Source organism: Telmatherina bonti (genome assembly GCF_933228915.1).
Source record: "Telmatherina bonti genome assembly, chromosome: 12".
NCBI classification, from domain to species: Eukaryota; Metazoa; Chordata; class Actinopteri; order Atheriniformes; family Telmatherinidae; genus Telmatherina; species Telmatherina bonti.
The window spans coordinates 29,247,870-29,299,433 of record NC_136610.1 but is presented as its reverse complement, the minus strand read 5'-3'; the positions used below and the strand labels follow the sequence as shown (position 1 = coordinate 29,299,433).

Below are 51,564 nucleotides of genomic sequence, written 5' to 3'. Positions count from 1 at the left end.
GATCATGTTCTGCAGATAATACATGTTAGACAAAGCAGCCAATGATCCCTGGGAAAATCATATGGAAAAATGTTGTTTAATCAGTAAATGTCTATTGTCCAATATCCAGTTGTGTCCTCCAGCTATTTCCTTTTCTCCTGCATTTTGAATTCTGTTGTATGAAACCACCCACAACCCAACCTTTAATTATCTTTGAAAAAAAGACCTCATCAATACAATCACTTTTTTGAAAATTGTAAGCTACATTATTTTGTTAAAGAATCATTTAATTTTCCTTAGTTCTCAAATCCTTCCAAATAATAATTCATAATCTAACTGTAAATGTGAGGGACATCTCAGAATTTTGGGGACTATACGTTGTAACTTTGTGCATGTTTTTGCATGCTGCAGTGAGAGCTTGTCTCGACAGGTTTGTGGAAAAACACAGCCAGCACTACTTCAAGCAATCTACAAGCACACTCTGAAATGAAAGGTTGTACACTATTACTGATTCACATTAAGCATTTGTCTTTAAAAACAGGCTTTCTCCAGAACATTTTATTCCTGAGCACAGAAACCAGAGTATTCAGATAATATATATAAGGTATAATACAGAAGCTAATTGGAGGGCTTCACATTGTTAAGCTGTACTGCATCTCTTGTTGGCAGTGTGACATTTGAAGACCTGGATGGATTTGAATCCTTGCAGGTTTTAGCTTGTTAAACATTTCTGAGATTTTTTCATCAGTTTAAGAAAGTCAGATGTATGCCTTACAAAACTGGATGAAAATTAATATTTGCATATTACCATGTGCTGAGAAGACTGAACATGCATGCCCTTCCAGTGTGAATCATTATATCTAAAGTGAAATCTTGAAAAATAACATGAGCATCTACAAATATTTTAGTACTTGCATTGGCAGTGAACCAATCGTCATTTATACAACTTGTTTCTACAAACATAAGAGAAACATGAAAAGATCGCCACAGATCATCCTGTGTTTGTGAACTCGTCTGGTTTTCATTCTACTGTACTGGAGCAGCAGTTTGACACATCTGGTTTGGGAATAACAAGAATGTGAGCTTCAATAATGATTAAAGACATTCTTTTACTGGACTGAAGCAGGACTACATGGTAGGGCTTGCAACACTGTTGCCGCACACCAACCAGAGTCCTGAAGCCTTTCTGCTTGGAGTTTTCATTTTCTGCCTGTATCTGCACAGGTTCAAAACACAACGTATGTTCGCTTTGGGCTTTTAAATTCCCTTTGAGCATGAGTGACTGTTTTTCTGAGTAAACCCAGAGTGTATCCAGTCTCCAGATAGCAACTACCCCCCACTCTGCAACTCTGGGTTCAACCAAGAAAAAACAGACAATGGATGAAAGGATGAACTGAAGGAGAAACGTTTGATACATTGTGTTTTTATTAAAACAAAAATATCTTTTGTATTATTTCTCACAACATTTCCTTAATGGCACCATTTACAGGCAAACTTATGGTGTTGTAACAATGCAGCATTTTTTCAAACATTTTTTAGCCTTTACAGCATTTGTTTTTTTTTGTTGTTTTTTTTTTTTTTAAATTTAATTTTATTTATTTTCATTTAAACTTTTTCCTAGTCTTCATTGTGCTCTGTGAAACACTATACACTAGACAGAACACAGTAAAATGTCCCCATATGTAATGATATAGTTGGAAATATATGGAGACCCTTCCCCATCTCGTCAACCTGGAGACTTGTTTAAATTCTGGCTGCAGTGGAAACAGCAACAGAGGCGGAGATGATGGAGAAGAATCCTGGAAGACAAGCAGAACTAAAACACGGGAATCATGGTGGCTGTGTTTCAGTTGCTCCCCTCTTTCATGGCTTTTTTCTCTTCTTCAATTTCTGTGATCACAAGAGAGACAGAAAAACACAACACTCATTAAAACATCCTGCAGGTTAATGTTATCATTCTGCATCACTTCATGCAAACATTTGTGCTTTTGTGTTGATCCTGCTGGCACCCTTCCACATAAACATACTGAGAGAGCTGTGCGTGGGGATTCAGGTATGTTGAGCAGTGGACAAACTACTGTAAAGCATGGAGTTGGCGTCTGGGAAGCAGCAGATGTTTTAGCTCACGGTTTGCAAACAAGCTGTTGGAACTTCCAGCCAGTAGTCAGGTGTCACCATTTCATTTCTAAAGCTTCATTCTTAAAAGTTATTAGGTGTAGTACAGAGTACCAATGAAGTGGTACTCCCACAAAACTGGACAATGTATTTAACTCTCACAAATCAAACGTGAACAAGAAGAGATATGGGATATTTTGCTGTACTGATCATGTGAGCTCCAAAAATATTGGATTTTAAATTTTTAACAAATGCCTGTTTTAGTTAGGCTTATGCTCTCAGTTTTAGAGACATAATAGTAAATACAGCTGTCATTTTTCCAAAGCAATGCCAACCACATCTTCCTTCTTCCACTGCAACACGGCGCACTTCTCCTGTAGGAAGAAATGGCATGGAAGACTAATAAAAGGCCAACATGCACCAGCTGTGCCTCCTGCTTGTGAGCCTCTCCTGTGACATTCCAGTCGGGGCTGGATTCAGATTAAGAAAGAGGTGGGGTCAGAAAGGAGGGAGCCTGTGAGCCTCTGGAGGAAAAGGATAAGTATTTTGACACACTTTTCACATGTTACAACAGATCTTTCTACAATGCAGCACACTTGGACCTTCACTTCACTGCTCAATTCGTTGTCCCCCATGAAAGTCCTGAAGAGCTGAAAGCTCTTATTTGAAGCCATAAAAATTACAAGATGCGAAAAGAGACAGAGGCTTTACAATAATTCACTTAGGGTGAGCCTTTGGTAGAATAACAGCAAGCTTTCACGTGGTTGGGTGTGTTCTTTCACCTGTGATGCAATGTTTGCAGCTACCTTTCATTATTATTACCAGGGAGGAGTTGGAAAAAAAGAGCCCCAGAAAAACGGTAAAATGTAAAATAGGTGTGGGAAACCTTTGTGAAGAGCTCAGTTCTTTTCTCTTTAACACTTACCCTCCTTTGTAGGAAGGCGGTTCTTCTCGTGCGTGTTTGTTTTCTTCAGCTTTTGCTTGTTGAACTGCTCCACTTCCTGGTTGACTGGGTTGCTGTCACTCATTTTGGCAAAGTTCTAATGGGTAAAGAAAAAAAAAAAAAACATATAAAATGTTAGATTTTGCAAATAGTAGAACTTATAAACACATGATGCTGTCAGTGGTGCACATTCATACAGTTTTACAAACTGAGCCAAACCTCAGAAAAAAAAAAAAAAAGAAAAAGAAAAAGAAAAGACACAATGGAGACAATAATGGGTTGAACTCTGGAGTTATGTAAGCAGCCAAAAGAAAAGACACGCACTTATAACAATGACATATCAGTTTACACTGCACTGTTATTTATGGAAAAACAGATTCATATAACCTGACAGGTGAGTAGGCCTTACATCTGCACATCCACACAGATTTGCCTTAATGTGTGGACATTAGAGATGTACTCTTAATACTGGATGCCCTCTAACGACCAACAATCCAAACAGGAAAGTTGGGCATATTTGAAGAAGACCAAACAACTAGGCTTTACATATCTGTTTAACTTTTATTTATTTAATTTTATATATATATATATATATATATATATATATATATATATATATATATATATATATATATATATATATATATATATATATAGATAGATATGTATTGCTACGCCTATCATTTAACACTACCAGTCTGGCATTTCATTACCTAACCACACCTTGCAAAGTGATGCATAGATAGCTGCTAATATTCAGCATCATATTAAAGAGTTAATAAACCCGCCAGAAGACTGCGCACGACATGTAGCTTAGGGAAAAAAGCCACGTTTAGTGACCCACTATTTAGGATGCTACACATATAGTGAGTGTGTGCTTGCACTGAATTGCCACACAGCCAGGTATGTCTGCACTCTCCCTCTTAACGGACTAGGTAGCATGCCACGAAAAAAATAAATAAATAAAAATAACCGAAATGGTTTTAAGGCCTGCAGCAAAATTGTTACATAACACCTCGTGGAGTCTTTGCTTTATGTAAATATTATCTTCCAAATGCGTGTATTTTTCTGATCACTTCATAGTGCATTAGATGATAACCCCCCCAAATTTGTGAAAAATATTTAATACAAAAAAATTAAAATGGAAGAGGGGGGGAAAAAAAGGACACAGCAACTGATTTTTACCTGGTGCAAGGGCGCGCGTTGTGACAGTCCTCTCCAGGTAAGATGCGTCTGCGTGTAATCCGTCCAAAGCCCACGGTTTAAATAGAGACAGCACGCCCTTCTGCACGCCAACATGGACACTGATGCTCAGCTTTTGATTGGCTCCCCGGTGCTCAGGGGTAGAATTTCAATTGGACATGCTCGAACCCGTAATTACAAGCTGTTCCTTGGGCAAACTTCTTGTTGTGCGTCGCTGCAATAATTTGAGAGTCTTCTAGAAGGAAATTAATTCATTGACAGCCACTGCTCTGCTCTGCTGTTGTGATGGATGAGCTCACGTTTAAACTAACACCCTGCCATCTAGTGGACTATTTAAGGCGTTGCAGTTTTATTAAGAAACCAGTACAACAGAAAAATAAATGCAACCCACAACTTTTGAGTTCACTTTATTAAAGCACTTTTGGAGGGACACATATATGCATACTACAATACCTGCGATACACCTTTGTATCAGCTGTTTTACTTTTTTCAAATTATGTAGATGCATTATTACTGACCACTGTACCAGGCAATATGCAGTCTGGACACTGCTACACATCAGTTAGCATGTAATTCACCACGCTTGCATGTGTTTGCATATCCACAAAGGCATGCAAAATCGTGAAAACTGTGCACAGGATCGCCCAGAATTTCCTTGATGTAAGGCAACGACAGACACTGAAAAAAGTTACCTGTCTTATTAGTGCAAGCCCTTTCATTCATATCATGTACATTTTATAAGTCATTGGCTATTGGTGTTTTTACACTAATCTGTACATATGTTAAATTTACAAATAAAAACTTCCTCATGCAAATTTATGTTGGTTTTCTTTTGCATTATAAAAGTGTTAAAAGGGCTAGATGTGAGATAATCCACATTTATTTGGATAGTCTTTATAACATGACAAAAGAAAAAAAAATAGAAAATGACATGACATTTTTCAGAAAAAAATGAAAACAGTTTACATTATTTTCTTAAATAGACAATCCTGCTGAAAAAAACTAGAAGTAAACCTGAGCCCAATACTGTAAAAGATATAAAAAAATGACACTTTACATCCCATAGTTTTAGATCATATTTCCCTTATTGTTTTAGGTGCACAAATAATGTGCATCACAAAACTACATAACCACCAAGAAGAACAAAAACTTATTTGAATGATTCAGGCAGAACTGGCAGTCACAGAGAAGCTCTGACAGCACACACGTCCTTTATATCATTAAAAGAAATGCTGTATCATATAATGTAAATATAACTTTCAATATACGCACCTCTTTTTTGTATGTAACCACACACAATACTGGTTATAGCAATGTAGGAATTTCAGGATCTTACTTAGTAACACTTCTATACAAAGAGGAGCTGGGTATGAAACCACCACTGACAGACCTCTGCATCACCTGAACCACATTCCCGTTTATATCAATCTTAATAATGATAAAAATGACGGAATATAAACTTGATTGCTAAAATAATAAACATGCATCAAGTTATTTTATGAAGAGAATCTCCTGATTCGGTACTTCCATGACACCAAAAGACTACAAAGAGGAAGACCATTGGTTCAAGCTTTTAAAGTCATTTTCAACATTACATAGCCCGTTTTGTGAGACCATCCATGCCTGACAGGAACTCAGGCTTTACACGCCTTTTACTCGCTGTAGAAAACAAGACATGACATCATTTTCCTGTCTCAGATTTGCAGTCTTATTGTGTTACTGTCCAAGTATTGTCATTTTCAGAGTTATTTAAAAATAAGCAAAAAATGTCTACACGTGTACCGGCCCATGACGGAAGAAATATCTAAAATACCTGAACAGATAATAAGAATGTAGGCACCTGTGATTTCCCAGCACCACATCTATAACTTTAGTGCAACAAAAACTTAATATAAAATTTAAAAAATATTAAAAACAATATAAAAAATATAAAAACTATTCACAAGGACCCAAGTCTTGGCAGTTTTGTCCTTATGAATAAGACTTTTTGACACACAAATGTAGTATATCGATTTGAATCAAGTTATTTAAACAAATATTTCTACTTACAGAATGTGAAAACCTTTAGCTTTGTTGCAGTTGTCAGGCTCAAGCATGCTTCGATATTTTAAATTTAGGCAGAATTAGGAACAAGAATGGTTCTTTCATGTTGGGTTGATGTTATTGTTGACACTTGAGTTTTGCTTCTCCTGCCATAGTCAACATGTCTGCTGTGAGGAAAGCTTAAACTTTGAGCACCTGCACAAAAGGTGGAATGAATTTGAAGCTTTTTGTTCACAAACAAATGTGCACTGAAAGGGTTTGCATAAAAAAGTCAGTGTAATATAGTCACACTAATGTTACAGCATAATGACTTTTAACAGTGTCCCTTTAGGATCTCTGTTTCTCCTGCCTGTCATAGATAGCAGTAGTGATACCCCATGTGATACATGATCTCAGAATAACAAGAGATCCCCCTCGGTAAAGAAGAGCAATACTCTGATTTCGAGACTTCCATAGGACCCGCCAACACACCATGACCCCTTTCAGCTCCCCTCCCACCTGTGACTGCATGTTTGCCACCAACACAGACAGTGGATACAGCGTCAAGCTGATCCCCATCGAGGTCAGTGTTCCCGAAATAAAGGAAGAGACGAGTGGAGAAAGCCCCTGTCCTGACACTATGGCAGACACTGGATCCTTCAGGCCAAAGTAGAGCGAACTGCCAAGAGCGTTCCGCACTGTGATGGGCAGGAAACCTCTGTAGTATCCCAAGCCAATTCTCTGTGCCTTCAGCCTTGTAAGAACACTCTTCAAAGAAGGTAGCTGACGGTCATTTTGGCTGTTCTGTAACACATTCTGAACACGTTCAAAGGGAGTGAAGACCACTGCTTCCACGACACCTGCACCGAACCCAGCCAGAGCAGGCAGCGCAGCGGCAGAGATGACATTTTGGGATGACGGGAAGAGCTGACGGAGTAGGGTGTCCTGCAGACCAAAGAGCAGAGAGCCATTCAGCGTCCTCATTAGTAGGGGTGGAGCCACGCCTCTGTAGAGCTTCACAAGACCTTCTTTGTAGAGCTGACCCACTGCCCGGTGAACTGAGGTGTTGTGAATTTGTTGACGGAAAATAGTCTTGTATACAGGGAAGACAATGACAGTGGGAAGAGTGGAGAGGAGGCTGGAGGTTCCTCCATGTAAGTAGCTCTGGAAGTGAACTGCTGTACCTCCACGGTCCTTCTCGTCTTCATGGTGAGGACTTCCTGCCATCTTGTGTTGTGGATGTCTATCGTGCTATTAGTAGGCAAGAACACAAAGATACTTAATATTGTTCACATTGCATAACTATTATATATATATATATATATATATATATATATATATATATATATATATATATATACATATATATCTCTCTCTCTCTATATATATATATATATATACATATATATCTATATCTATATCTATATCTATATATATATATATATATATATATTTATTTATTTATATATATATATATAAACACACATATATGTGTGTGAGACAAATCATGAACCCCGAACACCTCATTACCACAACTCAGTTTTACATCCTCTTCCTGGAAACTAAATGTGTGAAAGAGCACAGAAGTTTCCCCTAACAGTCGTTCTGTGCTGTAACAGGAAGTTTCAGGGTATCAACAGTTTTTTTTATGGTAATGTGCATTCAATTTTTAATTACGATCATTTGAATGATATTGAAGAAATTGAGACCAAAAACTGATTGACTGTTTGTTCCTGTTAATCTGAATTCTCGCGTTTAAAAAAACTGAACAAATCATATCACGCAAATCATCCAGGAATAAATCATGCAATGATCATAAAGTTTAAAGTTATTGGATAAACCAAGAGTCTTTAAGGTTTGCAAGTAGGTGTCTGATGGAATTGGAACAACATGTTATATTCGACTTCAGAAAAACCGGCCAGGCAATAAACCGAGCTACATGACATAACCCACAACACGTCAGTGTATCATATAAATATTATTATTATTATAATAAATAATAATAAAAATATAAAGTATCAGAAAAAATCCGCATAGTTGACAACATCAAATATAACGTAAAATTAATCTGCAGACTGTTGTAGAGATTAATGAGTCAATAAAATGGCTCTTAATTTCCATCTACCATTTCAGCACAGATCAGCCCTTCATTGATGAAGTTTCTAGAACATGTAAGGATTTGTAATGATAAAACGCTTACCGACTCAGACAAAAAAAAAAAAGCAGAAAATGTCGTCCATATAATATAAAAAATCCCGTTGTGTCAGGTTAGGATTTGAAGGCAGCTCCTGCATCAGTGTCAATTTTAACATAACAGCACGTGGACGAGGAAAATTGTGAACATTTGTATAGTTATGATAGCCGTTTGTACAAATGATGATGTGTCAAGGCATTAAAGATTACAAGATGCACTCACCTTAATCTGTCGAGATTCTGCCCGCCTCCTCTCGAATTACCATTGGTCAAGACGAGCTACGTCATGCCGTCGGGCTACGCATGACGATTGGTTGCGTTAATCAAGGTTAAAATGAATTTTTATTTAATCAGGAAGTCGCTAAAACAAACATTTCATAGATATCGCTGTATATTGAATATGAACCCGTATTCAAAGTTGCAGTAAATATTAATTTAAGAAATATTAAACTCATGAGCCCATTGCTGGAGAATTAGTCCTATCTGTTCACTATTAGCGTTGGTTTCTGCTTCATGCGTGAGGCATGTGTACCATTACCTGGAGGGTGCCTGCATACAACCATGTCAAACCTAATTCCTCCTGCTCACCAGTGAATGAAAACGTTTCAGATTTTTCTAACACAGGTGTGTTTCAACCATCCAAGAGTGAAAACATTGGTTTTGACAAAACACTTGCAAAGTGAACGCTTAAATTAAAAATAGAGATGTTCTGAACCAATTACACCAAATCAATGTACTTTGGAATGAAGACTGATATTTCTGTGAAAATATGTTCAATATTGTCCATGAGGTAAAACGTGGCATTTCTACTGTTTCCTTCAACACATGAAAACTATTATTACAAAATAAATCCATACTTGTCCTTCATATTTAACTGACATATGAATGAACTTCAAGCTTCATGACAAAAAAAAGGAAAAGAAGTGTTAACAAGTTTCATCATATTCAATTTTATTCAGAATGCATCCTCAAACAATCAGTGCATTCTTTCTACAGTAAAACAAAACACAAAGGCTTGGGTTATGCATATAAATGACAAATCCTTCCTGCAGACATACAAAAGACAAGGACAGCAGGTGAACATTTCTGAAGGAAGCTCCAACCTGCAGAACCTCAAGCTTAAAACCTGACAGATTCTCTACTAATACATCTTAAATGTAGACTCTTGAAGGTTAAAATTCTGAGACACTGGGTAAACCCCACTCAATGAGGGCACCTCAAGAGTTGAAAGAGACATCTCAGAAAATAAAACAAATAAAAATACAGCCTGCGTGAGACATTAGATTTCTTCCATTGAAAAGCTAAAGAACCAAAAGGAAGAAATGGAAATGGGAAATAACTGGTGGAAAATGTCATTTCATTTCAGACTTTTGAGGCACTCTTGGTTGAGTGGAGCTTCAGTGGCAGCACAAACTATTTCAAATACATTTACATTCATTTGCAACAACAGAGAATGCCAGCGCTACATGAAAAGCGATACTCGTCCATCGCAAAGAAAAAAAGAAAAAAAAAGCAGCACTGTAACAGCTTTATGCAAGATGCTTCTCCTGAGCACTGAAACCTGCCTAGGATATTAATACAAGCTCTCTGACAAGAGACTGAAATATCATTTAGGAAAGTACAAAGATCAAGACAAAACTCTGCATTTTAAATGTTTTGAAAGAAAGTTCACACTGGATAAACACTATTTATCCATATAAAATAAATACGGCAAAAAAATTGGTAGCTTGCAATTGCTTTGGCGCTCAGGACATGAACCGCTCAGAGGGGGAGGGACTTCAGGAAGGTGGGGTCGGCATTAGTAACAGACATTATAGTTCATTCATTTATTTTTTTCCCACTCTTATTTTCCCTCCTTCATGGTTAATTAGAAGAAAATCTTTGTTAATTATAGTGTTTGGGAATTTTTTCTTATTTGGTGATGACGGCACAGAGATGATGTTGCTACAATGGAACATGGCTAAACAAGTAAGAGACAGACTCGCCGTTGTGAGTTCTGCGAATAGCCTCTGCAAGGATCATGGAGATGTCTATCACCTGGGGAGGACAGATGAGAATAAGCGGTTACTATTTCCTTCTAAAAGTCACTTGTCAAGTTAAATGCAAGCTCTGAAATATGACCAATCCTCATATTTTTCTCCAAATCCATCTTAAACTGAGTGTATTGACCAGGAAAATCTGTTCTGACCTGTATTTTGGAGCAATGCTTCATCTTCTCCTCCTGAGGAATTGTGTTAGTGACCACCACAGCTTCAAAACAGGCATTGTTGATGCGCGAGATGGCTGGGCCAGAAAAGATGCCGTGGGTTAAGATGGCATACACTTTGGTGGCACCTGCAGAAATGAGTCTAAATAGAAAAGGACAATAAAAGTCATCACAAGTCTCCACATAATTGCATACATCTGTAAAATGGGATCACGTTAAAACCATCTCTTTCAGGGTTAAGCTTGTTACTTGTTACTCAGCGAGAAGCGAAGACTTTTATCTTATTCTTGAGGCCCCGAGAAGAAAATTGTCATTTTATGGTGGACATGTTTGAAGACAGTTCTTGACACATCAGGCTGGCAGAAATCTTTTCTTTTTTTAAAAAAAATTTACCTGTCTTTTCTTATTTTTATTTACCTGTATTTAACCAGGAAGTCCCGTTAAGGTCAGAAATCTCTTTTACAAGGGAGACTTGGCCAAGGTAGCAGCCATACAGAGTCAAAACTATATAAAATAAATATTAAATAAAAAAGCCAGAGATGACTTTAAGAAAAACATTGATAATCCTCCTTCACTGTATTCCTCTGGATAATCCAGAAATCACTTATGGACATGAATGTTTTTAATTTAATATATTTTTGGAGATTATTCCAAGACCATGGTGCATGCTAAGAAAACGCTGTTTTGCCAAAGACTGTGTAAACACGAGGAACTTTTTTTTTTTTTTTTTTTTTTAAAAAAAAAAAAACAAAAAAAAAAAAAAAAAACACGAGGAACATTTAAGAGCAACAATTGGGAGGCATGTAGATAATGAGTGGAAAAACGTATAGACAAAAACGTACTCAGGTATTCTGGAAGTTTACCTAAGAGAGTTTTATAAACAAACACATATCAATGTTGTTGTCTACAAATAATTAGTGATGACCAACCAACTACGTTATAGAGAATGCAGTGATGAGGAAATGATTTCCTTGTGGGGCTCAGATATATCGTGGGATCAGTTTGACATTTGAGATGGGCGTGGTTAACACAGAAAAGCATGACGAGGAAAGACGGCGCTTGCGTATTTTTGCTGTTGCAGGTAAACAGATTGTTTTGATAAAACAGTTGATCGATGTGGTAAAAATACAGTATGAACATTTTTACAACATGTGGCATTAAAACAGATGGACTCAGCCACATGCACAAAGCGCCCTGCCGCGGACGAAGTTGCTAGTTAAATATGAAACAATTACGTTCATTGCACATAAAGCAGACATCCCCATCTGCAGTGATCCCTTCCTGCTGCCGACGGAGCTTCTTGTGAAGTATGAATGGACCTGACGAAAAATTATTTTTTCCCTTGTTTCTGCAGCCTTGAGAGCAAAAACACAGTTCTTGCTTCTCTTGGAATATGTCATAAGCTTTAGTTCAACCGAAACAGCCCATTTCTCCTGTTGATCTGAATGATATATAATGGTGCTTACTTATCAGCAGCATGGCAGATTGTCCCACATGTATCAGCCATGTCATCTACTAGAATGGCAACCCGATCCGTCACATCTCCTACGAGAACCATGCGATCCACCTCGTTTGCCTTTTTCCTCTCTTTGTGAATAAGAGCAAAATCCACATTCAGCCTGTCTGCAATTGAGGTAACCCTGTAAAAGGTAAAGTAGAGTCCATAGGTCAAAGCTTGGGATAAGACTGATTTGTGGATACCAAGTCATAAAATCTTTATATTCCTCAAGGGGCAAATCTCTGTGCAGCCAGCAGGGGCCATCCAAGATTGACCAGGCTTTTCTAAGGAACTAAACCTAACAAAAGGCGAGGAAGATTAAATCAATCTCGTCACAGATAACATCAATCCTCTGTTACACAAGTAAATTTCACAGGAGATATGCTGAAACTGAGCTATGCTCAAGAGTAGAAGACCAAAGACGGGTGACCCTGACATACCTTTTGGCTCCTCCTGCATCAGGTGAGACAATGATACAGTTTTTCCATTCAGGGATGTTCTCTTTTATCCATTTCAGCACAGCTGGTTCTGCATACAAGTTATCAACGGGGATATCAAAGAAACCCTGGAAGAAGATAAAAAGAAAAATATAAACACAGCAATCAGGGACAGCAGATATTTTGGGCTTATATATCTCTGTTGTCTTCAATGTAAATGTTAAGTAATCAAAGTCAGACTCCAAATTAAGTTTGGAATTACACAAGCCTGATGATGAGCAAGTTGGCAAAGCATAACAGCTGGAAGGAACAAGTTTAGCCAAAAACAACACCAAAATAATCATTTTTGTTAAATAGTCAATTCTAATTATTGAAATTGGGAGTCTCTTTTTAGCGCTGTATCACACTCAGACAAAATTCATTTAATGTAATTTCTTCATCAAGTCATTACTGCTTTTTTTGAAATTTTTTATCCCAAGTCTTGTTTGTGGTGTTTAAAACCCATCTCCATGTCCATGTTTTGTGAAGGAGCAGAGGAGATGGGAGTGTTGAAGATCTTCACTTGACAACATCTCATCATGTTTTTGCAAATGCAGTGAAAGCAAAGCAAGAGATAATTTTTCTCATAACACTTGTGAGTGCTAGCAGCACTGCTGCAGATGGTGTAGAAACCAGTTTTTAATGGCTCTACTGCTGATATTTCAGTTCAGAGCCCAAAACAAAAAGCTTAAAAGCTAGAAATCATCTCATCATTATTTCCAACACAGAAATTAGAGGCACCTCTGTTTAAGTTTGCTCTTGTGTGACTGTTGAATACCTGTATCTGTGAAGCGTGCAAGTCCATGGTGATGATATGGTCAGCGCCTGACACTGACAACATATTAGCCACCAACTTGGCAGAGATAGGTGCCCGGCTCTGCAATGAAAATAGATCTCTTCAGTTACAGGAATAAGGAAACTGTCAAGCACAGGTCATTTCTAAAAATAACACTAAACTCAGAGCATGGCAGCAGAGTTAGATCATAACAGTCAAATATTGTATTCATTTGTTTGATTTAGACATATAATTTAAATAACATACAAATACATTTCCAACAACTTGTATAGTCATTATTGTGTAACATAATAGAATTTATAATATTGAAAGTTTCAATAGCTGTTACAATATAACAAACTTGTAACAAACTCCTAGATCACTAACATATGTGTGTGAGCAGAACCTTCCAATCATGCAGACTAATAAAAAATGCTGAAATGGCAATAAAAAGCAAAAAGAAATGCATTACATAACAGCTTCGAGATACAAAGGAAACGGAAAAGAGAAATGAGAGCAAACTAAAAAAAGACGGGTTGCAGATGGATAGGACTACAAGCTTCTTGTCATGATGCAGGATGGCAAATGGCATGACAGAAGTAAGTAGACAGATATCCCTCACCCCCACCTTGTCCTTCTTATCTTGACGGGCGTAAGGAAAACATGGGATAACAGCTGTGACCCTGGAGGCAGAAGCAATCTTGCAGGCGTTGATCATGATCAAGAGCTCCATGAGATTGTCATTGATCTCTCCACAGCCACTCTGCACTATATACACATCTTCTCCACGTACACTCTCGCCAATCTCCACGCTGGCAGAAAAGAAAGGTGACAAGACAAACATCACTTAGTACAGGACAGATGAGACATGAGTAAACAATGGCTTCTGTCCACATATGACTGGCCTAATCAAGGGTTAAACTGACAAGAGAAGCACTTCTAGTCAGAAAGTTAGTGTCTAAATGCATATGATTTGTCATTATAATTTTAGTTTGAGGAAGTAAAAAAAAAAAAAAGGTCTTTGTTGCTGCAAATGAGTTGACAGGTTAGTTAAATATATTAAGATGAGTTCTAAACCATGCATGGACTACAAGTTCCTGAAAACATCGCGCGGTAATTTTACCGCGACACCACGCTTCTCATTAGTACCATACATGTAGCTAAGTTGAAAAAAAAAAAGCAATTCAATGTACACCCCCGTTAAATAAACATAACAGCAAAATGCTTACCATGTTTCTTGGTTGCTAAATTTTTTGGTAACGACCTTTCCCAATTCGAGACCCAGGCGGTCTGCTATTTTCTGAGACAGATCCGGATGTGAGCTACCGCTAAATATCTTGATATTCGGCATTTTGCGAACGTCCAGGGCGTCGTGCAGTCCAAGCAAAGTGCGGCAACGCGTGAACACTGACCCAGATGTATTGAAGAGTCCAAGACGAGAACTGGAAATAAATCAACAGTTGTTGAGCTACTGCGAGCTTGAGAGCCTTCCCTACCTATCCTCCATTATGTCCCACACATCACGCGTGTGGCCCATCCTCCCGCTGTGGCGCGCACGCTTCCACTTACGTTTGGACGTGATGACGCCATCAAAGCGGAGCTTTGAGTAGAAGCTAGGCTCGTGAGCGAGCACAACGATAGATAGATAGATAGATAGATAGATAGATAGATAGATAGATAGATAGATAGATAGATAGATAGATAGATAGATAGATAGATAGATAGATAGAAAGAAATGACATAAATCTATCTATCTATCTATCTATCTATCTATCTATCTATCTGTCATGGCCACCGTCCTAGATGGATATGAGCAAATGAACACAAGTTTGTCAGACTTGAGACTGTGCAGTGTGAACTGATGTTATTAATCGGAGGAGAGGCACATAGATGCAATGAATGGAACATGACAACCTGTAGATACCGATCTTCGTGTGCTTTGTGAAAATGCTGATAGACTCAAGTTGCCACTTTGCTGACTTCATTGACAATGAATATGCCAGTAAATTACATTTTGCAAAGCACAGTAAAGAGAATAAACCTTGTATTTTATAATAATAAAAAAAGGTGTGCTCATGTGACTCTGTGGTGTTGAATAATGACAATAATTGAATTTCAATTTTCTTTTCTTTTTAAACTTAGTATTGAAATTTAATCAGCTTCATAATTTAATTATGCTATTCTGCTACATTTTCAGTACATATATCACTATAAATGAACTGGGGAGAGAGAGAGCGAGATGGTATTGGTATTACTTTCTGATCAGCCTTCCTGTGAAGCATTTATTTTATTATCCTATGAAGTAATAAGCCATTAAAATATATTTTCAAACTCAGAAACACCTGTTTAGGAAAAAAAAAAAAAAAAAAAACAGAGTGGAAAATAATCATTCATTCATTCATTATCCGAACCGCTTAGTCTGACTAAGGGATGCGGGGAAGCTGGAGTCTATCCCTGCAGTCTTTGGGCGAGAGGTGGGGTACACCCGGGACCTGTTGCCAGTCAATCACAGGTGGAAAATAATAATTTTCCCTTAAATATACTCTGAATTACTTTTAATACTTAAGCTGTAGCTAAGTTGCACAGACCAAGCAAATTTAATGTTAATTGATCACTGATTCAGTAAAACTCGCCCCGCATTTATATGCTGGAGTCCAATATGAATTTACTGATTAAAGCAAGAACAAAAACAACAAAATCCCTTGAATACTTCAGTTGGAACACCTGTAGTTTTCATTACAGTTTTTTTTTTTTTTTCACAATAACTTGTATTGATTATTTAAGAGTGAGACCATTATATAAAGTCTTCTCCAACACATCTCAAAGAATTGGAATAAGGTTAAGGTCTGGACTCTGTGGTGGCCATTTTAGAAAACATCCGTGCCATTGAGGAACAAGAAAATAAATGTTTGAGAGAGGGCTTGGTCATTTTGTATATTCAAATTACTGGTTAATTGTGTGTGGTTTTTTTTTGTGAGATAATGTCACCAAACTTAAACACGACCAAATGAAATAACTTCAAAATATGAAATGTATTAGTGTAAGAACTTTACTGCACAACCCACCTTCTGTTTTGCCATTGAGTATTGTTGCATCTTTTTAAAATATGTCTTTCAGCATTTGTTTTCCATTTGTTGTAGAACACCGGAATTGACAGCAACATCAGAAATAAGGAAGGGACCAACCCATCTTACCCATTGATTATGATGGAGAAGAACACATATTTAGTGGCTACACTAATCAGTTACATTAAAAACCCAATCCCCATGACATTTAGGTCAGTAAATTCAATTCAGCCAGGCACACGATAATTTGAATACAATTTGCCCCTCTCTGTTTTAATATGTTCTTACTGGTATAGCAATCCAATGACCCAGGAACTAATACTGGTCCTGATGACTAGTCTATTCTTGTCCAATACAGAAGCAAACACAGTCACCCTCAAATGTGTCTTTTACATCTACCACCATGTGCAGAATTGTGAGTTATTAATCCAGTTTCAGCTTCAGTTTATTCACACACACCCATATTTAGAAAAACCTTCACCATTCCATATGGGTTAAGCTATGAGTTATGTATGAATCAGATCTCCCTAAACTATCACAATCAACCAATATTCATGTGAAATCAATAATATCATATGATACTACACATATTTTCACATGGTGTAGCCTTTTGTTAGCTTGGCCAATAAATTTCAAGCATTAAAAAACCTCCCATGACATGTACAAACCTATCTCCTGAAGTTTCTAGTGTGCCATGTCGTTTAGGTTTACGCTGCAGTAGTTGAGTAAGAACCAGCTGTCAGTAGTGGGTTTGGTGCATGCGATGTCATTTCCAAATTGTCTGAAAGGGTTTATATAACATACTTTATTGCTCTTAAAACATGAGATAACTTTGCACACAGACAAAAGACCACACTGACGACAAGATCATTGACAATAAATAAAGACAGGAATGAATAAGTGCACAGAAAGAAACAATGAATAAAGTCATGGTGGCCTCATTGTGTGAATGAAACACAGACTAATCTATGCAGCTCAACAAAGCAACGGGAACAAAGACAACCACAGAAAATGTTTATTGAAATGTTCAAGTGCTGAAGAGAGAATATTGTCTGATAGTTCTGTTTTTATAAAAATAAACATGTCCCATGCTGTATACTCATATAATATTCTTCAAAATATATGTTTTTACTATTAGTTTCTATGTTACATTACTACTATAAATAATTACCTCACAGACATGTTTTACTCCTATTTACAAAATAGTGAAGGGTCTGGATTAATCTTAATGGTACAAGTTTAAAAGTGTTTCTTATTCTCTCAAATGCTCCATTATAATATTATTTACATCTGCAGTGTAAAATTACCGTATACATTTCAGTTCTGAATGCCATTTGCAAAACATTATCATATTGCAACCACACCCTTTTTTCCTCTTTCAATATCTGTACACTATCATCACCATCAATGCAAGTGCATCCCTAAAAGCTACAGGGAAACATGTTGTACAGTGAGGGAGAAAACTGCATAATGACTATGGAGATACCTTGTCAATGGCAGGGGAAACACAGTTGAAAGAGAGTGCTCATAAACATTGTAAATGTGAAGTGAAACCAAGACAAAAGTGCAACAAAGCTGATAGATTGAAGATGAAACTCTCAAGTGTTATAGGTTTGCTAGATTTTGCATTCAGTGATGATTTATCACAGTGTTAGGGATGTATTGTACTTAATATTTGTCATTTATATTTGACTACAGCACCCAAACCATTCAGCGTTTTTTAAATGTTTTTATTACAAGTTGAAAACAGAGCTTTCAGAGGGGAGGATGTTGACAGAATTTACAGTACTTAAAAAATAAAATCGGGTTTGGTTGAATTTCAAAACAGTGCCATTATTTACTATAGGACATAACAAATTGGTTTTTGCAAAAAATAAATTGCAGTGTTGGTGTGCGTTGGTGCAGCAAGTCGTCACTGTTAATTTGGTTTCACAGCACTTTCTTATGATAGTATATCCTCTATACATTATAGGCCAGCGCTGATATAAAACTTCTTATTAATTTCCAGGAACAACAAGAGGGTGAGACACAAAGAAATTTCAGACAGAAATTGTGTGTTAGTTTTATTAAAATACATAGAAAACTACTTTTGTGTGTTTCTTAGATATTTTCTAGATTGCACATTGTATAACACATTGAAAGCATTTTAGATGTTGTGTCTGAAAACCTGAATTTAAAAAAAAAATCTGAAATGGATTAATTTTTGCTTTGTGGAGATAAAATATGAAAGACTGGTGATGTTTTCAGTCAAGCAATTAATAAAAAAAAAAAGATTTAAACAAAAAGATCAATTTGAAATTCAGAAATGAATGTCAGAGGTTGTGCAAATTCCTAGTTACAAGCTGACTCATTTGCTTGTATATGTCTATATTTAAAATGATGATTCATATCCAGTGAGATGTAAGTGACCCATGGGTTAGTGATAGTGTTGAATACACACTTTGTGATATTGATTACATTGTTGGTATGTCTTTTTTACAGCTGAGTGAAGTGAAAACACTCATGACTGTACAGCGGATAGAACTGTGACTTAGGTCTCTGCTACATTGTCTGCTCTGAGCAGGTGGTTTTCATACCTGCACTCTTATTATGAAAGAATGTGGCCCTGTCAGTCAGCATAGCAAAGTTTGTTAACTTGTTTTCCAGTGCTTTTCATTTTCCAACTCTTGTTACTTACATTTTGACTCACGTATCATAATGTTAGACATCTCCATCAAAGCCAACATAGATCAGTTTTGTGTTACAACAGCTAGCAAATTCCACAAACAAACACATCACCATCTAACCAACCCACTTTTTGGACTATGCAGTTTACAGAAGTCGCTACTTGACAAGATTTCTGAATTATTTTTGTCCAAAACAAACATTTATTTGTGATGTATTATGATTTGTGTAGTTCTCTTAACTCAATACATTTCAAATATATTCTTTACCTCTTTTCTTCACAAAACTTGATATTATTTGCTAAGTAGACACAACTAAAATATACATTACATATAAAATTTTATATTATAATGACTCATGTAGATTGTGAATATACATATATGTATATGTGAGGTGATTAGCCCTGTATCACCTAGTCTGTTATAAGGTTCTTATTCCATTGTGCATTAGTTTGGTGTATCTTGATTTTTCCAAACCAGGCTACCTCAGGGCTTGTAAACATGGCATGGAACAGTTGCATTGCAATTTTTACTGAGGATGATTTCATTGCACATTTTGTAAAAATTGTAAACAATAATTAAATAAATTTATGAATTTATTAGAGAATAGTATTTACCCACATTCTGGACCGTTGAAATTACATTCCTGTGAAACTTGTTCTTACTGAGCAGGCAGAGTTTTAATGGGTCGCGTGAGTGAGCTCATGTTGTTGGTGTTGGAGGAAACTTGAGGGCTCACTGTCTTTGTCGGCAAGCTGCTCGAGTGCCCCATGGACTCCTCTGCTGCACGCAGAAGCAAAGTGTAGTTGATAGCTACTTCTTCAACTTTTCTCAACAGCTGCAACCTTTGGGTTTCTGAACGAACCCCTCGGACCAGTTTGATGAAGGTCTGAGTTAGTTCACACAACACCTGAAAGCTGGCTGAGACAACAGCTAGCATACGAGTTGGGCTTTTTTCAACGCTTGCCACTCTTCGACATGATGCTCTGAACTCTTTGAAGCGCACTGCCAGTTCCTGCTTATACTCTGTAACCCGTGAGGGCTGAAGACGCGCTTCACCTTCAGCTTGGGGGCTATTAGCACATTGTCGTAAGATAGCTAGCAACTCATTAGCATCCAGCTGAGCATTTAGGAAACCATCAGGTAAACTGAAAGTTTTCCCCTGTAGAGCCTGTACCCGTGCAAGGCTCCCTTCCAGAGTACCACAGGCTCTTAGATCAATGTCCTGTGTCTGAGGTTCCTCTTCTTCCTCCTCCTCCTCTTCTTCTTCCCCACTACAGCCCTCAGCATTAAGAACCTGTAGCGTTTTGCTTACAACAGGAAAAGTGCGTGAGTCCATCTCCATGCCTGGGAGGACCTGAAGAGGTATGGCGTATGAGAGTTCATCTTTCTCACTGCTTTCATCTGCAGCCTCACACTTCCTGTAACAGAAACAAAATGAGCAGCATTTGTCTTTGTCATCACTGTCCTCACTGGGCAGGGACAGCAGCACTTCCCCAGTCCCTTCTTTGCTTTCACGCTGTAATTCATCTCCTTGAATGAAAAACACACCTTTTTTCCCTTTCCCCTCTGCCTGGTGAGTCTGAGTGTGGACTGGCTCTACTGGGGTTGGGAGCCTCAGCCCTGTGGCCCTCACTCTCTCCATCTCCTTCTCCAGACTTTTAGTTTTGGGCTTCACTTCAGCATACACAGGTGTGCTAGTGCTATTATCTAGCTCTCCAATGCTGTATCGTCTTTGGAGCTTTTTGTATTGTGGCGCTCCCATGCAATCAGTTTGAGAAGTACAGGTGGGCAAGCAAGATCCCTTGTCTCCCCTTGGCTCTCTTGACTCAAGGCTGGTGGATCGTATTCGAGTGGTCTTGATCTCTAAGGTCTGTGGTCTCCTTGTGGCACCTTGGGGATGAGGTACTTTGGAAACTGCTGGTGGGGTTTTTGAGATGGTTCTTTCTCTACCTCTGTTTTGTGTCTCTGTTGTGGTGCCAACTGGGGTGTCAGGTAGTCGCATGCCCCTACACATTCGCTTACAGTCACAACTGCGCCGCTGCTCCCTGGAGATCCCTGGGGCCTTAAGCACAGGACTGGTGCGGAGCTGGCAGGCACAAGGAGTGCCGGTCGGCACAGGTGAGGATCCTTGAGACAAAAATTCTCCTTGTGATGATTTGGGTTTCAGCAACTCCTCTAAAAACTCTAGTTCATACTGGCGAACTTTTTGCAGCTGAGCCCTCCGTTCGTCTGTTTCTCTTCGCATCCTCGCTGGAAATGTAGCTGAGAGAAGGTTTCTAAAGCTCAAGAAAGGGGCACTACGCTGAGACTTCCCCTTACTGCTGCTGTGCTTCTTCAAGTCTCTAGCTGGAAGAGTGGAGACTTTATCTACCGAAGGGCTTGTGGTGGTTGGGTCATCTAAGATAGGTAAGGATTTTATGTGACATTTCTGTGACTCGTGATGTGATTTGCTTTGGGCACACTCAGTCTTACTTTCAGTTGTTTCCTTTCTTTCTACTTTTACAGGCAAATGAGGGGAGAACTTAGTTTGTATTTGTGGGCTTGGTTTAGCCAAGATAGGATCTGCTCCAACTCTCACTGTGCTCTCTTTGCTTTCTTTGCTGTTGGCCAACTGGAGGCCTTTGGCACGAAGACGCTCATCGTCTGTGGGAGAGGAGGACTGAAACACTACTATCTTCTGAACCTGTGGGTCTTTTAGCCTTAGTTGAGGTGCAGGCTCCTGTTTCACTGGGCATGTGCAGAAAAGGTCGTCAACTGGCAGAAATTCTGTGGAGCTTGAAGGCTTCATGGTCTCACTAGAGGCAGTCTTGGCATCTTGGCACATTATAGTAGGAGAAATCTTGGCAGAGGCAGTTCTGTCCACAGGCAAGATGATAGGTAAGGCTTTGTTTATTGGGTCTGTATTAGGAGTTGCTGCTGTCTTCTCCTTTACACCATCAGAGAGATTTTGGCTTAGTCTTTCTCCAGGAGAATTTGACAACTTCTGATCCGAATTGACTTGAGCTTTTAGCAAAGCATCAGACACTTGAAGTTCTTCAGGTGGTTTATATGGGGCATCAAGGGTGTTTGCTTTGGCGGATTCAGGAATTGCTTTTAGTTCTGCTTTGTGTTCAGTCAGAGTAGCGTCTTGATTGCTCCCCTGCTCTGTCACAACACTAAGGATTGCTGAATCTTGGCTGGGGCTGACTTTAAAGGGCACAGTCTTGCTAAGGATTACTTGCTTGGGTGGACAACCAGCACGTATCTGACCAACAGAGAAAGCCCCAGTCCCTATGGTCTTTGCAGTGCAGCCGGGAATAGCCAGAGGGAAGTCACGGCGACAGAGAATACGCTCTTTGTTGATGTGGTGAGCCAGCAGGTAGGCCTGGTTTTGGTTTTGCTTCATTGCTGACACCATCTCAGAAACATCCGTCAATTCAGAGGAATTGGTCTCATGACCTGAATCCAACGATGATTCAGGTGTAATGGCAGCTAAGACAATCAGCCCTGGGGAGAACAGCAACACAAAGCAAATGTTAGTATCATCAAGAAGCAACAAACGTTAATGCAGAAACATATGAATTGTCATTAGAAATGGCACAGTGTAGTTGGGAATAGTTTTAGTTTAGTTTTCCTGAATCAGTTATTCAGATTAAAATGTATGGGCCCTTTTCAGACTGCATCATGCATTAGTGGGATTACCGAGAGCATTACAACTTTTGCATGCATATCAGTGTTTGAGACTGTTTGAAAAGTATGCAGATAAGCATTAATATAAGTTCATCAAATGTCAATAGCTTTTTCTGGTTTAGGAATTTGTATGTGAGAATCAGACTCAAAATCTGTCTCCTAAAAATATGTTAGACCTCTAGTGACTCAGCAGGCTTAGTCACTAGTTTCATTTAGTTTAACTTGACAGTTAGTCAAGCTTTAGACCATGATTAAAAAATTTATTTGCCATTTCACAATGCTTTTGAACTTGAGTAAAAATAAAGGTTTTGTGCATTTTTGAGTAGTTCTATACATTATAAAAAGAATGCTTTTAAGTGTTGTTATAGTGAGATGTGATCAGTGGCCTGACTGAGGCTGTTGACCTGCTGTTTGTGTTGGTTGCTGGGGATGATGTGGGTAGTCTTCGGAGGCTGCCAAAGCCTCCAATGCTTGTAAGGTGGACACCAGAGCATCGTCCAGCTCCTGGGCATGATCTCTGACGGTTCTTGTGGACACATTATCAATTAGTGTCACAGGCACATCTTCCTTTGCTTGAGCCAGCTTCCCAGAGGCAGCCCCAGTACTAGCACTGGTTCTAGCCTTTCTCCCCCTCTTTGGGTCATCCTCATCAGAACTGTTGTCCCTGAAGCCAGGTGGTGGAGCAGCAATGGCAGGTGGTGGCGGCTGTAGCTTCTTTTCTGCCTCGTCAGATTCCTCTTCATCTTCTTCCTCATTTCCGGGGGGTGGAAGAGCCATGAGATCAACAGCACCTCCATCTCGGGAGGCACAAGCACTTGAGCAATGTTTCCCCGAGCTCCCACTACCATTTATTGTTGTTGTCAAACCCTCTGCCCTAAGCCTGGCTTTGCAGGAGTCACAGAAGTATCGTGAGGTTTTCTGGGATTGACCCATTGTTTGAGCTCTGACTCGAAATTCCACTTTCTCCTCTGCTGGGCTCTGTAAAGCTCCAGCTATTTCTTCTGTACTTTCTTGTGTTGGATCTGACTTGGTGCGGGGCCTCCCGGGGGGCTCCTGAGATATAAAGTTGTCATTGATGTCGAGTTCACTCTCTGTATGAGTTTGCACATCATGAAATTGTTGTTCTCGAAGGTGAACATGACACAGGCCTAGGTGTTGAGGCTCAGCAGGAACTACGGCTCGTGAGCACCCTGACTCCCTGTGTGAGCTTTCCCTCTCGTCCCCTCTCCGCCCTCCACTTTGCAATCCAGTTGCTCCAGAGCGTGGATGGGGATGGTGGGAGCTTCTGTAATCTGAGGATAAAATGGTCAGAGCAGTGGAGAGTTTGAGGTGTTAAGAACTGTTGGGTATAGAGAAGATCCAGATGGACAAGCAGAGGCGACAGCTGGTGGTCAGATGAGGATTGTTTTTAATCAGAGATGGATGTAGAAAATTGAAGTTTGACTGAGGTTAGAGGTTTAGATTCAGGTGGAATGTGATGACATTATGATGGCAGGATTCTTCTTTAATGTAGAATACAGATTGATTCAGCAGATGGCAGAGGATCTGTTCATGTTTGACGGTAAACACAGTTCACTTTACTTATCCATGGTGTTATTTTGTTTTAGGGAAAAGGAAGTATGGCATTCCATTCCAATGAGCCAAGATGGAGATGAGAGGAGAGACAGCAGAGGGCGCCATGGGATGGGATTTATAGACTAACTCAGTACTATAATGATTTCAGTCAGCATAGAAGCAGTGGCTATCAATGACCATGGAAAGCCAACATATAATGAAGATTATCAAACATATCCTGACATGCACTGTTTAATGTGATGCTGAAATCAAGACATTTTCACTTGTTTAACTTATTGAATTTGTTGTGCTTAATACTTCCTTCCTTTAAGGTAGTATTTTGATTAAGGTATATTTTACCATTTGATGAGTCAAATATATATAAACATACATGTATACACGTGAGATGTATATTGTCTGAATGAAAAAAATTGACCAGAATTTAACTCTTACCTGCCTTGGTCAGCTGAGACTGACCAGGGTTACGAAAGTAAATGGTCCGTTTAGGATCTACAAACAGCTTGTAGTAGCCAGAGATTAGGCATGCAAAGTTACTGGCATCAGGCCATTCCATGAGTAGAACCAGGGGCTGAAAGAGGTAGTAGACAGGGGCATTAGAAGGCTATTTAGGGGACAGGCAATGAGTATTGACCCCTCTTTTTTTGTTTTAGTTTGATCAAATTTAAGCTATATAACTGAAGAACATTATATCATAACTTTAACCTTTATGACACTGAAACAAAATCTTGAAACAAAAAGCACTGAAAATGCATGTCAGTATTTGATTTATCTTTTAAAAATGGTGTCTCTCATATGCTGGGATACCTTGGCCTCATGAATTGTCACCTCCACTCGGGCTACTCCCTGGCTCTCTCGATAGAGCTGGATCTTTGAAACTCTGCTGAACTCAGCCAGAACTGTTGTAAGGTTGTTTTTCAGGTCAATCACATGACTGATACCATGCCGAGGGCCCACTAGTAGTGTTGTAGCAGACTGTTTTTCATCCTATATGAGAACACAGAACTATCACATATCACAATTTGAATTTTTTATTTTTTATTTTGCATGTTTTATTATTTTACTTTATTGCATTTAACATAATCTAACTCCTTGTGTAAGAGCAGAGGATACATAGCTTAAAAACCATGAAAAAAAACTGAATGGAGCAAAAAACTAAATAAAAGACATGCAAATGTATTTTTTAAAAGAAAAAATTTGAACTATTACCAGTCCAACAGTGTGAAACAGTATTCCACCAAAAGGTGGAAGGTCGTTGAGTACCCTCATGTACTGCAGCTTTCCTTGGAGTGGGGGCACCTGTCAAGATAATGATTATAAAGAAATTCTTGTCTTAAAAGGGAAAGTCTCTTGTGCTGTTGACATGCTCCTGGGGGCACTGTTGAGCTACGGCTCCGACTGAAAGAAAAGGTCTTATGCAACAGTTAAATCTGTAGGGATGAAGAGCTTGCCCAGAGGGCTAGTTCTGGCATAACAATAAAGTAAAAATACTTGCAAAAAAGCTGCAAAGTGCTGAACTTTGTAAACAAATTGTAATCAAGAGTATGACCATTTGAGAAATGGTCTGTATGTTTTTCATTCTTATAAATATTTTATCAAATGGCAACGATCAGTCTTCAAATTCTTTCAAATGGAGAAACCTTGTTGCCTGATGGCGGTGGATGTTGGTAGGTCTTCAGCAGCTGAGAAAGGGTTTTACACACATTCTTCTCCTTCACCGTTGGGAGCAGAGTGAGTGGAAGGAAGGGCTCCAGACCCCACTCTTTTCTATGACCGAGAGGAAAGAGAAAAATGCCAGATTTCTATACGCATAAAGAATATACAAGGGGAACGGTAATACTGATGAGGAAAAGGAGCTTTCTCATCTTGTGAGAAAAGAAACAGTGAGCTGTGCTGACATCTTCTACAACCTCTGACTTGTCCTGGCCAACTGAAGTCTAATACAAGCACAACAAATGTGTTTCTGTGCTTTTGATGGCAGAAGCTAACTACTCGCTAGGTGGACATTTTGAAGAATAAATGGGAAAAGTGAGGGAGAGATGTAATTTCCCAAAGCAGTAGAATTTTTTTTGTCTCAAAATGGCCAGGGCAATATGTTCTTTCTTAAATTTACAGTTTTATTACTATTTAGATGAATAATTAATCATTTAGATATTAAGACTCACTGGCAGGCTATTCAGAATTGCTGATGAAGTAAAATAAAATTACATTGTGTTTTTTCTACAATTTCTCAGAAGTTTAATAAACTTAAACTTAGTTTATGGACTTACTCGACATGTTTGAGAGAGATTTTCTGATTGGGCCTTGCAGAGGACACAGTGATGTAAATATGGAGCGCAGCTAATCGTAACGTGATGTCAGATTTCCAGTCCATGCTGAAGCGTTCCTTGATGACGTCATTGCGACTCTGTGAAGACATAAATGTTGTTTAGCACACAGTCAACTACAAACTATTAAGTAGAAGCTGAAATCTACAACAGTTCTGATTGTTTATTTGCCAGACACCATTTCTGAAATCCTGACAATTGAAATGCCTGCTGTAAACATGAAAGTGCTTTAGGGGAGCTTACAACGGGCCTGTTGTCTAAATACTGTTACTGAATACTAATTAAATGAGGTATATTTATAAAAGCAATGCATTTAAAAAAGTTTTTTAAATGTGGCCACTTCCACTAAAACCCCCCAATTAAATCCTTTCTTGTTTGATAGAAATAGCCTGTTCTGTGCTCTGGAGGCTACTCTGCTTCCTAGGAAATAAATCTGTAACTACAGCCACATAAAAGGATGGTGTAAGACTATTCTGCATGCTGTGTTGGAAAGCAATCTGATGATTAGACTAGTTTATCATTTTTGAAGGGACTGTTAATGTCAGCCCCTTACCATGGGGCAGAAAGAAAGATGTCTTGCAGTTGTGAAAAATCAGTTTCTTTTATGTGTGGCCATGGTTTTTCCTATGAGCCACAGAGACTCAGTCGGTAGTGTGATGGATTGGCTACCAGTCCAAGGTGTTCCCTGCCTTTTGCCCAATGGTTGCTGGGATAGGCTCCAGCTTCCCTGCGACTCTTAATTGGATTAAGTGGTTAAGGAAATGTATGGATAGACAATAGTCAGTAAAGGTGGGAAAATCGAATCTAAAAATAAAAAATTGGGTTTTTTTGCTTCATAATTTTAAAATAGATTAAAAAAAAAAAAAATCAGACCTTAACTTTGCTAAAAGACAAACATTTGCAAATGTCAGTTGAATCTTTGACAAATTAAAAAGGGGCTTCACAATATCTTGGTATTTTATCATTTCTAACTTCAATAGTAAAAGCAAAAGTAAACACAACCCAATAGAAACTTTCAAATGAAACTAAACTGTCTTTATGATATAAAGAAAAAAAAATCAAGGCACTCACTTGAAACACTTTGAAGAGACAACTGCTGAAAAGTGTCATGAGATTAAATGGCATCTGTATAAATCTCTCCTATTAATCCAGTGCTTTACCTGTATATAGAGATACTCAAATGCAGCAGGGTCTCTTCGCAGAAGATCTGCTGGATCTTTGGGGAAGAAGCAGATGCGAAACAAACACTTCATCCCTTGGAAGTAGGTTCTATGCACCACCTGAGGGAATACGACCCTGTCAGTCAGATAACAGCTACATCCTTACTGGTGTATCACAGGACTATTTTCCTTCAGCGAACAGCGAATCTCATTTCTGAATGCCATATGTATCTTTGCACAGCCCCCTGAGCTGTTTTTTGTGATGCTATATGAACAAGGTAAAGAAATGCACAGAAATGTGGAGCTCTATAGCAAACATTTGCAACAACCTCAAACTATTACCCCTAAACATGATTCTAGAGCCAAACAGACTGCATTAAAAAAGAAAAGCATCCAGAATATTCCCAAAAGTAAGTAGATCCAACTTAATTAAGCAAAAGTAAGTTTCTTATATATTAAAAGATTGTATCTTTTACTGATCATAGAGCTGGATTGTTATTACTTTAATAAAGTGAATGCCTTAAAGGTAAATCTGTTTTTAGACACATCTTGGAGCTATTATTTGTTAGGGTTTTCTCACATGTGTCAGTGGCTGGTTCTCCTGCAGCAGGTGCAACTTCTGATTCTGGTCCAGACCACCTGCCTCCAGCACCAAAGCAAAGTGCTCAATGTAGCGCAGTGAGAGGCGGTCCTGCAGGGAGGAGATCACATCCTGGAAGGAGACAGATGGAAGCAAATGGGAGAGTGGAATACGTTTCCACTGTGAGAATCCATTTACACCACAACAAAAAATTATTGATTCATGGAGGCTATTTCCACCTGAAATCTTTTCATGCTTGCTGCAGTACAGTGTAGTTTGTCGATGTGATATCTTTGCAGGGAGTATTTTTTATGTAGGTTGTTTGCTTTGATAGAAGCTTGTTGCTTTGAGCAGCCGAGAGGTTTCATAGAGATTTTGATTCCACACACAGAGTGGATCTATTTCAAGAAAACTGGGTTGTGCAGGCAAAGTTTTGCTCTTCTGCAGATCAGTATCTATGAATGATGTAGATATTTTATCATATCCTCTTTCTAAACTGCACAGAGAGCACAATCTGAGGAGAAACGTATGGCTTATCATATCTCACAGTGAGCCCTGCCTCAGGATAACTTCCTAACTCCTTTGTCCTCACAATGTTCATAAGCATGAGCCATAAAAAGGATTCTGTTGTATTTTGGCTGCGAATGTCAATATGGAAGCTCATTAGGATCAGTAAACTAAAGCATGCATACTTAGAAGAAGCTGTAGATAAAGAATTCCGTGGACACTTGCTGATTATCCAAGCCATAGCTTTCCGTAAAAAAACAAAGCTAAGCAGTTTCAACTGTATTGACAAACGTGATTTGCATTAAGCGGCACCCCAGAAAGGCACAAAATCAAGTGAAAGATTCACAAATGGTGGCTTCTTTAGTTGACAAGACTATCTAATGGGCATACGAGTGGGTACCCCTACTGTGGCATTGATTTAATCTGTGGCATTGTATTATTGATCTGAGCTTTCCTATTATGCTGAAATTCCATTTAATTAAGGTGACAGGAAAGAGCTTCATCCATCTTTCCTTAAAATTGCCTCTGTGTTTCTCTTTTCTTTCTCTCTCTCTTGCTCGCCCTCCTTGTGCAGGGGAGAGATTTGTGAAATTTAATAGAGTGCGTTTAATAAGTCTACTAGGAGATGTCAGGCTCGTCTCAGAGTGTGAGGGACTGAAATGACCTCTGTTCGACTGAGTTCATTTGCTGCTTTATGATCTAAATGACACTGATGAGATTGTATATTTCAGTAACTAAGAGGGAAAAATGTAATTAAATCGAAGCAGTTCCTTTTAGACATTTCTTCAAAATAAATGCTTTCCACATCAACTTCAGGGAGTGCTTGGGATAAATGATTTACAGTCATTGTTTTAATTAAATGTCACAGCCATATGTGAAGAGGAGAGTCTAGATGGTTTTTATACCCATCACATAATCAGCTTCAAACATATTAGCAAAGATAGAAATAAAATGATCTAACAGAGAAAACACTATTTGGTTTAACTATGGCAAAAGGCTGCATTGTAAGCCCCTGGTAGTTAATTACATTATACACTAAGTTGTAACAGGTTTAAATATAATTGCATCTGTGATATATGGATCATCAGCACGGCATTTATTCATCCATTTGTCTCTCATTGCCTTACAAAAGGGCCTGCTGTTAAATTCCACTCAAATATTAATTTCTGTCAAATTTCTGTATCCCCAAAATTGAAATTCCTAAGTTCTTGCAACTAAATCAATCAATAAATAATCAGCATCTGAAGCTTGTTTTTGTGCCTTCTCTTCATTTTTGTCTTAATGGGGTCTTAATTTTGTCATGAATGGGGTCGTAAATATGCCTGTTTTCTCTCAATGGCCAGATGACGTTGAGTCTTCTTCAAGGAAGACTGATTTGAAAAACTGTCTGAGGTCGTATCAAAGCATCCCTGTCACATGACCAGTGACGTCCAAAGTTTTCAACTCCATCGCTGATTGATTGATTCTAAGTGTTTCAAAACATTTCATTGGCTCAGTTTCAGTAAATTTCCTTAGTCTGACAGCTTTGAGTGGTGTTTTTTTAATTTCTTTTATTTTTCCTTTACGAACTCTGGATTAAAGCAATAAAGGAAAAACAAGATGTTTCTGTGTTCATCTGAATAGATAATCAGCTGTAAGATCTTTGTTCTTGTATGCACTTCAGTTTTTAAATAAAGCTTTATAAATCAAGTTGAACCAACGTTTTACCTTTGATATTCCGTCATTTTTTTTCTTTGGTTTGATCTGGAATTTTTAGTATGACTGAATGTGTCCATTTGGACATGGTCTGGACATGGACTGGTGACCTGTCCAGGGTAAACCCTGCCTCTCGCCCAATGATTGTTGGGATAGACCCCAGCTTCCTGCAACCCTGAATTGGACTAAGCGGTTAAGAAAATGGACAGATGGATTGATGTGTCCTTTAAAAAACCAAACATGTCACACCTTTTAATGAAAAAAATCTGCAGTGTTTCAGTGTCTTCTAACAAGTATATAATTAACTTAAAGTGTAAAGATGATGCAATCATTATTAGGCAAAGATTATTAAGAACCTTAGCGGTTTAAAAATGACCACAGTTTTTGAATCCTAAACTCGTGGGAGGTTGTTATGGATCCGATTGGCCACCAGATGTCGCTGTTTGTAGTTACTCTGAAGCCTCAAAGCTTTGAATCTCTTTTGGCACAATTAGAAAGAAAGCCTCAGAATTTAGTGAAGCCTCTCCTGTCCATCACTATCATTTACCCAAGTGTCTCATTTATGCTCAACATTAAACATGCATGTGTAAGGATGAAGCCATCTGTCCATCTAATTTGTGTGTATTTGATTGTTTTCAGAGAGCTTGCAGATGCGTAGCCAAACACAGCAATGGAGCAGTGCCACTGGAAACTGCAGGAGCAGTAGTGCACTGTGGGGCAATCACAGACAATCAGTACAAGAGACAAAAAAGAAAAAGAAGTCATTTATCTAACTGCCTCACAAACCATCACTGTATACAGCAGGATCTCTGTTTATTTTTTATTTTTTCCGCGAAACAGCATTATTATGACGGCCTCTACCAAAGATAAGTCATATTATCTTTGTTAATATGCTAATAGAAGCATAAGAATGTTAATTTATTATCTTTATTTTTTTTAACTATTTTAGACACTGCTACTGGCTAACAGCTATGCTTTATGCAGTGGCTACTGCCTCGAATGCTACGCCATTTTAGCTCCTGGCTACTTAATTAGAATTTCTGCTATTGTCTTCTACTGGAGATGGGCAGATCGATACCCTAAAGTTCATACTTTGATATCTTCCAGTCAAAACATCAGATTTGAAAACTCATTGAAATATTGTACTAATGCAAATGTGCAATTTATTTTCACTTTCAGGCAACAACATTAAATTTAATATTCACATTGAAAAAATAACTTATAGATAAATTTATGTTAAAAAATACAGTTACTAGCTGAATTTCACTCTTCTTTTTTTTTTTAAACATTTCTTAGGACGTGTCATTAGTCTGGAAAATAAAAGAAGATGCCATCAGGACTGAACCAAACTAGTAGACAATGAAACACACTATAGAGCTGATGCTGCTGTAATTGATCACTGCTGGAAATATCAAATGAACTCTTGTTAATATAAAAATATAGACTAAGCTGCATTAGGGCAATTATGTTATGACTGATTTAAATATGTTTTTGTAACATGGTGAATACTTACCCTTACAGTGGTGCGACTGTCAAACGTAAAAGACTTAATCTGTCCATTCTCCAAGAACACCTTCAGCACATTTGGTATGAGGAGCAAGGAGTCGTCCTTGAGCATTGTCTGAAACAGATTGAAGGAGAAAGAAGCCTTGTTTAGTGGAAAAAAGGACCACTAATGTGTTACAAAGGTGATCACGGAGGAACACAGCCAGCTGTAATGGTTGGTCTACACCAGTGAGTGAAAATCAATATTAAGTAGTAGAGGAGGATTCAAGAGGCTGAGATGCCTCATGTGAACAAAGGAAAGATCTTTTAACTGAACCCAGGTCAGTCTGAGCAGGAGCCAAACTCTGGCTTGACATGGCCACTCTATGCATTGTATCACGATCAAAGGAGGGATTATTAAATTTCTCTATTCAGTATGTATGTGATGCAAGGAAAATTGGATGGATGGAATGAAAGCATTGACCACAGAATTGTGTGAAGGAAGGTATAGCAGAAGAAGCCCAATTCAAGTTTCTGCTTATTCTCAAGGTACAAAGTGAAAAGTTATGATATGCAGTTAAATTCTTCAAGGCTTGGCTGCGATGTAAATTCTTCTCTTCACTGTCTCCTGTTAGTTTATCTTACCAAATGCATTTTTAGAACATGACTCAGTTCTATAAATGTAGCTACATTTGTGAATAAAAGCAGCAATGATATAAAGCTGGAAGTTTTAATATGACATGGCTGTGATGCAGCAGGAGACAATCAGTTCATAGCCAAGTGAAATCAGTTCTCATCAGTTTCCTGTATTTTTCTTTTTTTTTTTTTAATCTGATGGTGAGATATAGCCAAATAAAAAAAATAAAATAAAAGAAGACGTACATTGTTCATCAGAGCAGGTTGAAGTGGATTTATCACGACGACATATCTGAGAAAATGCATTCAGTTTCACTGCGGAGCTGTGTCTGCAGCAGATGCCTGGCAGCCTGCTAATGGAGAAAGGGCTGTTCTTCTGAACTGACTGGAAGTGATTAAAGTCACTAAGAGTTATTAGAGAACAGATCTTACTTTATATTGTGGCATCAAATCGAGGTTGCTTCGAAAATGCGGCATAAGTAGATTTGTCACATGCTATTTTAAGTCATAACATTTGTTCTTGTTAGTGATGGGGAGCTGGTGCCAGTTTGGTATGGGGAGACCAGGAGGTAGATTTACTAAACTGAGCAAGTTAGCATGTGATCAGAAGTCATAAACATTCAGCATTAACGGAAGTTTCCAGTTCTGGTGAAGAAGTGTTAAAACTGCTCTGATCTATAAATGGGCGCAACAAACTATTGACAGGCTTTATCAAACTAGTCAAACAGGACCAATACAAATTATTACAAAGTCAGAAACAGGTGTTGATAATGAGGAGCTGATGACTTTGGTGGGAGTCTAGATGCAGCTTATTTGTCCGTACAACACAAAATTTGCATAAATTAGTTCATACATTTATGATGTATTTTATATCAGGGATTAGAATTATTATTATTATTATTTTTGTTAATGAGCTCCAATGAACTCAATGAGCGAATATAATCATAAGGAAAACCTTTTGCACCATTATTATTATTATCATAGTTATCACTGCTGTATTTACTTTCTACATGTGGGATGCTGTAAACAGCTGTTAGAAAACAAAGCCAGTGGATATAAACCCCCTGGTGCATCATAGCATCCTTACCATTTACAATTACAGTCCGCTGCCCGTACGGACAATGCAAGTAAAAATATGAATGAAGATATATCAGCAATTGACCTATGGTGGATTAAAAAAAAAAACAAGAAAACAAACTTAAGTACTGTAAATACAAAGTAAATAAACAAAACAAAAAACAAATAAAAAAAAACATGAAGCAGCTAAATATATTTGATACAGTAGGTATCATATGCCTCCTTCTGCAACTCTAATTCCAAAAAAGTTGGGACATTGTAAGATAAAAACAGACCAGTTAAACATAAAATATGTTAAATGTTGACATTGAGACATTTTGCCATTTTATGTAATTTGTTTTTTTTTTTAAATTTGACTGCGCATCACATTTAAAAAAAAACAAACAAAAAAAAACTGGAACAGATACGGCAAGAGTGGAGAAAAGTAACTGTCACAAGTAAAAAACAACAATTTGACAGCTAATAAGGTTAATTAAAGCAGAACCGAGACGTGACGGAGCACAGAAGGAACATTTCAGAGGTAGAGTGACTTAGATGTTCAAATTGTCAGAGAGATAAATTATGCCTAAAATTTGGAACAGTTTTAGAAAAATGTTTCCTGAGCTGCAGAAGATGGATGGATTGATGGGATCCTGACTGTAAAATTGCAGACTTTGAAGACATCATTGTGTACAGCGGGTAATACTGTATCATCTAAAGATCAGGAATTTGTCTGCCTGGGAAGAGACCAAAGGTCAAAACTGAATGCCTTCATGTGGAACAGCATTAAAAACAGACATATTTCTTTGCTGGATGGGCTCAAAAACACGTTGAGATGGGAAGCGGGGCTACGCCTCAAAAACACATCTAATCACCTGGCAAAGCTTCTTAAACTCACATTTTCTTTTCTCTTCGTCTTCCTTCCATCAACTTTTGTTCTCCTTTCTTTTTCTTCCTTTCCTCTGCTGCCTCTGTGCCTCCACCATTCCTCACTCATTTCCTTTCACCCATCTTTTCTTCTTTCTAGCCCATCTCTCCTTACTCTTCCAGGTGGGGGAGGATCCATCCGTTGGTCTCCTGAAGATCTCCCACCCTGAGTCTCCCCAACCAACTCACTACTCCCCCCACCCAAGATGTCCATTCCACATCCTTCTTCCTTCAGCCCCTTTAAATCAATTTAAGTTGACACAGTTGGGGTGTGGTCCTTGCTCGTGAAATGGAGGTTAAAGGTCTATCGCGCAAAGCAGCCATATGTCAACACAAAACAACACTGTGTTTTCTGGACCAAAGACTTTTTAAAATGGTCGGAGGCAAAGTGAAAAAAAGTTCTGCGGTCAGATGAATCCATCCATCTATTTTCTTAACGTCTTAGTCCAATTAAGGACTGCAGAGATGCTGGAGCCTATCCCAGCAATCATTGGCCAAGAGGCAGGGTACATCCTGGACAGATCGCCAGTTAACATGACGAGAATGGGACTTGATTCATGCAGAGCACAACAGTTTAGCAGTCCATTGTCTTAACCACCAGGCCACCTTATTCTCTCAGAAGAACTGAAATTTTAAATTGGTTTTAGAAACCATGGACACTGTGTCCTGCAAACTGGAGAGGAACTATCCAACCTATTATGAGACTGCTCAAAACCTGTCTCTCTGGTGGTTTTAGGTGTTAGGTGCATTAGTTCCTGCAGCATGTGCAGCTTACACACAGTTAAAGGCACATGTGTAGAGCTCGACATCAATGTCTGCACAAGTCTTTGTCTGAATCAGGTGTGTTGCAGTGGGAACTTCTAATACCTGCTGCTAAACCTCCAGGACCAGGATTTAAGGATCCCTGACATAAAGTTTTTTGAGCATGCATCTGCTCCAATCCAGACAGCTCTTTCAGGGAGGGCCTTGCATAATTCAGGAAAATAGGCTAAATATATCGGTCAGTAAACCATGTTATGTCCATAACAACATATGAGAAGACGGCAGGTACTGCCTGAAGTCCAGATCTTCCACACATTTGGTACATCAGAAGGTGAAAAGTGCAGCAATCATGATCTAGGACTGTTTGAGCAGCTAAATATTCTGTATCAGCCAGTAATAATGTAACGTGACTGGTTTCCTAACCTCACAGATGTTTACTGTTTGTAAAAGTAGAGCAGATGCTGCAATGTTGGTGAACATTACCCCTTTTCCAACAGTCTGACATGTGTTGCTGCCATCAAATTTAAAATGAGCTAATATTTTACATGTGAAGAAGACGTTTCTGTTTCTGAAACAAATCCTCTCAGCAATTTTGGAATTGGAAAAGTAGTCAGATTGCAGGTCATCTTTGATTTCCTCCATTCAGTTCAGAAGAATGCAAGTCGGCAGTCTTTCTGATGTAAGGCAACGCCAGCAGGAAGGGTACAAAGGAAGCCATCGCAGGCATGTGGAGTGTTTCAGACATGCTTTTCCCCCCCAGCAGTTAACAAAGCTGAAAAATGCAGTGAATTGTGAAGTGCAAAGCTTAGTCAACATGACACATTTTTAAGAAATACCTTTACAGAAGTTTGTACTCTGAAAGGAAATCTTCTATAAACATTTCTGCAGGAGGGCTGATTATAGAAAAACACTGTGTCCAAATCTTTCAGGCAACTTGCCTGTGCTTCTTGGTACTAGATTCCAGCAGTCACGCCAAAACTGTTAGTACCAGCTGTTAACCAGGTAAATCTTGAGAGTCATGTAAGCTCTCTCTTTTTATTTCAACAGCAGGCCATGTGACACAGTCAGATAATCCTTTATATTATCAACACAATGACAACAGCAAAAAATCTGACCTAGACTGGGTAATGGTAGCTGAAATATCTGATCCTTTGTACACAAATTGCGTTTGTTAACACCCTTGTATATTAAAGAAGAAAATCTGTATACTTACAAGAAGTTGAACACAGATTAGATTAATTAAATTTGTCCAGAGATGATGTTTAACTCAAATGTTCCACAAACCACTTGGTGGATGCAGTGAGCAACACTGTTTTCTGTATTCTTTTATTAATTTCTAACTATTAAAAAATGTTATCCTTTAATGTTTGCATCTTTATTGATTTTATGTTGCTTGTCATGTTTGTGAATCCTGCCACATAAATGCTAACCATAGCTCATAAATGGCAATTAGTCCTATAATGTGAGGCATGTGACATCTGCATCTGAAAAGAAGGACACTACAAGAAGGGCCATAGAGCACAAACATTTCTGAATAATATTGTGGCTGTTTTCAAATACTTTGAGCAAGCCCTGAAAAGAGGCACAGGTCACTCTTGGGAGAATGTAAATCCGACAGAAAGCAATTTATTCGGGGTCAAAAGGTTGGAGCAGACTTTCTCTCTGTGTCTTGAACACATTCAAACAATACACAAACTCCACAGACTCAAACATAAAAGATAGGCTGGAGAGAGAAGGATTTTTAGTGACTTTCACCATTGATAAAAAAAAAAAAAAAAGAAAGCACAGAAATAAGTGGAATAAAGGATAACAGTATGTATTTTCATGTCACTCAGAGACATGACTGGCTGAACTTACTGAGTCTGGGTCGCTGATGGACACTTGCTCTGAAAAGCGCACTTTGGGCGGGTTGGTTCGTAGGCGTGCCTTTTTGGCTGCACTTATGAAGGCAGACTTGGGTGACTGAGAATAACAGGAAACAGAGTAAATGAGGAGAAAGGCTGTTTGAATTTTGACATGTAAATGAAAGAAAAGAAATTGTGACAAAAAGCACTGAAGAGACCTGTCCATTGCTGCTGCAGTATTTAGCCTGAAAATCTGCAAATCTTTTCATCTTAAGCTATTCTTCTGCTTGGTGTGAGAACAATGCGGTTTTCAGCATACAGGAAAATAAATGTGACATTTTCATCATTTCTATATGCATCAATGCATCCATACACAACTCCTTTTTTCCCCCTTTTTTTTAAACTTTTGTTTCATGTGGGTGTTTAAGTGCCCTTCTGGAGTTGTTCTGATGGGTTACCAGAAAAAGAAATGACTCCAGTGTGTGAAAGAATGACATGAATACTAATATATGCTTCTACTGTGTAAGTGTGCACTCTTTGAACAGAATATTTTAAAGCGTTTCTGTTTGATTCACAGTGAAAGAAAAAATGTTGAAACTGATGAAGGCTAAGTAAAATCCAGAGGGAGGGCAGCATGAAAGACAGTAAGTGTCCCAATGTACTACCTGATGGGGCTGCAGCACAGTGAGAACTATAGTGTCTTTACAGCGTCTGTGGAAAAACAGCAAAGAATAGAGTGGGTTAGATAATGTAACAGACGGCATGCTGCTTCAGAGCAGTTTACATCTGCCATTTTCTTGCTGTTCTTCAGGGGCAAAATGAGTGACTCATCCGCAGGTATGTGTTGATGTAACACATCAATAGCAGTAAGAAACAGTGTGTTCCTTCTGACCCGCCGTCTTTACCCATGACTTCATCATTGTTCCCTTTAGCCTTTGCTGTTGGTCACTTGGCTTGTGGAACCTCCCTTCCTCCCACCTCCCACCCTTCCTCCTGGGACAGTAAAGGATGTTACCTTACAAGGTCTATGACTCTCTCTCGGGGCACGTCGCTCACCGTCTCTTCGTTAATGGCCAAGATCTGGTCTCCAGGGAGAAGCTTGCCAAAAGAAGGGCCGTCTGCAGATAAAGTATGCACGCACATTTAATAAAAAGTTCCATTTTATTTGCATTAACAGTCTCACTCTCACGTAGATGCACACATACCAGCAGAGACGGAGCGAACGATGACAGGCCGCTGGCTGCCTGCGATGAAGCCAAAGCCTTGAGTTGGGTGGCGCTGGATGGTGACCTGTCGAGCTGAGGCAGGACTTAGGGTACCACTGTCCATACCATCCTGGCTCTCCTCTAACATGGCAGTGCTGTAAATACACACATTCATCATTAAATGGACAAATACCCACATTAACCCTCTGGGGACCAAGGGTATTTTAGAGAAATAAACCTCGCCTGACTTTTTTTTGGTTTAAATGCTAATAAACACCACCTTTCAATGCCCCATAATGTCCTATACCTTCTTTTTTTTATATTTTGAATTGAAATATCATAAACTGCTATGTAAATGAGGCTCCTTTGCTTGAAATAAAGAGTATTATAATTTCGAAGCATGACTAAAGGTATTGAAGGGGACTGAAGCACCGCAGCTTTCCGAAATCACTGTCAGCTGCACACACTGTATCTGTTACCAAGCTATACATCTGTTGCGACGCCGTCGTGTCGTTTATGTTGAAATAAACTACTTGAGTAATGCGTGAGTAAAAGCTGTTGTTTTCATCATTTATCGGCCTTGTAAATACAGAAGGCAGCTATCCGACTGCTAATGACACCGATGCATAGTGATTGACACTGTTTGGAGGCGTTTCCTGAGGCATCATCGGTTCTGATTGGACAAACACATGTCATGTGCCAAAGACAAAGGCTCTGATTGGAACACCTATTTTGACACAACACTGTATCACCTATGAATGGGCTACAGTGATGTCGGAACTACTGTCTGAAAGCCCGGAGTCTCCCGAATAAAAGGGTAAAAAAAAGTAAGTTTCTATCTTTTATGGTTTGAAAGCTATGCTTGATTAAACACAACATGGTCCCTGGCATCGCCAATGATGCCGGTGTCCCCAGAGTGTTAAAAGAAGAATATCCACTTCCTTGCATCCGTAAGCATTTTGTACCTGTCACATGTGTTCGTATGTCCATCCCGGACCTTGGCCATCCCCTGAGAGGAGGGAGCAACATGGGACGAGGTTGTTCGCAAAGGCTGTTCTCTGTTTGGCAATCATTCACCTGCTCAACAGAAAGACAGCAAGAAGGGATGCAAGCAAAAAAAAAAAGCAAAAAAAAATTAGGTGCCCTGTTTCTTCTTAACAGTAAGATTTCTGTTTCTTCCTACAATCTTCAGGGTTGGCTCTTTACTCTATGAAACGCACAGGACGAAAGCGCAAACGTAGGCGTTTGCATCAATGTACATTTGGTGAAAGTATCAGCTGAGGCATTACAGAAAAACTGCAGTTATCATGAACATGTAACATAATCCCCACAGAGGATGTAACACAACGAGGTTCTGTTTCTGCTCGTGTGGACCACACTAATACTGTGAACCGCACTTGCTCTTTTACAGATGCCTGTGTGGGTGGCAGTGAAAGCAAGATTACTGAGAGAGTGAGTGTGATTGTGGCACGCAGGTTTCTGTGTTTGTGGCAGGAAAATGGAAATCATTGTGTGAGAGAGAGGTGGCCAGATATTTATGCTCATATTGTTGATTTAGCACAGTGATGATCGCTGATTCAAGATGAGGCGCTGGTTGTGATGTTAATGGTGCAGATGGGCTAAAACAGAAGGGCACAGATAAAAAAAAAAAAAACATGGCAGAGCTGCTCAGGATTATTATGCAAAGATGCATTGCTGAGAGCAAATACGATTGTGAGTGCCACAGGCAGAGAACAAACTATCAGTTAAGGGAGGATGAGTCACAATAGTCAATAGTTCACATTCATATTCCTGCCAGTTGTTGAGTGTCATAACAGTGGCTTACAGAGGAGCATGGCTCATTTACAATTCCAGTGATACATTACTGATCTCTACCTTGTGTTTTAGTGTCTGATGAGCATGGATGCATCACACATCAAGCTTCATACTAAGCTCTCTTCATACCTAAAGTTTATCATATTAGGCATGGTTTGAATTTAAATTAGACTAAAAGATTTGACTTGAATAAAACTGTTTTTCGATATATAACACACAAAGGATGATCCATCACCATTAAAGGTGTACGAAAGAGACAAATGATGTTGTACTTGCTGGTTCTGCCTCCAAAAAGGATTATATGTTTATGATTGAAAATGATAAGTCTCCCCTTTGATTCTCCTAATGGATTCTGGCAGCGCTCTTCTTTGCTCATTCATCCGTCTACTCAGTTCCTCTAATATCGTACTCCTTCCACCAGCTGCTAGAAAGACACTCATCCTATTGGATCTTCTTGTGGACTGGTTATTTGAGCGGGATGAGCTGTGTGTGTGAAGTTGGAAATACCTAATCACCTCTTCCTCACTGCAGAATAGGCTCGATTTATATCTTACGTAATGAGACAGTATCCTTATAATGAGTGCTCTTTACTTGAATCTTGACATCCAGTTAGAGGTTCTATAGAGGAGCATTTATGTCTATGATGGTAAAGAATACAGCTGACAGCGAGTATTGCCGTCAACCTGAATGTTATTCAACAACTACATGTAATGCAGGTTAACAAGAATCAGTAAAAGATCCCCCTTCCTCTGTTTATTGTCCCGTGGCTTTCTGGAATCAGCACAGAATTAACAGCCTTAAATTCCTGACACAGTGTAGTGATTAGTTTTGGCATTCAGAGTAAGTGGGAAGGTAGAGTTTAACAGATGGGAAAGCGATGAAAGTAGCCGGTCGACGCTGAAGCTTACACGTCTGCAGAGATAAACAGCTATTCAGCAGCATGGTCGACCTTTTACTGAGAGAAAACACCAAGGAATTCTGTCAAAAAAGGATTTGCAAGGACATCGGCAGGCTTTCTCGTTGCTATGGCGACCACTCTCGTACGCCTGCTGCAACTCCGGAGGATAGAAGGTTAGTGGGTGGATAAGAATAGTGATGTAGCTGCTACTAGGGGGAGAGGGCGAACCAGACACTCTTTGATCACCGTGCAGCCGCGGTGGCCAGATGCCAACATTTCCTCAGGCATGAGAGGTCATGGCTTTTCCATACCTGCTCTGCTTCAGCGTCCCAGTCTGCAGTAACAAACCAGACCTGGGGCCGTGGGAAGACTGACCTGTCACAAATTAACCCTCTGGGTCCGCAACTTAACGAGCCTGTCATGGAGGGACACTGCATTCATTTAACAGCAACTGTCCAAGCAGGCAGTACTACCGAGCTTCAATCTATTTCATCCGCAATCAGTCTTAAATTATTAAGATCATCATTACTTTCTTTTTTTTTTAAATGTCACAGCCCAGCTGCCAAGGCTTGTCTGCTTCATATCAGACGTGCTTTTGAACTGAATTATTCACTTTTAATTAGCCAACATACAAAAAGCTCTAACTATGCGTATCCACCTTGCCTTTTATTTGGTAAACTTTCATCCGTTTCAGCTGATCTATGGCTGTTTGTTGGTCAATAGAATTGAGGAGGAAATCGGTCTGAAATTAAATTTAGGAGAAATGGATTATTAAGTTAAATCTTCTTTATTAGATGTCATTGCCTCAATGAAGAAAATACATTAGCATTTCTCACATTATTGAGAAGAAATCCATTGAATACCAAGACTAGTGAAGATCTGCTGTGACAGAGGGCATATTAGTTGGGTCTCAGAGTAAAGATAAAGGACATTTATGCCATTACGCATACAAACAGGAAAAGCTGAATGCTGCAGTCCTGTTGAGGAAAATTAGACAAACAACTGAGAAGGGGAAGGTAAATAAGCTTCCTCTCCTGCCTCGGTTCTGTGGCAAATATCAAACACTGTCACTGGAAACCAAATTTAGTTTGCTTAGTTGGTTCACCTGTTTCTTTTCCCTGTTTTTAGGTATTTAATCCAAATTTTGCTCACATTGTCTGGTATAAATGCTCTTTTTTTGTCGATAAAAATGATCCCTAACCCAGGCCAACAGGATATGTCAGAATCTGAAGAACTTCAGTGTGTCATTGGGTTGTATATTCATTAAAAAAAAAACAAAAAAAACTGAACTAGTTGCGGCGAACATCCCATGAACATGATCATATTAATTTTGGAATTAGAGTCCATTTCAGCAGTAATGAGAATGGCACTTCATGGGGACACCTTGAATTATCCTGCTGCTTTCTGTTACACATGAGCGGCTTCCAGTCATTTTACTGTTACACTAATTGTTAATCTCTCTGATTAACTGTGTCTGGTAAATGTAAATGCTGAAATTATAAATTATAATTTGAATCTCAGATGGAATCATTTTCAGAAACTTGGGACTTGTGCAGCGTGAACTGGAAACTACAACGACTTGTAAATGCATGTCCATTATTAAATGATTGCCTTGTGAAGCCAGACAATAGGTGGGAAGTAGAGTTCATATCCTCTGGCTTCCTAAATTATTAATGAAAGTATGACATTTTCTGAATTTACTGTAATATTGGTCGAGTCCTTGAACAGGGTTAAAGGCTTAGGGATGAATAACATCGATGGCAATAATTCTCCAGCTCCTTACTTCAGAGGGTATCACTAGACAAGCATGCAAGTGTGGTGTCTTGCACACAGATGCACACACTGCATTCTTAGTTGCAATCTAATTGCAAAGGATTAATCAAGTGGTGAGCGTGCTCTCTTTTCTTTGAAGTTCTAATGACAAAGATTTGAAGGCAATTATTTTCAGCAGGTATTGATATGAATCCGTTTGAACAACTAATGTTTTACTTCCCCGTTGACCGAGCTTCCAAAAGACTTCATTAAAGCTGCACAATCATGATAAGAACCCCGACATGAAAACAACACGCTTCAACTGGCAGACAGACTTGTTGAGAAACATAACAGAAGCCACAAGAACAACGAAAACACAGATTAATATGGAGAAAATAAACAACATATTCATGTCCAGACAGAGTTTAGTTTACTCAAACAATCACATGTTCATTGCAGATATCTATGAGAGATCACTATAAACATTAGAAATGAAGATGCCCTGTATTGATCTTGGATGCAATTGGCATTATTGGTTTGTTTAATTTAATTATTGAATGTATTTAATTCATCTTGTAAACTGATACTTCCCATACCTTCCCATGAAAATCCCCTGCCAGCCTTGAGTGCAGCCTGCCAACATTTTTGTATCAAATGTAGCAAATCCTTGATTCTGGAGAAATCCTGTTAGGATTATGAAAGAGGCGACACAATAATCTCCCCAGTGTACTGTGAAATGAGCCGTCCCAGACAAAGATACTCTTCCTGTCATATGTTTGGCCTCCAGGAGTTTGAAAACATCAACAGTCATTCTGGCAATGCTGTAGTAGTCATATTCCATCTGTTTTCAGCTGCGTACTGTGATAAAACGTTTGCTAAATATGTGCGCAATTTTTCTTTTTTTCCCCTTTTTGACAGGAATTGAAATTTATGACTTGTGGTGATAGACAGGGCTTTGCACTGAGAGCCAATCAAAAGCAGCCATCGGCACTAGGCCTAATCCTTTCTGTCGATGCAGGCTGACCTAGCCAGACCCGCAGAGATCCTGCGGGAAAACACAACCAATTCATTCTGTTGGGAAAGTTAAAGCTGAAATATGAAAGTCAGTGCTGGACATCCTTTCAGATAAAAATTTCATTGTGGTTTTTATCTGGAGGATTGGGTCATTTAAAACCTTTGGCAGTTGTCTGACCACAACTGGATGCAACTTTCATGGCTTTTCCATCTTAACTTCTCAAGTCCCTCCTCTGCCATCAAAAAAAAACAACATTTCAGTTTGATTTTTTTCTGCCAAAAAAAAGAAAAACATTAAAAAAAACCCCACCCTGTATGCTTTTTAATGTTTTTCTTTTTACTCATGTTTTCCAAATATTCAACCTGCCTTCATAAATTTTTCTCACGCTTGCAAAATAGATTTTCCAGATTACTCCTCTTATCCCTGCTGCCAAGAAGACAATAAAAGGGAATCTCTTTAAGCTTCGCTTGTCATGCTGTCCACGGAGTTGTGATTTCTATCCTATGGAATAAAGACTCCAGCAGCTGCAGGGCCGACACCCCCTCTGTCTGTCTTCACCTCACTGACATCAATACACTGATTACAGTTCATCTGCTAAAAATATCCTTGAGTTGTTTTAAAATTCTTTCATAATCTTGCAGCAGTTAATGACTTGATTTATGCCATCAGTTGTTGAACTTGTCTGGTTAGTATAGGGAAAAAGTTAATAAAAGCTATTTAAAGAAGCACTCCCACAATGTTTATCTGTCTCCGTCAATGCAGTTATGCTTAGTTGTGCATATTTTGTGATTCTCCATCACAGAGTTCTTAGCAGGATTGCTTTTAACTTGTCTCAACACTAAACTGTACACTCAACTGACTTATGTTTCCTGCATGTGTTTTGGAACATCCTCAGAAATCAGCATTATGTCCATGTAAGATACAATATGAAGTTGACTGGTAGGTAATGTAGGGGAAATGGGCTCAAATGTCCTCTTTGCATGATTCAAGTGGTCTAATATGCCATGTACAGCTCTGTAGCTGTTGTTTAGTCCTGCATATTATTGATAGCAGTAAAATGAATGTTTCTGCTGCTGCCATTTTCATGGATTATATCCTGCAAATTGCAAAAAGGTTTTCTACTGGATGGTGCTCAAGCCAGTATAAAATTAAACTATGATGAAAATGACTATTAATAGATAAACAAAATGGACGAAGCCCACTGAGCGCAACAATGAGAGAGTTGGTTAACTTTTCGTTTAACGTTTAGCAACAGTTCAAGCCATGGAAAAGAGATGTCCCACATATGATGGAACAACATGCTGTCTGTCCCTGTTTGTTTCTCCTCCTCCCCTTCCTCACTTTTCCTCTCAGTGAGTTAGTTTGTTTTGCCAACATCAAGACAAATGAAGATAAATTATAGCAGACAAGCTCTGTCATGCTATGCCCTTATTTGAACAATATAAAGAGATTTATTTTGTCACGTCACATCAATAATTTTCACGAATCTCCAATCATGTGCAATTCTCTGTTCTGTTGTGTCAAGGCATATTGATCCTTCCGACCCTTCCCACCCTCACAATATTTTTATGTGATGGACTCATGTCATGTTGTTGTGCTGTGTATGACAAGATAATTTCGTGTCACCCTCAGTTAGGTCTCCAAGCCTGAATAAGCAGAAGATGTGAGCAGATAATCCATGCACTGAGTAATTGAAGCTGAAAACTTGTGTTTCTCACCATAATACCAAGTGAAAAAAGCCAACAACAAGAAAAAACAAAAAAACGTCTGACCCGTCCTGGTGTATAAGTATGATGAAAGAACAGCAGTTCTTGGCCACGTGGGGCTCTTGGTCCCACTTGACCAGCCTTGGATAACCTCACTGTCTTGGGCTTAATTGCTCCTCTGACTCACTCTTACATCATTAATGTGATCATTGCAACACATGACCTTCACCACTACGTGGAAATTAATATCCAACCCTCTAGTGCACATTCTGCAGCGCAGCATAATCCAACAAACTCTGGGCTAAAGAGCAGCGATATGCTGGCGCCAGTTGAGGTATTTATTCTGACAGGACCAAAGTTTAGAGTGCCCTCACCCTGCCCTGTAATGGTGAGCCTTTTCCAAGTATCTTATATTAGTCTTTTAACTGCTGTGTATCTACCTGACTTTCTTGTGTCTTTGGAAGCGAGCTATTTTCTCAGGGAGGCTGTTGCGGTTGTTATTTCCTTAATGTTTAGAGGTACTGGGAAAGATGGGCAAAGAAATAGCTTTAAATGCTAAACACTGTTGTGATGGATGGTCTGCTTATATATGCCGCCCTCCTCCCCTCTCTGTAAATTTCAAAATGATCTTTTGTCTGACATTTTAGTCAGATAACGTGTAACACAAAAAGCTGAAAAAAAGGACTTTTAAACCAGCAGAAAAACAGTCATGAGCAAAAGAAGATACATCCTAATTTTCCTCCAGGGATTAATAAAGTGTTTGTTTTCTATTTTAATGAACTTATTATATTTAATTTTGTTTAATTGAATTCAACTTTATTTGTATAGCGCCACTTCACAACAATGTTGTCACAGGGCACTTTACATACACAAATGTGGAGCATTGACAAAGTTCAAAACCTTTAATCACTAAGCATTCTGTTATGTCTCAGTTTTCATTTTTGTTTGGTTTCACAACACTTCAGGACTGTGGAAGCAAGTAATCAGAATGTTTTATAAATGTTATAAAACATACTCAAATCAAAAATATTCAGTTTAAATGAATACTCAAGCTTTTCACTGTTTGCTTGGCTAATAAGCCACTGACAGCCTCAATCCTTCCATTAAGTTTGGCACATCCATGATTTGGAAGATGTTTTAGCAGAAATGTTAATGTTCAACCAGGCTACATGTTGAGGGACAGTGCATAGGCCATTCTCAGGTCTTTTCTGAGCTGACTGTTCAACTCTGGTTTTGTCAAACCAGAAAATATCCACTAGAAATTTTCCTTGGCATTGCTCTTCAGAAGGGTGAAATTTCATTTTGAAAGCCTTCCACTTTGTCTAAGCTCATGAGGACCTAAGAAAATGTCTTCACACATTTTATTGTATGTATTTTGCTGCACACAGTGCTTCTCCCCAGTGGACTACACCAACCAGTCTAAAGTACCATTGCTAAAAAACACCCCTGTGGCATGATGCTGCCATCACCATTCTTGGATGTAAGTATGATATTAATGAGCTGGTTCTCAGTGCTTGGTTTCCTTGATATTCACACACTCTATAGGGAATTGGGGCCAGATAGTTTCATCTTCAGATCTAGATTTATGGAGCTGACCTTTAGTAAACTCCCAGCAGGTGCCATGTGTATTTCGATGGTTGTTTCTGTCTGGCCATTCTACCATGAAGGTCTGGTTATAGTTGTTTATTTCATTTCCACAAGTAAACAGCATAACGTTTTCATCACAGGTGTCAAACTCCAGTCCTCGAGGGCCGGCATCCTGCAGGTTTTGTTGTCTCCAAGCTTCAACACACCTGATCAAAGTTCACCAACAAGTTGACAAGAAGCTGCTGGATCCATTTGATTTGAATCAGCTGTGTTGGTGGAGAGAAACAACAAAAACCTGCAGGATACTGGCCCTCGAGGACTGGAGTTTGACACCCCTGGTTTACATCAACCATCAACTTGATCAACGTGACTTGAACTAATCACTGACTAGTCAGACTAGGTGAACAGCCAGATTCAACAATCGTCTTCCATCAGAGAACAATAAAGGTTTGGGTTTATGTTTTGAACATGGAAAATTACCGGTAGCCATTTTCTGTTCTTTGATGCAATGCAGCCTTGCAGGTATATGAACAGTTCTTCACCCTGACATATACAATGAGCTGTGAGAACTTATACAGTCAGGGGCTGGCTTTTTAAGTATGTCTTGTGGACTTAGTGAGGCACAGGTAACCTCCACTAAAGGTTAAAAACATCTCAAGTGCCACTGATAGAAGTATGATGTAGTGAAGTACAGTTTGCAGTGCCAAAACAAAGGGCAGATACAGCTGCAGAATGTAAAAAGGTATTTCAGTATTTCAGTTTTGGTAGATTTAAAAAAAAACAACAAAACTTTTCATTGTGGAGAACTGTACGTAAACTTGTGAAAAAGAAGTAAATCTATAAGGAGTCTGAAAGAAGACTGCTTGAAAGGGTTTATGAACTGTCTAAACATACTGTATCATTGCTGTAAAAAACCCTCACTGAGCCCACTGAGGTGTTCAGGTAGGCACATAATGGACATGGGATGCATGAGACAAACAGTGGCTGGTTCTGGATCAGCGTGGTGGTAAGGTCCCTGTCAGTCACAGAAGAGAGATGGTTAGTGGAGGTTTGGAAAAATCCGCAGAGCTCATGTTCAGTAACTGAGAACAATCTGCTTTGATGAAAGATGAATGAGGCCAAAAAAAAAAAATAAAAAAAAATCATTGCATACTTGTTTGGATGCTTTTGCTTGACTTTTCTGAGTTTAAAGAAATGCTTATTAGGGATAGCTGCACTGGCGACTAGTACAGGATATACCATGCCTCTTGCCCAATGATAGCTGGGATACACTCCAGCTTCCCAGTGACCCTTAATTGGACTAAGCAGCTAAGAAAATGGATGGATGGATGGGATAGCTGCTGAATCAATTTCCTTTTTATTTATTTTTTATTTTTGGACTGTTTTGAACACCTCTGATCAATTACATAATGCCTTAAAGCCTGTGCAGTATGAACAGGAAGAAGCTTTTAAAGCCGGGATGGTGGAGCCAAGTGCGCTACATCCCTTTAACACAAGGGATTGGTATATATAGAGGCAATCTCCAACACACCCATCTCCGAAAAAGCACACCAGCTGATTTGTTGAAGGTCAGTTGTATATTAATATGTTTCACACACACAAAGAAAATTATGAATAAAAAATTGCCCTTTGTAATGCACAGGCTGAGATTTGTTTTTGTACATGCAGTGCATGTAAATGAATAAAAGCTGTGAAAAACGTTCTCATACTACGAGCTTTGGGCTTGTGTGTGCATCCAGCTCTGTTTTTGTATCTTTTAAAATCATAGTCTCGTGATGCAAAGGAGGACCAAAAAGGAATTAGTTCAAAACCTAAATGAAACCGCAGGCAATAAAACAGAAAATAAGAATGTATCACTGGAAATGTAAAGGGTAAGATGTGCAAGAAGAGATGAATTTTAAAAGCAAAAAATAATGTATGGAAGAAATTTACTTGTTTACTTGTGTTCCTCAGGTTGGGAGGCGATGCTGTTTACCTGACTGGTTATTTGAATCTATGCTCTCAGCTTGGGGACGTTCCACTTGACCACATGTGATTTCTCCGTTAATGGCTGAGGAGAAAGCCAAGCCTTCATTACATCCTTCTCCCTACAGTTTATGAAGCGGCAAGTGTTCTGGTGGGACTCGGAGGATACGCTGAACCCGAGCGCCACGCACTTGCTTTAACTTTCACTCACGATCTATATCTTGTTATTTACAAAGTCTAACCTTTCAAGATCCATGACTACTGTAAATAAGGCAACTTTTAAGTGCTGGATGTAAATCCAAGCTACCACCAAAAGGCTAATACTCCTGACCTTTACAAAAATCAATTCCAGACTGCATCATGTTTTTCATTTTGTTTAAAGGGGCTACAAATGAGATCCCTAGTTAACAGCTGGCGATGAATGTAGGTTCCACGCATATGAGGAAAATGACATGATTAGCTGCTCAGGTTCAGCAGCCTGTAGCCAGTTAAACCAGCTGCCCACAGCTGAAAAAGTGTGAGACCGAATGGCTGTGACAGCAGCAGAGCAGCTCTGTCTCTTTGCTGTCACCCTTCAGTGAAGCACACAGTTCTCTGCAGCTTGCTTGACAGCGGAACGATACAGAGTGACACAATTTCACAGCGAAATACCGAATGGCTGCTTTACCCTCGTCCTTCTGCTCCTCCTCCTGCTATTACCACCACCCACGAGAATTCACTCATATGCCCCTCCCAACTCCGCCCTTTTGTAAAACCAATAAAAGTGATCTTCTCATGCAGTCTGCGGCATGCAGCTCATTCCCCGGACCGTCCACATTTTCTGCTTGTGCCACAGCCTCATATTCATTTCACACAGCGTAAACAAATTCCCTGACTCAGACACACTCACAAAAATTTTCTTTCATAGAAAATAGTAGCTGTCATTTCCACACAGAAATACAATAAACTGGATGGAGAATAATAAAGTCTTTAACAACAGTTGCTGTAACAGATCACTTTTGTTTTCATTTACCTGTCCCTCTGGCAAGCTGACAGCCCAGTACAACAAGCTGGTGACTGTAATATCCATTTTGACCTTCTGCCCTGCCTCACGATGACATTGTTTACTGAGTACCACAGTTTTTGTTTGCTTTATTTCCTTTACCGACAACTCTCTGACCTGCAGTCTGTTTGTATTAAAAAGATAATCTTGTTTTTGTTTTTTTTTAATTCTATGTAAAATGTCAGAATTTCTTTTTTTTTTTTTTTTTACATACTTTTGTTTGTCAAAAGTCTTCACACCTCAGCTTAGATCACAGCGAGGGGTTGATTCATGACCCAGACTCCCTGATGCTGGTGGGAGACTCTGGAACAGCTCTTCTTTCCTTTCTTGTGTTTCCTTCCCTTACCTCTGACTTTCCAAGGCCTGGTATGTTTTACTGGATGTGCAGAGAATACCAAGTGGCTGTGCCATCAGGGTGTGTAATTATGAAGCCTGCTGAGCTGCTGTGCTGCTACTGCTTCCACGCTTGGGTCCAGCCAGGCTCCACTCCATCACGTAGCGTGGCCCATGGTCCACTGCTGAGGAGCAGTTCAGTAGCTTTTGTTCTTTTAGATGATCTAATGTGCTATCAGGGGTTTTATTTATCTTTTCAGGGCTCTTCTGCCTGATATGGTGCATCGTCCTTAATTAAATATCAGCAGCACCTTGTATAACATGCATATATTAATGCTTTTATTCCATTTAATATGCAAATATAGACAACTTTCCATCTTTCATTTGTAGCTGCTTTTACTGTCTGCACATCTAATTACTTTTCTCTTTAAGATTCTTCTTTTTAAACATAATTAAGATTTCAATAATTATGTGTGGGCAACCAATAGCAAATGAATAATGTCAAAGAAGCTGTCTTCCCAGTTTACCGAACAGTGATATTTAATGACAGTTTAAAGACACATTCCACATATACATGTTTATGTCATAGGTACTGAATATAAATAATTGTCTGATTTTAGATAAGAGATTTGGGAATATTCCACAAATTTGATTGCAAAAGAAGAAGTTTTATTAAATGTTTTATTGAAAGCAACAGACCCGAGAGCTTATCCAATTGGGTTCTGGCATCAGCTGGCATGACTAATTGTAAACTAGAAGAAAATGTAGTTTTATCCTTTGATCATATTGAAAATAGAATAAAAGGCTGCATCAATAAATAAGATTCCACTGTTACAGATAACAGTGACACAAATTTGATGATTTAATGTTGTTTGCAGGTGGATA

The 51,564-nt window shown here is 38.9% G+C and overlaps 3 protein-coding genes across 4 annotated transcripts; all 3 read right to left on the bottom strand.

The window, feature by feature from the left end:
- Nucleotides 1-6,610: 6,610 nt before the first annotated feature.
- Nucleotides 6,611-7,489, bottom strand: LOC306763384 (solute carrier family 25 member 53-like; the record flags this gene model as incomplete). The annotated part of the gene is made up of 1 exon (XM_079250170.1): nt 6,611-7,489. The coding sequence occupies one exon, from the start codon at nt 7,487-7,489 to the stop codon at nt 6,611-6,613; it is 879 nt and encodes a 292-aa protein (XP_079106296.1).
- A 1,898-nt stretch (nt 7,490-9,387) lies between these two features.
- Nucleotides 9,388-14,945, bottom strand: prps1b (phosphoribosyl pyrophosphate synthetase 1B). Of its 2 annotated transcripts, none has more exons than XM_079249638.1 (7): nt 14,640-14,945; nt 14,033-14,222; nt 13,414-13,512; nt 12,600-12,724; nt 12,128-12,301; nt 10,644-10,803; nt 9,388-10,492 (listed from the first exon to the last, which is right to left on the bottom strand). In XM_079249638.1, the coding sequence occupies exons 1-7, from the start codon at nt 14,759-14,761 to the stop codon at nt 10,400-10,402; spliced, it is 963 nt and encodes a 320-aa protein (XP_079105764.1). In that variant the 5' UTR covers nt 14,762-14,945; the 3' UTR covers nt 9,388-10,399. The 2 variants fall into 2 exon arrangements, with proteins under 2 accessions (XP_079105764.1, XP_079105765.1); XM_079249639.1 differs by having other exon boundaries at nt 14,039-14,222.
- Nucleotides 14,946-19,799: 4,854 nt separating this feature from the next.
- frmpd3 (FERM and PDZ domain containing 3) lies at nt 19,800-39,652 on the bottom strand (the record flags this gene model as incomplete). Its single annotated transcript, XM_079250305.1, has 15 exons — nt 39,532-39,652; nt 38,567-38,721; nt 38,377-38,479; nt 38,027-38,072; nt 37,375-37,479; nt 32,165-32,272; nt 28,450-28,581; nt 27,870-27,989; nt 26,653-26,789; nt 26,023-26,149; nt 25,592-25,681; nt 25,190-25,369; nt 24,818-24,953; nt 23,215-24,102; nt 19,800-22,627 (listed from the first exon to the last, which is right to left on the bottom strand). The coding sequence occupies exons 1-15, from the start codon at nt 39,570-39,572 to the stop codon at nt 19,800-19,802; spliced, it is 5,196 nt and encodes a 1,731-aa protein (XP_079106431.1). The 5' UTR covers nt 39,573-39,652.
- Nucleotides 39,653-51,564: the final 11,912 nt, after the last annotated feature.

Bases quoted from the DNA above. Each gene is read 5' to 3' on its own strand.
- prps1b (XM_079249638.1), bottom strand. From the start codon at position 14,761: ATGCCGAATATCAAGATATTTAGCGGTAGCTCACATCCGGATCTGTCT. The intron at 14,223-14,639 runs GTAAGCATTTTG...CTTTTCTGCCAG, and splicing joins TTTAGCAACCAAGAAACATG to CGTGGAGATTGGCGAGAGTG. The intron at 10,493-10,643 runs GTCAGAACAGAT...TGTCCTCCCCAG, and splicing joins AGCATTGCTCCAAAATACAG to GTGATAGACATCTCCATGAT.